The sequence below is a fragment of the Eumetopias jubatus genome, unplaced genomic scaffold (genome assembly GCF_037043125.1).
Source record: "Eumetopias jubatus isolate StellerSeaLion01/CBP00866 unplaced genomic scaffold, mEumJub1_p1.0 scaffold_10, whole genome shotgun sequence".
In the NCBI taxonomy this organism is placed as follows: domain Eukaryota; kingdom Metazoa; phylum Chordata; class Mammalia; order Carnivora; family Otariidae; genus Eumetopias; species Eumetopias jubatus.
In genome coordinates, this window is record NW_028274816.1 from 43,036,511 (window position 1) to 43,107,567 (window position 71,057).

Sequence of the window (71,057 nt, forward strand, 5' to 3'; positions counted from 1 at the left end):
ACTAACAGTTGGCACCTGTGCCGAGTTTGCCCGGGCAGGAGCCGCAAACTGTGGGGCCCACCGGAATTAGAGATGCTTTCCAGCGCTGGAGGAGAGGAGGGGCTGAGGAGAGCAGAGGCATGGAGGGCCAAGCTGGGCTGCCTCCGGGCCCTGCAGGGGTGAGTCATGAGAGCTGGCCATTAGGCTGCAGAGATGCTGCACGGGAGGGGGCCAGGTGATCACCAATACCCTCACGCCCTAGGTCTCTGTGCTCCTGTAGAAGCCACCCATTCCAGGACCCTGTTGGCAGCCACCCCTCCTCGTTCTTGCCTCAAGCTCCCAGCCCAAGACTGACACAAACACATGGTGGACTGAGAGCCCCGTGAGGTAGGAATGAGGCCAACAACATGCTCTGTTCCTCGCCCTGGGCCTGGCACAGCGTGGGCACTGGGGAAGTACCTCCAGTCTGACTTAAGGCCAGGTCAGAGGACTCCTCCTCTGGGGAGTGGGTCCTTCCCATTGACACTTGGGCTGTGTGGCCTCCTGGGTCTCCAGTGCTGCAAGTTGTAGGCAGGGAAGGGGGTCTTCTTTCCTTTGGGACCATCAGGAAAGGGACAGTCATCCGAGTCTATGACCGGAGACCTGAGAAGCTGGATCCCAAAACACTCACTGAAGCTCTCTCTTTGTGAGCAAATACTTCAGAACATCTCAAACTGACAGCAAAAAGGGAGTGGCTAAATGAGCTATAGAACCTCAGGCTACAATAGCAGCAAGAGGAAAACGGAAGGAGATGTGCACTTGTAGAGAGGAAGCTCCAGGAAATGTAATTCCGGGAAAAGAAAATAAGTTTAAAATCAAGTAAGATGCAAACAACATTGCAATGTAATTCCACTTCTTTTTTAATCTTTTAAAAAAAGGTGTATTTATTTATTTATTTATTTATTTGAGAGAGAGAGAGAGAGAGAGAGAGTCTGAGGGCAGGGGCAGCGGGAGAGAAGCAGACTCCCCACTGAGCACAGAGCCCAACGTGGGGCTGGATCTCATGACCCCGAGATCATGACCTGAGATGAAATCAAGAGTCAGATGCTTGACTGACTGAGCCATCCAGGGACCCCAGCTGTTTTTTTAATCTTACAACACGATGCCATATACTGCAATCAGGTACATCCACACAAACGCACACACGTGCACATGTAAATATGTGAAATGCACAGAGAAAGCTGTGGAAGGGAACACTCCACTCGATCAACCATGTCCACCTCTGGGGTGAGAGGGGGAGCTGGTGAGAAAAGAGTGTTAGCCTTATCTGCAACGTTAGCGTTACTCTTATTATGACAGGGATGTATTCACGCATGCTTCTGTAATTAAAATTAATAATCATTTAAAAAGTAATGAAATGTAAAATAAGCTGGTTTCTGCCCTCACTTTCCTGATCATAGCCTGAGCTGGGACAATCCACTGAACCCGGAGCATTTTGAAACCCTGCTTATCTATCCCATTCATTCATTCACTCATTCAATCATTCAATATGTACCATTCTCCTGTCATTTGTTCAACAAGTATTTACTGAGCATCTACTCTAGGTTCTGGGCTGCAGCAGAGAACAAAATAGATAAGGTCCCTGCCCCAGGATTTCACATCCATGTGCATGTGTGTGCATACACACGTGTGCATGTGTGTCTCCCCCATAGTCCCACTGGGTACCTGGAGAGAGGGGAGAGGAACAATGGCAGTTGTCCCTCACCCTTGAGTGGAAGGATGGGGGAAGAAGAAGGAGAATAGTAAGTAGGCTGTCCCAGAGCATATGAAGATCACATATTGGCCAGGAAATGGGATGACATCAGGCCGTTCCTTCTCCTTGCAAAGTCCCTTCCCTAAGTCCTGGGCTTATGGACTCTATTCAGCCTTCAGGCTGAGTTCAAATGTTCCCTCTTCTTGGAAGCCCTGCCTGGCACCCTCATTCCTGCCCCCAACCACATGGGATCTCCCCCTCGGCTGAGATTCCTGCTAGTAGCTCCAGGTCAGATTCACAAACTGGCAGCCAGCAGGCAGAGGGGGATATTCTGTGATATCAGCCTGGTGGGTTGAGAGGATCCATACTACTATAGGCACCATGCCTCGTGTCTCTTCCTGCCAGCAACTAAACTTGTAGTCTCCAATTAACACTACATCTGTGGGTGCATTTGTCTTATTCCTCCACCCACCACACAGCCTCTTGTGTCACATTCATCCAGGGCCAGTCCATGCCTAGTGGATGGATGGATGGATGGATGGATGGATGGTTGGATGGATAAGTGGATGGATGGATGGATGGATGGATGGATGGATGGATGGATGGATGGATGAATGGATGGATGGACAGATGAACTGATGGACAGGTGGATGGATGGATAGATGGATGAGTGGATGGATGAACAGATGGATGGATGGATGGATGGATGGATGGATGGATGGATGGATGGATAAGTAGATGGATGGATGGACAGATGAATGAGCAGATGGATGGAAACAGATGAATGGATGAATGGATGGATAGACAGAGAGACAGATGGAGAGATGGATGGATAGAGAGATGGATGGTTGGATGGGTGTATGGGTAGATAAATGGATAGGAACAAATGAATGGATGAATGGATTAATGGACAGACGGATGGACAGATGGATGGATGGATGGAGAAATGAATGTGTGGATGGATGGATGGATGAATGGATGGATGGGTAGACAGATGGATGGAGACAGATGAATGGATGGATGAACAGACAGAAAGATGGATGGACCAATGGACAGGTGGCTGGATGGATAGATGGATGAGTGGAAGGATGAAAGGATGATTGAATGCATGGATGGATGGATAGATGGATGAGTTGATGGAAGGATGGATGCATGGATGCATGGATGGATGGATGAACAGATAAGTGGATGGACAGATGGGTGGATGAGTGGATGGATGGGTGGCTGGATAGATGAATGGGTGGATGGATGGATGGGTGGATGGATGGATGGATGGACAGATGGACAGATGGATGAATTGATAGATGAACGAGTGGGTGGATAAACAGATGGATGAATGGATGGGTGCATGGATGAATGGTCGGATGAATGGATTAGTGGTTGCATAGATGAGCCAAATGAAACAGAAGGAGCACATGGACACCTACGTATCAATCTACTCTGCATCAGGAACCTTGGGACTAGAAGAAAATAATCAGTAAGTGTTTGGGGTTTGCATCTCCTTCTCTTTCCCAAGAAAAGGAAAATGTTGTAAGTGGAATCAGCCAGCAGATACCTGCTGTGCACAGTCTGTATGCCACCTGCTCTTCAGTGGATGGGGAAGATGATAGGAGAAAGGGGAGAAGATAATGAAAGAGCAGAGCAGGGAAAGGGGACAGGAAAGAGAAGGCAAGGCCCAAGTCTGCACAGATAGGATGGTGAGGTTGGGGATGCCTGTGAGTAAGCCTAGCAGTTCAGCAAAAAGGAGGACAGGGCTGAGAAAGCGCACCCTTCCCACTGCCACCTGCAGATTCATCAGCTTTGTCATTATTGGTGGTTTTGCTGAGAATTAAATCTTGAGATGCCCAACCTGGAATGAGTCATTTCTTCTTTCTCTGGAATAGCCTCTACCAGCCAAAGGCTTGGAGTAGACAGGGGTCCCCAGGGGGAGAGGATCACCAACCATATTGGAACTTCTCCCAGTTTGGCCTCAGCCCCTTGAACCTGGGAACCATGAATATTCTCCCCAAAGGCGGGTCAAATGCCCCACTCACAGTGACCCTGGAGTTCATTCATTTAGTGAATATTTATTGGGCCCCTTTAGTGTGGGCTGTTGTGTCCAGTACTAGGATACGGCCAGTACTGAAATTTGGTCTGGTGGAGCTGACAGGTCATAGGCATGGGGCTTGGGAGAGAGATAATAAGTAAACACACAGGAGAACAACAGCTAAGCTAAATGCTAGGAAGAAAATAAAAGCAGTTCCATGGTAAGATGGCTGGAGGACAGCCCATCATGGGGGGCAGGAGGGCAGGTGGAGGAGGGGCACATAAGCCCAGAGCTGAACCTGTCCAAGCAGGAAGTTTGCAACTGTTTTGCCCAGGGCAGTCAGGGCCCACCCAGGATCCTCGCTCCCTTGGGTCCTCCAATCTGTCAATAGTCACTGCTAAGAGGCCAGACTAGCACTGGGGAGGTAGATGGGAAGAAGCACCTGAAGGGCAAGCAGGGGCCAGAGAGTGTGATCCTCAGAATCAGCCTAGTTCAGAGAGGTAAACAGATATGGGCACCAAGCAGAAGGTGAAGGGGAAGTTCTGGAGGCCTTCCTGGAGAAGGGGATGCCTGAGCTGTGTATTGAAAAGGAAGAGTCTGCCAGTCAGACAAGCTGGGAAAGGGCATCCCAGGCAGAAGCACAGGGCAACTCAAGGTGGTTTGAGGAACATGGAACATAAGTCCCAGAGGGAGGAAGAAACAGAGAGAGGCCGGGCTGGAGAACCAGATCACCAAGGATATGGACGTGCTTTGCTCAGAAGAATGGACTTCATCCAAGGGGCAATGAAGCACATTAAGGGTTTTAGTTAAGATGTGATTTGTATACGTTTTAGGAAAACCCCTCTTGGCTGTTACATGGAGAATGAACAATGGTGGCCCAGGGGAAGGAGAGGAACAGAGGACAAGTTCCTGATGAGAACAAGGAACAGGCATAAGAAATACTCTGGAGGGAGGTAAATAAGACCTACAGACCCCTGAATGGGGCACCGACAGGGGGGAAGGAGTCAAGGAGAATCGTCTCCAGGGAGTTCCTGCTGTTTTGCTTGCCCACTGGCCAGGATTTCCCTTGGGAAGCACCCTTCCCCCCACAACTGGTCCATGGCAACATCCCTAATCGTAAGGTGGGAATATGACACAACCTGACCAATCAGAACAGGCTCCTCCTTGGGCAGCCACTGACGCAGGGGTGAGCATGTGACCCAAGCCATACCAATGGACCTCAAGTCTGGGGCTTCTGCCAGGATAGTTGAGCTGTCCACCTTTGCCGCCACCCAAGAAGAGCCTGCTGACAGCAGGGCCAAGAGATGGGCATAGCCGAAACAAATGGGACCCTGGACCCAGCTGTACCTGAAGCCCCTAGACTTTCAGTACATGCGCCAGTGGATCCTTTTCCTTAGGCCATTATGAGCTAAGATTCTGTTACTGGTAACCAAAATCATTCTGACCAAAGGAGAGCAGGACTCAGGCCCGGACCTCAAGGAGAACCCATGGTATCTGTTAGGACCAGAAGTAACACCTTTGCTCACCTAGAACTCAGAACTGTAGAATGCTAGGTCCGTGTCTAAAGGGCTGTACAGACATTCAGAGGGGGGCAGAGAAAGATGGCTCCAGAGAGGAGGTAACATCTGGCCAGGCCTGGAATCTGATGTTGACAGTTGAACAGACGTCCGAGGCAGGAAAGAGCACAGCAGGAGAATAGAAGAGGTTCGAATCCCAGAGGAATCCAGCACCCAAGAAGCACAGGGTTGGTGCAAGGTGGGCTGGGAGACTTGGACCTCAGGAGAGGCCATCCCGGCCTGGGCACACACCTGCCTGCCCTAGCCTCACCTGGTCATGGGGAGCCAACACCCAAGCTCCACAGCAACACAGAAGCAGCCGCCCTGGGAAGGCAGCTTAGCCACCCAGCGCCCGCTGGCTGACTTTATGTTTAATTGTTGGAGGAACTGCCAGACTGCTTCTCAAAGCTGCTGAAACATTTTCTATTCCCATCGGCAGCCTATTAGGCTGACTTCTCCACAGCCTGACCAGTGCTTGTTACTCTCTGACTTTCTGATGCAGTTCTTTTCAGTGGTCCACAGTTGGAGGCTGCTCTCTAAGTCCGGCTGGCCCTCCACTCCCGCAGCCTCACCCCAGCAGACTCGGCCTCCCAGACCCGGAAAAACAAATATAGCAAAGTATTAACAACTGGTTATTTATTTATTTATTTATTTATTTTTAAGATTTCATTTATTTATTTGAGAGAGAGAGAGAATGAGAGAGAGAGAGCACGAGAGAGAAGAGGGTCAGAGGGAGAAGCAGACTCCCTGCTGAGCAGGGAGCCCGATGCGGGACTCGATCCCGGGACTCCAGGATCATGACCTGAGCCGAAGGCAGTCGCTTAACCAACTGAGCCACCCAGGCGCCCAACAACTGGTTATTTAGATGGAAGTTAACAGATATTCCTTATGCTACGTCTGTTCATCTTCAACTGTCAACATCAGATTCAAGGCCTGGCCAGATGTCATCTCCTCTCTGGAGCCATCTTTCTCCTTCAGTGTTTTAATGTTGGACATACAAAAAAAAAAATTCTAAATGTCACTTTTGCCTTTGTGTTACTGCCCAAGACCTGAATGTCCCAGGTTCTCCACTCTAGTGAAAAGTCTCATTACAGCCCAGTTCTGCGGGCCAGAAACTCCAGGTCTCTGGACCCTGCCCGGACCCTTGTTCCCCATTGCAAATCCACTCAAACCACATTGATCTTACTCCAAACAGCACTGAATCCAGCCGCTTCCTGCCGGGCCTGCTGTACGCCTCTCCTGGATGACCCGGGCCGCCTCCTGCTCCTGGCTCCCCAGGAGCCCATTCTCCACAAGGCAGCTTGAGGAGTCTTTCCAAGATGCACCTCCGATGGCCTCCCATGGCTCTCAGGATGAAGAAGGAAGGGCTCACTGTGGGCTGTGCCCCCAGCCTGTGCATCCCAGCACCCCTGCCACCTCCTAGTTCCTCAAGTGAGCCTTGGTCTCTGCAATCCCGGGCTTCTTCCAAGCCCTTCCTTCCACTTGCACGCCTTCCTTCTCTGTCACTCCTTCTCATCTCTTCCCCCTCAGCTCGAGCATCTACTCCTTAAGGGGAGCCATTCTTGACCTCTTCCCTTCTTCCCCACCCCAGTCCAGATCAGCTTCCAAAGAACCGTTCCTACCCTCAGAGCATACATGTGCACTCGACTGTGTCCTTGCTGGTGACCTTGAGAGCTCCCGTGACCTCTCTATGGCTGTGTCACGATCTGAAGTGAGGCTACCCTAACCCAGCGTCAGGTGGTTGCGGATGGCATGGGCTTCCTCCTCATCCCTGCTGAGACATGCATTAACGCACGAAACAGGACATGTTTGCTGTTCCCAGTATTCATGATGTGGGCCTCAGTGTGGTCGTTTGATTGGTGTCCCCTGAACCTATGGACTCCACAAGGCAGGACAACCAGGGATTCTCTGCTCATCCCAGCCTGAGCACTGGAGAGACACATCGTACATACCTAAAGAACATTAAAGAAGTGAATTGGATCAACACAGGGCTGTGTAATAGTGGCCTGTCTGGATGGAGGAGAAAGGGCATTTGTCTTTGCCCCTGTGGCTGATGGCCTATAAATGGAGCCCCTACTGAGTCTCAGAGCTGTCAGCTCATGGTCTTGGACCTTTGGCTATTCCTGCTTTAGGAAAAGGAAGATGTCACTTTAGCACCACCCCAACAGCTCGTTTGTAAATGGGTCATGGCAGAGTTCGTGGGATGGACTGTGGTGGACAAGGAGACACACAACCCCCCAGAGCCCCTGTAGGAGGTGCTAGTGCCCCGGCTGCTGGGGGTGCAGCCAGCACTCAGCCTCCAGCTGCCAGTCTTCTAGGACTGCCTCAGCCACAGAGAGCCACCTTGCCAGGGCCACATGCTGCCACACGGTGTCTGATAGAGGCTGAGCGAGAAAGGCCTCCCACATATTCCACTGCCACGTGCAGTTTCCCTCTATTCGAGAAGCCAATGAGGCGCTCTCACAACGAAGACAGGAAGCCCTGCCGCTGCGGGCTATGCAGGAACGTGTGTCCGTGCTGGTTCGGGCAGCGCCACCCCTCCCCTGCCTGCTGGGATGCAGGCCAGTCAGGTGGATGCAGGAAAGCGCTGGCTAACACACCGAGGCTTCGTGCAGTCTCTTTGGAGAAGGGTCCTCCCGAGGTGCCCCCTTGTCATTGTGTGGCCCTAGGCAGCGACTCCGTCTCCCTAGACTTCCACCTGGCAGGAGAATGCCAGTGACGTGTCACTCTGCTTATGACCAGGGAGGTGAGGGGACAGGAAAGAAAACCTAGGCCTTCCATGGGGAGTGACACAGATGGGCTCCTCACCTGCAGAGAGCGGGGCAGCTGTGTTTTCCCACCTCTGCCCAGCTACACCGCCCTGGCCCTTGTCAGCCATCACCGGCCCAAGTCATGGGTCTGCATTCTCAGCAGGCAATGGGCGGCCCGCCCTCACTCTACTTGCAAACACATCTGACCCCTGGGACCACCTCCACCTCACCCCAACATTGGCCAAGCTGCCATCTTGCATGGCTTGGACTACTGGCTTCTAGGACCCCAGGATAGGGCTGCTTCCCCATCCACACTCCCCTCAGAAGCAGAGTGATCCATAAACACGTAAATCAGATGAGTCACTCTCCTTCTTCAAACCCTTCAAGGACTTCTACTAGCACCAGAGTAAAACTCAAACTCCCTATGAGCCTGTAAGACCCTGCTGCCTCTGTCTCCCAGCTAGCTTGTCCCACTCTCCACCTCACGCACTGTACTCCACCCTTCTTGCAGTTCCACTAAAATACTAATTCGTTCCTGCCTCAGGGCCTTTGCGCATACTGTTGCCGCTGCCTGGGGTACTTTCTTCACAGCAATTCTTGCTGGATTTTCCTCATGCTTCAGAGCTTAGCTCTATTGTCTCCTCCTGAGAAAGGCCTTCCTGAAGCCACCTTATCCTTAGTGATAGGCCTCTTCTCCACTTCTTATCACATCACCCTGTTACTTTCCAGGAGTTCTCACAACTGGAGGCAATCATTGTATCATTTTCACGTACTTTACTTACTTATGTCCTGACCCCCTCTGCCGCCCCAAGGACAGACCTCTGCCGGTCTTGGTTCCTCTATCCTGGTGAGGGAACAATTCTTGGCACATGACAGGAATTCAATGAATATTTGATGGGTGAATGAATGAATGAATGAATGGATGGAAGCCGGCTGGCCTTGGCTAGGACAGGCAGGCTGGGAGGAGCCCATGGCCCTGGCTTGCGGAGGCAGTTCTTCAGATGAAGGCAGAGATGATGCACTTCTGTTGCCTTCCGTCCCATGTTTTCGCCATATGGCTTGCTGCACACTGGGCTGAATTGCAGATGCTCTAACTTGGAGCTTTCTTGCTTTTGTGTGTTAATAACATAAAGACGGAACATAGCTTACCACACATTTTGTGTTTGCTAACTATCTATATGTATATAAAACAGACTTCGGTGTTACTAGCCAACCCACTTGTGAAGTGGAAGGAAAACAGAGCAATTAGAGAGGGAGGGAGGAGGCGGGTGCTGTCTGAGACCGTGGCCAAGTCTCTAGGATTACGTGTGCCTCCCGCGGAGGGCGGGCTCTATCCAGGAGGTCATGGGCAGGGCGGGGTTGGGCACAGAGATCTATGGCCCCATGGCCCCCAGGATAGAGTCCAACTCCTCATGAAGCATTGCACAGAGGGTGCTCCCTGTGCTCCGCTCCTGGCCCTGAGGCTTCTTCAGCCTCAGTGCTCCCCTTTCCCGCCGCTCACTCAGCCCCAAACACACCTGACAACCATCACTTCCAGGATGTACCGCTCTATCTCTAGCCTCTGAACCCACTCCTCTGCACACCCCCACCTCTGACCACTGCCCCCTCACCCCTCCTGGCTTCATTCACAAATCTTTCACTCAGATGTTTGATACTGAGTGCCTCCCAGGTGCCTTTGTGAAGGAAGAAGGGGCCCAAACAGGTAAACAAATGTACAACTATAAAATGTCTCAAGTGCGATGAAGAATAAAAACATAGGGCTTAATTAAAAGACAGAATTAAGCATTTATGCCACCATAGGAGCTGCATTTCAGGGCAACCAAATAGCCCTATTTGATCTGAAAAATTTTGTTACAGAAGACTCCAGTGAGTAGACTCTGAACAGCGGTGCAACGCGGTGGGGGTAGGGCAGGGGCCCTGGGGCCCAGGGAGGAGCAGTATTCCATCAGGGACACTGTTTGGAATGGCAAGGCTATGGGAATGATATAAGCAGACGACTTTTAGTCCATTTCCCTTTTTTTAAGTTCTTTACAGACAGTGCATCCCCCCTATTGCCCGCATCAGCGTGGAGTGCTCCCACATACCATCCCCCTGGGTATGCATGCCTCTGATTTGGAAGAAATGAAGGAAATAGAAAAATCACCATTTTGCAAACCCTAATCAAATAACTGATTCAGGAAACAATTATGAATGGATGAAACTATGAGGTGAGGGCTGATGGGGAAATGGTACTGTGGAAGGAGAAGGCTGTCACCACTTGACCCCACGGATTAATCTCAGCCACACAAGAGCAGACGGCCAGGTACATGGGCCTCTGGAGGGTCGATGCATGGAACACACAGCATCGCACACAGAATCACCTGCGGACATGAACTTCATCAGCTACAAGAGCTGGGAAACAGGGGAGAGAGCAACGAGTCCAACAACCCCATGGAGAAGCAAAAGGGACACATGCAGAAAGCGAAGAGATTCTGCAGGAAACTGAGCTGCCTTCTGCAGCAAATGTGGAACAGAAGAGGCTACTCCAGAGTGAAGAGCAAAGGACACAGTAGGCAGGGGCGATGTGTTCAGTCTCTTTAGATCGTCAATTAATGCTAATGGTTAAAAGACACTTTCAAGACAACTGGAAAATGTGATTGCAGATTATTAAATGCTACCAAGAACTGTACACTCTTTTAGGTGTCTTACTGGCATTGTGGTTATGGAAGAATATGGTCATACTTTTAGAGATGCATACTCAGGCATGTAAAAGTGAAATGACAATGTTTGGAATCCACCTTAAAATCTTTTAGCAAAGAAAAAAAAAAAAGCCACAAGGTCCCTGAAGCAAATATGACAAAATCTTTATTATTAAATCTGTAGGTTAAGTATATGAGGTGTACCATCATTTCTCTACTGTATGTTTGATGTTTATAGCTAAAAAAACAAAAACAAATCAGGATGCCGAGAGAAAGCAGTGAGCCCTGAGAGACAGAGAACCTGACGCAGGCAGGTGGCTGGCAAGGCCTCCTCTTGCTGAATCCTGAGTTGGCCCCTGAGAAGCGGGAGGGAGCAGGGAGCCGGCGAACAGGTGCAAACACACCACAGAAGCCTAGCCCACGGCGTGTCAGAGAAAGGCCAGAGCCCAGGGAGAGGGGGGTACACGCGCAGGATCCCAGGCCCAGAGGGCTACAGCAGAAGCTGAGTTGGGCAGGGCCTGGCACGTGCACCATGTGACTATCTGCGATCAGTGCGAAGCCGTCGAATGGTTTCCAGAAGGGGCAAGTTCGATTGGATTCATGCAAGTCTTCTAGGGAAAAGAGAGGATTCTGGCTGTTTGGTGACAAAGGCATTCTGGTGGGAAAGAGTGACAGGGAATGCAGTTCAAGATGGGATACACCTGTGCAGACAGCAGACGGGGCTCCCTCCAGGATGGGACAGAGAAGGGACAAGAGACAGATGGGAAATATTTGGGGGGCAGAGAGTCACTGGGGCTTGCTGATGCATACAGTGCAGAGGATGAGAGAGAGAGAGGGAGAAAACAGCAATGAATACCAGGTTTGCGCCCTGACCAACTGAGTGAACGGTGGCCCAGGTGGAGAAGCCGGTGGGACAGGGTGGGGAACCCAGAGTCCACCTTTGGGCGTCTTATGCCAACAGGCCCGAGAGACGGGGCAAGTGGAGATATCAAGTGGACAGAAAGTAGAAAGAAAAGACTGCTCAAGGGAGGGGGCATGTGGAAAAATCACTCCCTCGCTTAACTAGAGGGGAGGGGGGAGCAACAAGGAGAGTATAGTGGTGTCCTCAGGAACAGGAAGTGGGCCACCTTGCCCAACACTCCTGACAGGGCCGGGAAGTGAACCCTGAAAAATGCCCTTGGGAGTTGGTGAGATGGGGGGCATTGGTGCCTTTGGCAAAGGCAGTGTCAGTGACTCCACTTCCTGGCCCTCTCCTCTCCCTGAGCTGGATGAGGACCCCTGCTGCCAGGTGCTTCCTCCCCCTGCATTTCTCTCGCTGTTTGGTGATGAAGGACGGGCTTCTCTTCTCTTCCACTGGATCTGAGCATCTTGAGGACAAGATGCTTGGTTCAATCTTCATACCCCTAGAACAGAATTCATCCCTGTAACCATTTACCAGACAATGAGCACCAACTGTATGCACACACCTCGTGGGCCCAGCAGAATGGCACTATCACCAATTCCTCTCATCTGACATCTTGAAGGATGTGAAAACAGGGAACTGGGTCAAATGTCCCACTGGACACTGAGTTCACTGATCCCCCGCCACTGATCCAAGTTAACCTAGGAGGGGACTCTTTATGAGATCCAGGAAACAGGCCCTGAAATGACAGCCATCCAGAACCCCTAGTCCATGTGCACTGAGCCCACCCAAGTACTCCGCCTCAGCAAACCTCAGTTCAGCCTCACCCGCACCCTCTTTTTTTTTTTTTAAGATTTTTTAAATTTATTTGAGAGAGAGCATGAGCAGGGGGAGAGGAAGAGGGAGAAGCAGACTCTGCACTAAACAGGAGCCCAATGTGGGGCTCGATTCCAGGACCCCGAGAACATGATCTGAGCTCAAGGCAGATGCTTAACTGACTGAGCCACCCAGGCACACCACACACCCTCTTTATCACCCTCTGGGCCAGAGGAAGAAGCTGAGGCACGGTAAGGTGAGGTGCCTTCCCAAAGCTCACACTGAGATGGAACCCAGCAGCTGAGACCCATGCCTCCCAGTGCTCCAAGGCCTCCTTCTGCAGGACGTGGGCCACAGGCCCTCACGACAGAGGGGCTGTCCCTCCTCCAGCCTGCCTACACTTCTCCCCTTATTCGTCCCTTCTTACTCTGACCATAGTGTGACATATTAATTTTAAATAATAGCACATCCACATCATACAGTGAGTGAGTCATTCCCTTTTCAATTCTCTATCATGTGTTCTGCTTAATCAAGGAGAAAGGCTCATTTTGAAGCTCAGGGGCTGACACTCAGCTTCTGTCTACTGTTTTTTCATCTCCTTTCCTAAACATTGTGGTAAAATACATGCAACATAAAATGTACCATCTTAACTATTTTTAAGAGTTCAATTCAGTGGCATTATGCACAGTCACGCTTTATATACCCTTTTACTACTATCCATCCTCAGAACTTTTTCATCTTGCAAAACTGAAACTCTGTACCCACTAAAAACTCCCCATTCCCCCCTCCCAGCCCTGGCAACCACCCTTCTACTTTCTGTCTCTATGAATCCGACTGCCCTAGTTCCTCACAGAAGTGGAATCACACCATCATCTCTGGTTTTAAATAGAAAGAGATCAGGCCTCGAGGCCATGGCCTGCCTCTTGTCTGTAGTTATAAAACACTTTATTGCTTCCTTTCACTTTGGGGCTGGTGATGTTGGTTTTCCACTTAGGGTAGGGATAGTTGGTTTTCTTTTCAAACAAACAGATTTAAGGAAATAAAACATGTAGTGAAAGGTTGAATGTGGAGAGGCAATGCACAGAGGAGAAGAGAGGCTGGGAGGTAGAGAAGCCCCAGCCTCAAGCCTGAGGCTCCTTGTGTGGAGCCCTCTGTGACCTCCATACCAGCCGCACCTGGGCCTCCGCACAAGAATGTGCCCCACTCCGCGTCCCCGGCCTCCTCAGCTTCCCGTCACCATCTGGGAAACACTTTCTGTGCCTCTCACCTTTGCCCCTATCTGTTCACCCACTTATTTATTCAGCAAAACTTGCTGTCCAGACTCTGTACTGGCTCTGGGGAATGCTCGGGCCTCGAGGCCTGGCTTAGTCCCAGTCCACCCCTCCTTAGTGCCTTCTTCTTTCCTTCTTGTTTATGTCATGCTGACCCCCCCTCACCCGAGACCCTCCCTCATCTAAGACCCCACTAGTCAGCTCTGAATTCCTTGGCGGGGGGGCTCCCAAGGTCAGACAACTACAGTGGCCAGGTTGATACTAAAGGTGTAGACATAGGGTGAAGCTGTCTCCCCACCCCCCCAGAGGTCAGCTGCTTGCTATTGCCCTGAGCAGATGTAGGCCCAGTTTGCCAAGTCATCCTACTGCTCGGCGAGTTGGGAACCCTCCTGTGTACAGGAATTCAATTTCTTTGCTAATATCCTATGGGGCACCACATCACTTTGTGATCTCTATTCACTCATGTTTGGAGTGAGTCCTGCTCAGGTAATGTCTACTTGCCGTCAGACGGTGTGAGGTGTTCTTGGGAGCTCCTGGAGGGCGGGGTCAAGGCAGCACACCCCAGGCCCACCAGCGCTTGGTGGGGGGCAGACACCAGGGGCCCCCCGAGGCTGCCAGGCTGATTAAGAAGTGGATTCTTATGTGGTTGATGTAAGCAAGTGACTGACAGACGTTGCCAGGGAAGTCAGGATTCCTGGGGAATTGAGACAAAGAGCCAGGCCTGGCACCCTCAGAGCCATGGGTCGGCCAGCCATGCCTGTGTGGATTTACGACCTTACAGAGAAGGCCTGGTGGGTCTAGGCGTGCACTGGGAGGCTCTCTGGTGGGCACAAATGGACAGAGTGGGACAGCCCATCACCCTTTCACGCACGCACAAGACTCTCCTAGTTGCCAATGACAGGGGACCCAACCTCAACAGGCTAAATACATGAAAATAGTTGGCTCCAGCATCTGGAAAGTTCTTAGTAGCCTGGTCTTGGGCTGGACTGGACCCAGGAGCTCGATGAGTCAGAAGACTGCCTCCCCTTACCTCTGGCTCTGTTCCCCTCAACTCCCAGGATGCCCTCTCTAAGGAAGGTCACCCGGAGTCACAAGATGGCCTCCTGGTTCCAGACCACCGGAAGTGGTTCGGGTCAGCTTAGCAACTCCAGGAAATATTTATTGGTCCAGCTTAGGTCATGTGCCCACCCCTGAACCAATCACGTGGTCAGGAATGTGGTTCTCTGATTGGCCAAGCCTCCCTCCCCATCAAAGTGCAGAGCGTAGTGCCTGGAGGAAAATATCCCCCAAGGGAGATACGGAGATGGGGAGGTTTAGTGAAAGCTGGGAGTACAGTGGTCAGACACAGAACAAAGAACACTTGTGTCTTAGCTCATGCTGAAGGAGAACAGGGGCTTGTTGCTGCATAACCGACCCCCGCACCCCCAACGTGATCAGACACTTCAAATGAGTGTCCTTGGGATCCCTGAGCTTAGCACAGAATCCATAAATGTTGGCTGCCACCATTGCTCTCTATCCTATACTGTTTAAAGGTCAATTCTAATTTTCACTGGGATTTCTAAACTGATCACAGCCTTCTGTCTGAAGAAGTATGACTGCACTTGCTACCCAGAGTAGGAGAGGATTATGGGACCACCCATTAGTTTGCCAGTCCCCCCCTTGGAGTCCATAGCAGTGTGAGCTTGTCCTGAACCACAATTTGGGGGGCATGCACTGGGGCCCTGGACTTGGGCTGACCTGGCAAGCCTGTGCAGACAGATTTCCACGGCTGAGAGAGGACAGGAGCCAAGCCCCCAGGGCCTTCCCACACTCGGGTTCCCTGGCGCTGGGTCCTGCCTGGCCCCTACCTCACAGCTCACACTGGTACAGCCAGTTTGACCCCTTTTCTTCTGGGATTCCTGTGTGTAGCCTCACGAGATGCCCCTCCACCAACTCCTTTGGCTCAGCCAAGCAGCCACAAGTGCTCAGCTCTGCCTGATAGCAAGGCCCGGGCCAGCTCGGCTTCCGGTCACAGCCCACACCTTCCCTGATCAACACCCGCCAGCCCGCCTTACCTTTCTACAGGTGCCTTTAAGGAATTGCTAAACGTTCTGTACCAGGGGCCCAAGTGCACACAATGGGCCAACACTGTCAGCAGGCAGTTTCCTGGGCCACTGAAGACCTCTTTGTACCTCAGTTTCCTCATCTGTAAAATGAGGGGGCCCCAGGTTAAGGAACCTTATCTGAGAAGGACTTCCTGGAAGGACTTACTTCTTCTTGGTCCTTCTATTCTGGCTGCTGTTCTTACCATGCATGAAACTACGCAAATGCCCCCAAATTTCTTTACAAATAATAATGACTGTTAATACAGGTTGAACACTTACTATGTGCTAGATACTGTTGCAAATGCATTATGGGGATTAATACATTTACTCCTCACAGCAACCCTGGAGGTTAGGATAATTAGAATCACTCCCATTTTACAGATGAGGAAACTGAGGTACAAAGAGGTTAAGGAACTTTCCCGAAGTTTCATTGCAGAGAGAAGGTGATACCCTCCCTACCCAGCAGCTGGTTATCTAGTTCAACCTACAGTCTTCCTCAAGGCTGAGCCAATGCTTGGACACTCTGACCCTGATGCAGGCAGGCATATAATGAAATGAAACCAAACAGCCAAAGATGAGCTACCCCAGACAAGGGGCCATCAGTAACTTCCAGAGACTCCAAGCCTTGTTGCAGCCTTTTTCCACAGACATATCTTTTCTGTTGCCTCTGCCAAACCCATTCATCCTTCTGGCCTAGATGATGCTTCCACCACGCAGCCTTCTTGACATCCAAGAGTAGTTTGGATGCCCTCTCCTGCCACCACTCTTTGTGAAGTTCTAGCCCCCAAAGGTTTGCCATCCCAGCCCTTAGCACTCTGTACCACAATTGTCAATCTACCTCGCTGCCTCCCTCCCAAACTAGAAGTTCCCAAGTGGATTACTAAAGTCTTACTTTGCTTTAAATGGTTTTTTTTTAAAAAAACAATTCTTATATATTTTTTGAAATATAACATATACTCAGTAGAGTGCATAAATCATAAGTGTAGAGCTCAATGAATGTTTATGTACACAACCATGTACTCAGATCAAGATATAAAACAGGTAGTGCTCAGAAGTTCCCTTGGTCTCCTCCCAGGTATTAACCCCACCCTAGAAGTAACTGCTGTTCTGACCACGGTCACTATAGTTCTGCCTTTTCTGAAACTTCAGATAAATGGCATGACATAGTAATACTTTTCTGTGTCTGGCTTCTTGTGCTACCCATTATGTCTGTGAAATTTATTCATTTTTTGCATGTTTCAATGGTTTGTCCTTTGTATTGTTGTGCAGTATTCCATTGAATGAACATACCAAATTTCTGTATCCACTGTACTGTTGATGAACGTGCCAGCTAGGATACAGAACATATGGAACTCTCATTCTTTGTTGTTTGGAGTATAAGTTGCTATTACCACTAAGGAAAACTCTTCTTGTCTATCATTGATAACAATGATATATATTGATATCTGTATATTGACATATATATTCTCTATCATTGTCATATATATCTCATTGATTGAGCGCTTAGTATGTGCCAAGCACTGTACTAAGTCTAAATTACCTCACTTAATCCTCACAATCACCCTAAAAATAGATAGTTGCCATCTTTGAAATAGGACCATTGTAGTATCAACATGATAGGATTATCGTGAAGCTGAACTAATACTCTGAAGGACTTAGCCCAAAGCTGCCATTTTGGAAACACTGTTTATGGTACCTCTTATTGTTATTACTAAAGGCCACAGGGCTGGGAGTTCAGGAACCTGGGTTCCACGCCTCCCTAAGACAACCTGAGCGAGTCATCTCAGCATCCTTGACCTCAGAGCCCCTGAAAGGTCGCATCTGCTAGCAGAGGCCTCTGAGGATGGCACAAGGCATACTCTTCAATAAGGCCCAGGCTCTCACTTCAGGAAGACTGTTATGTTGGTGGGCGGGGGACAAGACTGAGACTGTGCATCACGGAGAGTCTTGAGAGTGTTTGGGAGCCCTCTACTACATGCTGCTTCTGCAAGTTTGGTAGAGAAGGCACTTCCAAGTGACACTTGTTCCATATCTGTCTCACTAGCCTGTAAGGTCCACAAGGGCTTGGTCCGTGTATGTTTTTCAAGGATTCATTCACAAATACGAACAAGTGCCTCCTTTCCCCCAGGCACTATGCCAAGAGCTGGGGGATACAGCAGTGACCAAGACAGACAAGGTAGGGAGACGGACACCAAACAAGGAAATGAAGGAGCAAGAGTCTTCTTGTGGCAAGTTCTGTGGAGGAAACACAGCAGGGCAATGAGGTGGAGACAAAGTCCTGGGGAGTAGGGTGCTCCAGATTGAGTGGTCACTGAAGACCCTGAAGTTCTAGGGAAGGAAGAGCAGCCCAAGGGGGTCCTCGCAGGGCACAAGCTCCAAGACCCTGAGGTGAGAAAGGACAGAGACAGTGGTGACGAGCTGAGAGTGGAGGGGGAGGAGGGTAGATCTGAGAGGATATAAAGGCCAGTTCCTGTGGAGCCCTGTACGCCGGGACAGGCAGTGCAAAGTTGACCCTGAGTCTGACGTGAGTCACTCTGAAGGCTTTCAGCTAGAGGGGGGTGCCTGGAATCCCAAGGTCCAAACTGGCTCAGTCTTCTGATGCCCCGGAAGAGTTTGTGGGGGAGGGGCACACAGGAAAGGGGGTGGGCTGTTCCTTGATGAATGAATGCACGCTTGATTGGATGGACGGACGCACGTCCAGAAACAACCACCGTTCCACCAGCGCTCCAGACCCAGGCGGCTGGCTGTAGGCCAGCGACCAGGCGCTGTGACCTTGGGCACATCCCCGCCCCGACTCACAGCCCGGAACCCTGCGTCTCAGGGGCGGGGAGGACGTGCAAGGAGGGACAGGGCGCGCGCGCGGCAGACCGACGGACGGCGGGTCCTCCCGCTCGCTCCTGCGCGACCCCTGCCAGACCCCGGCCCCGGCCCGAACCCTCGCCGCCTGCCGTGTTTACATTCCACCCGCGCGGGCCACGCGGCCTTTTACCGCTCCAGCGCCGCTCGGCTCCGCCCACAGAGCCCTCGGCCCGCCCCTCCGCTGAGCTCGCGCCAGACCTCCCCCGCGTCCTGCCCGCCCGGCGCGGCCCCGCCCTCCACCGCGCGCGCCAGCCGGCCTCCCGCGTCCCGCTCCGCGCGGCGCCGCAGCTCGCGCCGCGCAGGCCCCGCCACGGCCCCGGCCCCGCCCCTCCAGCGCGCAGGCCCTGTCACTTAGCCCCGCCCCGCGCAGGCCCCGCCCCGCGCAGGCCCCACCCCCCCGGCGGTCTCGAGCGGCTCGGCTGGCCGGCGCGGCGGCGGGGCGGTCCTGAAGGCTGTGGCTGGGCGGGCCCCGGCCCAAGGGCTGCCGCTGAGGGGTTCGGAGCCGGCCGGGGCGGGGCGGAGGGTGGCGGGAGGGTGCGAGGGCGGGCCGGGGGCCGGTTCCGCGCGCAGGGATTTTTAAATGTCCCGCTCTTAGCCGGGCGCAGGAGCAGCCGGCTCGGCCGCCAGCGCGGTGTAGGGGGCAGGCGCGGATCCCGCCACCGCCGCGCGCTCGGCCCGCCGCTGCCTCCCGCCTCCCGCCTCCCGGCTTCCCGCTCGCCTCTGCCTCCTGCCTCCTGCCTCCGGCCTCGGCTCGTGCAGCCTGCCTGCCGCGGAGACGGCTTCGGGTAAGGGCCCTGTCGCGAGCTGCGGGACTGCGCGGCGGCGAGGACTCCCACAGCGCCCGGGTCGGGCCGGGCCGGGGTGGGGGTGGGGCGAGGCCGGGTCGCCGGGTCCCTGAGGCGTCAGCGCGGGGTGCCCCGGTAGGGTGGCTCAGAGACGGACGGGGGGGGAGGGAAGTGTTGAGGGGGAGACTGAGGCAGCCCGGGCCGCAAGGGAGGAGATGGGCCGGCGGGGATTTCGGGGGCCGTGCGGGCCCCCCCCAAGCCCGGGTTCGGACCCGGCATCGCAGACTGTTGGCGGCGCCGCGGGTGACAGGCCACCCGGGCCCATCGGCCATTTTCCTGACCGGCCCGGGAGGCTCCCGCCGCCGCCGCCGCAGCCGCCGCCCGCGCGGGAGGGGGAGGGGTGTCCGGGGCAGGCTGGCCGCCCATGCCCCCCCCCCCGCTGCCGGTCGTCTTCACCCCACTGCCCGGTTTGTGTCCCTAAGGCCTGAAACTTGATCCCACGCCCCAAGCCATGCCGAGGGAGAGGAGGGAGAGGTGAGTGGCCCTGGCGCTGTGGGGACGGGAAGGGTATTCATTGGTGGGGGAGGGGTGAACCCAGATTTGGGGAGAACTCACCCTGACCTCTGTGCCACCCTGCCTTTGCAGGGATGCAAAGGAACGGGACACCATGAAGGAGGAAAGTGGCACAGATGTCTCTGTTCGCTCCAGGAAAAGGAAGGCAAATGTGGCTGTTGTGAGTACAAAGGAGACAGGTGGGGGAGGAGACCCCCCCCAAATCTTACCTGGGAACCAGACTGGGCTCTGCCACATGTTTATTGATAGGGGGTTAATGGGAGTGCATTTGGCAGAAATGGTGCCCACAACCTAACCAACTTTTTCTTTCTCTCTCTCTGTTTTTGTCTTTGGACTATTTGGTGTGTTTCCTTGGCGGGTGGGGGCTGCTTTGTATTAGTTTTTGCAGGATCCAGATGAAGAAATTGCAACACTTGACAGGACTGTGAGAAGCCATTGCAGCAGTCAGGTGGGTGCACTTGCTGATTGGGCCTAGGTGGAGGGCCTCCTGCTCTTTGTGGGTTAGATTGAGTCTCTATCCCCTTTGCCTCCTGCTGAAGGCTTTTTCTCTACCTATGGCCACAGTACATATGGCTGAGCTCTGTGCTCATCAGCGGCACTGACCTCTGCCAGCCTTGGGACTCCAGGAAGGTCTTGGGTTCCTCGCCAGCACCTTTGAGATTACAAATATGCGCTGATGTCTGGAAGAACCAGAATGGACATCAAATAACTCGGTCCTCTCCTTTTGCCCTTGAGGAAACCCAGACTCAGAGGAAGAAAGTAACCCAGAGTCCTGTGCAAGCCAGGGGTGGAGTCCATCCTAGAGCCCTGTCTCTAGGCTGGTGAACTGGGGGGAGGGCTCCTGACACTCTGGGTAGCTGTGATGATGGGAGTTTGTGTGTGTTCATAAGCAACCATGAATTCTCCCCATCCACACTTCTATTTTTCCATCATGTCATGGTGCTTAGGGACCTCCCACCCCCTTTGGGTCAGGTTTCTAACTTTTCCCCCCTCTAGGGGTTCTCAGTCCATCCAGCAATTACCTACAGTGACTACTGCTGTCTGGGGCTTGACCTGGCCTCAGCCGGAGTATTTGGGGAATATTCTGTGTGATGATATGTGTGTCTCAACACAGTTTTTTTAATTGACGAGTCCATTTCTCCTGTCTCTTTGGAATAGTTACTACCAAATTTTCTGCATGCTCATGATATCATTACAACATCAGAAGTTCCTAGCAGAAAAAACTTGTGTTATCTCTCTACCTCCAGAAATGGCTGGAAACTGTAGTTATGGCTCCAGTAGGGGAAGCAGCCTATCTCCAAACTAGCGTGTCAGGTCTTCTGACCCTATCACAGAGAAAAGCTGAGTGGGAATAGTATTTGAGCTGAGGGCAGTGGTCCCAACTAGGTTAGCAATGGGCAGCACATCACTTTGTTGGGCGGTGAGCAACAGCCATAGCTGTTGGTTCTGGAAGAGTGAAGGGCTTTAAAGCAGTAGGTTTGTAGTAACAGTTGTCACTGTACATAAGACCCTAGTAATTAGCATTTCTGGGGAAGTCCATTGAATATTGAACAAGGGGGTTGATAATTTCCTTCTCCTTAGATGAGGAAATACTTCACTTTAGGGAAGGAAATAAGAATTCTTTCTTTTCTTTTCCTCTTCTTTAAAAAACAAGAAACAAACTTTAAGTAGGGTGATTTTTGTGGGGCACGATTAAATGGATCTCTACTTTGTGAAACTCAGGATTGTTTATTTTGCCAACTGTTTTTTTTTTTTTTAAAGATTTTATTTATTTATTTGAGAGAGAGAGAATGAGAGAGAGAGAGAGAGCATGAGAGGGAAGAGGGTCAGAGGGAGAAGCAGACTCCCTGCTGAGCAGGGAGCCCGATGCGGGACTCGATCCCGGGACTCCAGGATCATGACCTGAGCCGAAGGCAGTCGCTTAACCAACTGAGCCACCCAGGCGCCCTTGCCAACTGTTTTTGAATTGAAATTTCCAAGTGAGAAAGAAATAAAGGCATCCATATTGACTTGTTAGAGTTTTAGAGTAGTTTCTGTTCTCCAGGAGGATTGGAGCAGTGCTAGGGTGACTAAAATGGGGCTGTGGTCCTATCCCTAAACTGTGGACAGTTGATCACACTGGTATATGAATAAGCATATAATTTCCAACTAGAAGGAATTTTCATAGTGATTCAGAGATTAATGACAATAGGTTTCTGCACATTTTTTAGAGCAGATAGCTTGAAAATTGTCCATCTATTAATGGAGGATTCGTTGTCTTGTTATTTCTCTGTGTAGATTCCTGAACCTAGAATTTTGGGGTAACACAATCTTTTTCCCTATTAATTACACAGAATTTTTCTCAGGAGTTGTAGTTCAGCCCAGTACATTAGCCTTGAGCCACTTGTGGGCATTGTCCTAAGTCCTTATAACTGCTTCATCAGGACCACAGAGAACCTTTGATTCTTACCTTAGGCCTTTCCTAAGGACAAGACTACGCTTTTATCTAAAATCCATTCAACATAATCTGTTTTGTTGTTTAACTTTTTGCATGAGACCCACCTTTTTTATTGAAGTGAATCCTGGGCCTTCTATTAGTTACTTCTCAGCACCTGGTTTTGCATAGGTAGTTCTATTGTTAATTCATAAGGAGTCAGGGGTGGTTAGAAATAGTCAAAATTGGTCTCTTGCTCTTATCCCTTTCCTTCCTAAAGTCAGATGGATCTGGCCTCCTTTAAAACCCAGTATCTGCTCAAGAGAAAGGCCATAGACTTCATATTGTGCTTCACCCACTGGGTCCTAAAACTTTCCAAACCACATGTCTGCTTGTGGGTTGTCCGGTTTGTCTGTGAACTGCGGGTTGGAAACTGCTGCCATTTTCTCCCCAAAGGCTGCTCTCAGCTCTCTTCAGCCATCTGGCTGCGGAGGGTGGCACCCAGCTTCTGCCTTCACAGCTGAATTCATTCCTGAATGAAGAAACAACTTGAAGCAGTTATGTGACCCTTTTTGCGTCAAGGAAATGCTACCAGCACATGATACTAGAGCTGGAAGGGGAGGTTGCCCTTCTGGAACAGCTGTTGGCAGGAGTTGTCATGGTTAATTTGCATGCCCAATTCTTCGCACCCTGGGTAGAGAAGAGCTTTATCCTGCTTTGCTCTTCTCAGCACACTAACAGTGCTCTGTCTGCCTCTGAAAGTGGCCGGTGTGCCCTGAGAGCCATTCTCCAGGCAGCACCTGGAGCCCAGGTCCCCACGCTCATTTCTAGTCGTCCCCTTGTCCCTTTTCTTCTCTAGTCAACCTTAATGAGCTGTCTGCCTTAAAAAAAAGTGCCAAGAATCTCAGACTTCGCAGGGCTTCCATGCTGGTGGGATTGTTACCTGCCACATTGTCAACAAAATCACTCTTATAATTCAAAAAAAATCCATCATAGGGTTCTTTTCAGAGTAGAACGATGAACAGAGCAGCTTGAAAAAGAAAATTTTCTAAATGGCAAAATGACCTTAGTAGTTTCCAAATATTGAAAATTGAATAAAATTAAGTATCTGGAATCTTTAAAAGAAAAGCATATTTGGGCTTGGGTTTTTAATGATATTTAATGACATTTAATGATATTTGGGCTTGGGTTTTTAAATCACTTATCAGTTATTTGAGTCAATCTGTGCAAGACTTTGGGGACGGGATTCAAAGGTCTTCAGGGGTATCTGGCTTCTATCTCCACAGACTTCTTAGTATATCCTGTGACCATTCCTGGATTTGGTTTTAACTAGGCAGATATTCTTTTTGTTTTGTTTTGAGTTAAGGAAAACAAAAGGTCCCAATTATGTAATGTATTAGGCTCGTCTTGCAACTAAAAGATGTCACATTTGATGGGTTTTTGTTTTAAGATGGGGAAACTTTAAATATAGATGGTAATCAGTTTACATTTTGATCTTTTACACTTGTGAATGTGGAGTGCCCATGTAAATACTTTTATTGAAGTCCTCTCACTCTTAAGAAATTTTAGATTAGTTGTACTTGTTAAAAAAACAAATCTTTCAGTTGTGACCAAGTAATCCCACAGCATACCTTAGACTAAGTTATGCCCAGTATCTTACTGAGCTGCAAATGGATTTGTATCGTTGGTGCTGTTGTCGTCTTTTGTAATATAAGAGTGCTTTGCCTTTTGTCTTAACCCCTCCTGGGTCCATCTTACTGCTCAGGTATGTGTTTGAGGGTGACAACGTGGAGGACAAAATGCTACTGACTTTGTAGTTGTCTTAGATATTTATCGCATAGACTCCTAAACCAGTGACATGTGAAATGGAAGCTTGGAGTCATTACTGTGGCTTTTATTTACACGTTCCATCTTCATCTGAATTTAGTCCGGAATATGTATTTGGGCCTAGAGATTGCTGTCTAGGGTGAAGACCTTTTCTGTTTTACTGGCTGTTCTACAAATTAATGAATGTAAAAATAGCTGGTTCATATCAAACATTTAAAAATGTGTTTTTTCTTTTACAGCCTTGGGACGGTAATTCTGTGTGTGAAAACCCCTGCTCCTTGATTCCCACACCGGACAAAGAAGAGGATGAGCCAGCATACCCAAGTTCCGCGTGTGGACCGCAGAGTTTCATGCCCTCCAGAGCCTCACCACTGCCTATACTGAAGTAAGTTGCTTGCCGTGTGCCTTCCAGATCTTTTACTCCTTGTGCCCAATCTCACCAAGTTAGTGTGGACGCATACTGACACCTACCTTTTGTCTTTCACTTGGTTTTGTTTCTTGTAGCTGGGCAAATAGAGATGAGGTCTGGAAAATTATGCTAAACAAGGAAAAGACATACTTAAGGGATAAGCACTTTATGCAGCGGCACCCTCTCCTGCAGCCTAAGATGCGAGCAATTCTTCTGGATTGGTTAATGGAGGTGAGCTTGAGTCTTCCAGCTGGCTGGAAGCATTTACCACTTCTAGAATCATCTGTGCTATTATGATTTCCTCCTCTGTTTGATCCCATTGACACATTCTGTGTCTCTGAAGCTGTGGTATATATATTGCTGTTTTGCTTGCATTCTTCCGTAGAAGAATTTCTGAAGTCTCTTTACCTCTTAGCCATTTTTAAGTTGGCCTCTAATTTTTTTCTTCAAAGTTTAGATAATTACAAATTTTCCACATAACTGTAAATATTGATATTTGGTCTTTGTTAATTAAATTGCTTTTAAATCTATCCAGTAGAATGCAGATAACAGCTATTTGATAAGCCATTATCATAAGTTTTCAAAATATATGAACAGGCTTGTCTTCAACAGTCAGAAAGCTTACATTGTTCCTTTTTAACTCCTTGGAATCCATTTCTCCTTCCCCACAGAATATCGTTCTAACAAAATATATTGTTCAAATCTTTTATTGGTCACACCGTCAGACTTCTCTGCAACAATTGATCAAAAGAACAAGTATTACAAATGGTGATGGGTAATTGTTAAACACAAAAAGCGATATTGTATGGGCAGTGCACCTCCCTCTGAGAGGAAGTGTGGGTGACTTTGTGATGCCTCGATGAAGGGGCCCTTCCTGGACACATGGAAGCCTTGGGTGATGAGAAGTAGGCTTTCTTTGTGGTGTTGAAGGAATCTCAGGTAGATCCATTTTATGAAAAAAGGACCTGGGGAAGCCAAGTGTCTAAATATTCCCTAAAAACAAACTCTGCTGTGTACTCTTTGGAAAGCCTATATTCCAGGGGTATGCGCCCCCCTGTTATGCCCATCCTGGAATCAGATCCCCTGCTGCCGCCTCACCATGTATGTGTCTTCGTCAGGCAAGTCATTGAACTTAGAATCTTGGTTTTTCTCATCTGCAGTATTTTCTAACAGTATTTTCCTTGCAGAGTTGGTATGGATTAGAAATAGTAGGCAAGAAAAGATAGCTGTTTTTACCATTATTAATTTGCTTTTCTTTATTGGTCTCTGAACATGTTAACATTTTCTGTACTGAGTTCTTTGGCAGGCCTGCCTGCTTAAAACCACAGGCCTTGCAGTTGCCCACTGCAGGCCCACTGAGGCCCATAGCCCTTCTGGGCCCTTTGAGACATTTTATAATTCCTCGAAACATTAGATGTGTAGTATACTTTACTTCCCCAGGCTTCAGCTCATAAGATGTGACAGAGAAGTTCTATTTTGTATAATGCAGGTGATGCCATATACTTTAAGGAAGGCTTCTCTCCGAAAGTAAATCAAAAAAGTCATGTAATACCATTAAAAGGATAGAAAAGAATGGTAACCTTTTTGTCTTCGGTGGAACAAAACTGCAGGCTTGTCTGCAGCAATGCTGTTTCTCAGCCCCGAGCCTAGCCAGGAAGTCTGCGTGCGTGTGGGAAAGGTGGTGCTCAGGCTGTGTGCCCAATTGTGGCTGGGTGACATAGGTCTGAGAGTTTGTTCCTGCGGGGACAGAAGCTCTAGTTTCACTTCTGATCAGATCATAATTATATTACTTTATAAAAACTGACTTCAAATATACCTCAACCTGGACTTTAGAAATACTCTTTAGTGATTGATGGAATTTTCTCTCAATGTTCTGTTTGTTGTTTCTCCGGTGCCTTTTCTACTTTTTAGCCCCATGAATTGCACTCACACATGGGAAGGCCTGTGTAGGAATGGCAGTTTTATATGCATAATCGGACATTAGACGGTGGTGATGAGTTGAAGTCTACTGTTTCCTTGGTCCTCTTTGGCTCCCTCATGCACATCATTTTACCCGCTCTCTCAGCATTCCTGTGAGGTGGGCAGGGGAGGCATGGTCCTAATTTTAGTTTGAGATTATCATTCACAGTTTTTCCATGAAAATGCTGCTTTAGCAGCCTATGCCCATTTGCCCTTACTATTATATAGATCACGGAACACTTAATCCTTCTGAGTTCCAGCTTTGCTCTGTGTTTGTGCTTAGGGATAAGCCAGGTAACCATCCTTTCAGAAAAGCAAAGTTCTCTCTCTTGATTTGGTTATATTGTCCTTCACCAAAACTCATGGCAAGTTGTTTTTTTGTTGTTCTTTTTTCCTCAAGTAACTGTTCTAAAACTTACTAAATATTTTTTCAGGTGTGCGAAGTCTATAAACTTCACAGAGAGACATTTTACTTGGCACAGGATTTCTTTGATCGGTATATGGCAACACAACAAAATATTGTTAAAACACTTTTACAGCTTATTGGGATTTCATCTTTATTTATTGCTGCCAAACTTGAGGTAAATTATTTTTAAATATTTTTATGTAGCACATGCTGTTTCTTGAGATCCCCTGAGATTACTGGAATAGGCCAACTGTTTGTCTACATTTTTCTAATTTGAGGTCATCTAAAGTAAAGATACATGCAGAAAGGGCTAGAAATCAAGAAGTGAGAGAAGTAGAGAGTATATAAAATGCTTAGGTTAATGTAGTTACTTTACGCCAAAAAATTGAACTTTGACCCAAGAGGATTAGAATTTTGATGTGATGAGAAGGGTGGATAGGCCCAACTTTCAAACATGTTGCTAAAGGTATTAAAAAGGTGAAAATTTCAAAAATGTCCCCACTGAGTAAAAGCTGTATTTATGTCTTTATTTATTGGTAACGATGGGTGTTTGGTTTCTTTCACAATGAATGCATTTTGACCAGTGGAGTAGCTCCTGTATTTATTCTATGATGTTCCCTCTCTTTCCATGCTAGCATACTAAAAGCAGTAATTTTGGATGTACATTGTAAGTTAAAACTATTAGAGAAATTTGCTAGTCATTTCTCCCTTTTATTTCCTTTTAGGAAATCTATCCTCCAAAGCTACACCAGTTTGCTTATGTTACAGATGGGGCTTGTTCGGGAGAGGAAATTCTTAGCATGGAATTAATCATTATGAAGGTAGGTTACAAGTTAATTTTTCAGTCCTTTTTTTTAAATGCATACATAATATCTTTTCCACATTCAGTGTGAGTGCATCTGACTAGGTGTTCTCCAGCTGGACACATTGTGGCATGGAATGTGGCTGCATTTTGAACTCCTTTAGAGGCCCAAAGGGAGCAGAAATGTGTTTTGTTTTGGTTTTTTTTCTCAGCCATTGGTTTGACCCTTCTCTCTGTTTTCCCTTAGGCCCTTAAGTGGCACTTAAGTCCCCTGACCATTGTGTCCTGGCTGAATGTATATATGCAGGTTGCATATCTAAATGACTTATATGAAGTGCTCCTGCCACAGTATCCCCAGCAAATCTTCATACAGATCGCAGAGGTGAGTGGCTCTGTTACCTCTGGGAGGGTCTACCTACCCCACCGGGAAACCGAGGATCTCTAGAAGGGATAGATGTTGGCCGCCTGCTTTAGTGTTCTTTTCTCCTCCACAGCTTTTAGATCTTTGTGTCCTGGATGTTGGCTGCTTAGAATTTCCCTATGGTGTACTTGCTGCTTCTGCCTTGTATCATTTCTCTTCATCTGAATTGATGCAAAAGGTTTCAGGTACGTTGGCTTTCCAGTCCATTCACAAGGTGTATTAAACTTACAAACCGATGGAGCCTAAAATTTATTTTCGTTGCAGGGTATCAATGGTGTGATATAGAGAAGTGTGTCAAGTGGATGGTTCCATTTGCCATGGTTATAAGGGAGACAGGGAGCTCAAAACTTAAGCACTTCAGGGGAGTTCCTGCTGAAGATGCGCACAACATCCAGACCCACATAAACAGCTTGGATTTGCTGGTGAGTCGTGTTCCTCATTTCCCAGATAAATTCCTAAAACTGCCTGAGTAGCCTCTTCACTCCTCTTTAGGCAGTCTCCCAATATCCTAGAAAGACTCCAATTCTTTTAATTCCTTTGAAAAAGAAAAATTGTGCTCAATAGATGCGATGTCTAAATAGCACGTAGACCAGCGGCTTCAGATTGTTCTTTGCTGTTTCGTTGCCCTCACCTCCACAGAAAGGAGCACACAGGCCGCGAAGCCCAAAAGATGCATTCTTCCATTTTAACATTTCTCGCTTTTATTCTTACCAGGACAAAGCCCAAGCAAAGAAAGCCATATTGTCTGAACAAAATAGGATTTCTCCTCTCCCCACCGGGGTCCTCACTCCCCCACAGAGCAGTAAGAAGCAGAGCAGTGAGCAGGGGACCGCGTGACCACACCAGCATCCTCCACCAAAGACAGTTGTGCAGAAGTGCCCGCTCCAAGTTCCCTGCTGCATACTGGGGCGGAGGTGCGCATTAGCTTTTACAGATATTTCAATGGAAGAGCATGTCTCTTCTGCAACCGAAGTGTTTCTGTGGATGGCATTGGACAGGGACAAGTGTTTTTTATTGAATGCTTAGATTTTTTGAAATAAGTGGGTCAAGTACACCAGCCACCTCCAGAACACCAATGAGTGCTCCAGATGCTGCTAAGGAGGGTGATACTTGACTTGATTGACTGTTCACACACAGAACAAAGGCTTGAAGTTGCGGAGTGCCACGTTGCTGTGGGCTCCCCTCGGGTGTGCTGGGTTGTGTCGTATTGAGGGGAACAGGTGGTTGTGAGCATTGTGATGTGGAGCCCACAACCAGCTGTGCTGGGGGCCTGCCCTTTTACACTATCAGTTGACAATGTACAATGCCTTTTATGAACTGTTATTTTGTACGTGCTGCTATGTCTATCCGTTTTTTTAATAAAGGTAACACTGTCTTTGAGACAGCTCATTTTATGAGCTACGTGTGATCATTTAAGTTAGAAGTCATCTTTGAGTGTGGCTGTATCGAGTTCTCTTTCTTTAACTTCATACTTCTTAAAGCTCACACCTTTCAGGCAAATATATTTGAAAGAAGTGAGCTTTAGGTACAGCCACCAATGCCTCCCAAGGGCTACGTGAGGTGGGAATGAGGCTTCGATTTGGCATTTCTCCCCCTTTCTCCCAGGCCCACACAGTGGCTGCGCAGGTGGGGCTTGCCGGCAGGCGGTGACAGTACTGGGGAGCACGTGTCTGCATCCAAGAGGATTCTTAGGTATGATGTCCGCTCCACGACAGGCCAGAGGTCATAAAGCATCTGTAATAAGTGTTACTCAACACCCTTTTTGTCCTTACCCAAATCTTAACCTAAAGAACTTTTGTTGGGAGAACTTGTTAACATAATGTAGTAGCCTAAAACCAAACTTGGAAGAAGAAAATGTAAAATAAAATGATATGTAGCTCAAGGCCAGATGTCAGTGCACGGTCTGAACCTTGACCACTGATGGATCACCAAATGCCTTGCCCATGGAAGGAGTACCTGTCCACTTGGAGGCCTAATGTGTACATTTCACGATGCATTTTGTCAAGCATTCTCATCATGGTGGTCTTGTGTGTTGCACTTCCTTACAACGCTTTGGTTTATGTTATGGGTTCAGAAAAAGGGAGGGTGAATGAGCAAACAAACCCACTTATTTTCAACTTGGTATTTTATCTCATTTTGCAAAACCCTGTCTCAATAGAAAAACAGCCATTTAAAAATCTGTATCATATTTATATGAAATCGGAGAGAGACCCTACTCCACATTGTGATGCTATAGTTCTGGCAAGTTTTAATATGGTGTTCCAAATAAATGCATTATAAATCTACATGTCCTGGTATTTAGTCAGATGGTACTCTGAGCTAATTATTTCCTCATCTCAGGCAGAGATGCTCCCACCTTAAAAAGCAATGAATTTTTAATGGTGACCATTCGTAAGTGGCTTGTTGGAAAAATCCTATAAGTGGTTAACTTATATTTGGCATTTTCTATGCAAAAACATGGCACTGAAAACATTTCTATATTCAAAGCTTTGGATAAGTTTTAAGGCTTGACAGGGGAGGTGACACTGGTCTGAACACATGTTCGAGGCAGGTACTAACTACTTCATGGACCATCTGGCCCACACATTGTCACAGAGTGCTACTGGGGCTGCTGAAATGAGAATGCCTTATAAGCAAATTTGAGTGCTGCATTTCTGGACATCAGGGTTTTGGTTTTGTTTTTATTAAATGGCAGTGTTGCCATGGGTAGCTCTGAATCATCTGTGCTAATAAAGGTTGCGTCCTGAGTGGATAAGTGAAATCCACAGGAATCAATATTTTCTGTGGCTCTGCCAGAAACCCTAAGAGCCACTAGTAAGTAACATCAAGTTTCCCTGCTTTAAGGAGCTCCTCCTTTTGCTAGTAGTCAGCACAAACTTTGGTCCCTCACTGATTGGCTCTGCATACCCATTTGCCAAATCATTTTTGTTCTGCCATTCAGCTAAAACCGGCTGAGGCTGGGGGATGCCAAACAGACATGGGGGTGAAAATGGCAGCTCTGGTCAACCTGGATGAGCAAATGCTCTGAAGCAGAGGTGGTGAGCAGGGGGACCCAGAGAAGGAGGTGACGTGGCCTCTTAGTCTGACTTCCTTGTGTTAGAGGAGAAACTAAGAGTAACTTATTGACCAACCATGAGGGCTGATTGGATTGTGGTAGAGCAAACCACATCCTCATGTCACGCCCCAGCTCACAGTTCAGTCACCAGACCTCCCCAGAGTTGCTCTGGTTGTCCCTGTCCTCTGTGTCGTAGAAAGAAAACACTGGTCTTCAGGTAGTGGGTGTGGAAGTCCTTCCAACGCCATCTTCCCTGTGTGGACCTCGGACAACTCATTGCTGCGTGGATTTCACACCGAGTGGATAAATGATGCTAAGGTTCACGTGGACTCTAGGTTCCTAAGGGCTGATAAGTAAAGCCGTTGAGCCCTTGAAGATTTGGAGCACAGACAGTGCAAGATAGACTCAGACACAAACGAGATTGGAGTTTATTTGGGCAAAATTAGGCTCTAGCTCAGAGCAGGGTTGGCAAGAGAAATCAAATCTGATAATGTCTAGTCATATTTACCCAACCGTGCATTTTCTTACCGCATGTTCAACATTTTGAAATTCAAATCACATTTATACCTTGGACATTGTTAGAAGACTATTTTTATCCCTGCTGTAATCATCTAATTTGCTGATTACAGGTCTCAAATTGCCACAGAGAACTCAATTTTTGAAAGAATTGTCCTGTTTGATCAAATATGTTATTCAAGCAACGCAACCATTTGTTCCACAAGGTTACCTGCCAGGCAGAGCTAACCAGGAGTAATAGCATTAGAAGCCTGTACTTAAAACCAAGCATTAGCTAATCTGCCTGCGACAATAGAGTCTTAAATATAATTTGCTGCAGATACTTCAGTTCCTGCACTGACAGACAATTGCATTTTGTATTCAATGAGCATAGATTTTTTTCCTACCTCATCCCAACTCCAGATTCAGCTCCCAAAGACTCTAATGTGCTCAGTGTCACAGGCTTACCAAGTACTATTTCCCAGGAGGTTCAGATGGGAGGGCAACGCTGTCCTGCATGGAATAAGGACTCCCTCTGCACCCCCCACCCCACCTATCCTTTCAATCATTTTTCCCGACCAATGTCATTTCCAAAAATTGTGTGGCAGCTGACTGCAGTGATTTCTGGTCTGATGCTGGCTTCCCCGGTGTGGTGCGCGGGGTGCTCTCTGTCGTGAGCCCCTGAGCCCTGCTGTGCACCACCAGGACTTGAGACCAAAGCATGTGGGATGCGATCCTAGAGCTCAGGTGAGCGGGTCTGGAACCCCGGGAGTGTGGGGGCCTGGGAAGGGCCTGGAGCAGAGCTGCCACGCCTATTTGAGAGGGCCCGCCCCCCCAGCTGATGAAGAGCGGTCAGGGTCACGAGTCAGCGGAGGAAGCAGGAGATAATGCAGCGGAGGTGACAGAGGCCACGTCACAATGGGCTTTTACGAGTCAGGCTCGTATGTCCCAATGTCCCTGGCAGCAGGGAGCTGGTGTTTGTGAAGGGGACAATGATGGGCTTAGAGCTACACCTGGAGGCAGAAGTTGAAGAAATAAGCCCTGAGTTCTGCCTCTCAGGGTCCCGGGAAAAGGACTGTGCGCTCCATGCATCAGTGATTTCTAAATGGCCCTGCCTCAGTGACTGCCCCCCATCTCCTTTCAGGCCACAGCGACTTCTACGCCTGCACCCCTGCCTGTCAGCCCATCCACAGTCAGCTAGACCCTCACCTCCTGCCGGAGAGCACCCCTGTCTGTCCCACACCGATGTCCCCAGTACCTCCTGTCTGAAGGGAGCCTCCACCAGCACATCTCCTCACCCCAACGTGCGCACTTTGCCATCTTCTAGGGAAACTGCTTACTTCACTTCCCGTTGTTAATACTCTTAGGAAAAATGGGCACTGGCGATACACAATACTCATAGGAAAGCCACTCAATTCACAAGTCATCGGTGAGATCAGTTCACACGCATCCGACAGGCAAACATGTTCAAGTGCAGAAAGGAATATGATGACTTACCTGGAGACCCATCCCCAGTTTCACATTTTTTTAAAGAAATACAACATTAAAGATGCCACTGAAGGGCCCCCTGGTCTCCCTCCCCCCATCCCATCGTCTTTCTTTCCTGCCCAGAGTTAACAATCACCCTGAGGTCAGTGTGGATGATTCCCACACATATTTTTAGACTTTTATCATTTACATTTGGCTCCATAAGCAATAGACTTACAGAAACACTACTCTGGGTGTCCTAAAAATCCACACCAGTGGCATCGAACCTTACCTATAATAATACCACTTCCTATTCTCTTTCAACCTTATTTTCAAGATTTACCCACATGGACGCGTGGAGGGTTGGATTTATTTATTTTTAACTGTGATAGAGTTTTCTCTTGTGTGACTATCCCACAACGTATACAGTCCCTCCCAGGCTGGCCCATGAGCAGGTCAGCAATGCCATCACCATCACCGACGACGCTGCAATGCGCATCTTGCACACACGTGGCACATGTGTGGGGGTTCCTCCGGGGCACATTCCCAGACCTGGAGCCGCCGTGTCAAAGGGCGTGTGCCCCTGCAACTTTACTAGATGTGGTCAGCTAATTCCCCAAATTATGCTGATCGATCCTCCCAGCCAGGGACTGTGAGCGAGCCTATCTTCCCACGGCTGCTCCAGCACTTGCTACAGCCATCTTTTCTTCCCGTGAAAATTGCTATTATTTAACTTCCTTGGTTTTTCTCTGATTATGGAAGCGGAACACGTGTGATATGATAAATTAGACTTCTGCGGACATGTACAACAGAGAAAGTGAAAATCCCGCAGAGGTACCATCCTTACCAGTTTTGGTGTTAAAATAGTGTACGTGGCTCCAGAACCTTTTCTATGCATACATGAACATACGAATACACAAAACATTTGCTGGTTTTTGTACAGGGCTATTTCATCCAATTATCTCTCTTAAGTCATTTAAAACGGACATACCCATGCAAACTCACCCTCTCTCATTTTTCTTTTTCAGTGATTGCTTGCCAATTGATTTCGTTGCTTAGCACATCATTTCAGGGCCTGGCACATGATAGGCGCTTATTAAATATTCACTCCCTGAATGAAGAGGGAAATGGATTGATTCTTACATGTGTAGTCACTTTCATTAAATTTCATACTCTTCCATGCCCAGAAGAATACACGCTATCTTCCACTTGCAAAAGACCACATTCCAACTGAAAAGCAAGACCTGAACAGAAATGAATCAGACTTCTGCTGTTCTAGCGTTTCTTCTGGGCAAAGGAGCCACACACCATTGAATTCCAGTTCCTGGAGGGGTCACAAGGGTGGAATGACATACAAAAGCTCCAGTGCATCATCAGACAGAGAGCTAGACAAATCCATTCCCCCAGTCTTCCAGAAAGTTCTCTGTGCCCCTCTTGCTAAGCACCTCCCCAAGTTATACCTTGTAGACAAACAACGAGCAATCTGTCGTCGTGAGAGATGATGACTTGGTCTGAAGCGCCACCCCCCCCAAACTTCTCTGTCCTCCATCCCTCCCTGACTCTGCGCGGGGTCCCTGTGGCTCTCAGGGTAGAAACAGAGGCTGCCCATCTGGGCTGTGGGGCTGGTGCTGCCGTGCGGGGCTCTGTTGTGTTTGGGCTGCAAAGAGGTTTTGAAACATTTGAGCCGACATGTGAAACTTGGGAGAGCTCATATAGTCTTGTGGCTCCCAGCCCCTGGCAGCCTGGCCAGCAGGGCCCACAGCGTGCAGAACACCAGAGTCCCCACCGCCCCTGCCCCTGGCCCGGGAATCCCTGCCGTTGATCCTCACCAACACACTGCCAACCTCCCGGGGAAGACAAATAGCTGGGGCCCCTAACTCTATCAAAAGCAAGAAAACAGTACAGATGAAGAACGCAGAAAGGTCCAAGGAAAGTGGCAGAGAGAGCAGGCTATTTGAGCATGTTTAAGACCAGGACAAACATCTCGGTGTCCAAAGACATGTTCTTTACCTGTCTATCTCCCACAGGCGATGGGGATTCAGACTCCTGGATTTTCGGGAGAGTCTCGGCTCTCACCCTGAGGGCTGTGGGGCTTTCAGCTCATCACTGACCTACTTGGGGATTCAGACTCCTCATCTGCCCAGTGGGCAGGAGAGCACAGTGTGTTCTCTCGGTGTAAGCCCAGGCTCTCAGGGGTTAAGAGTGGCTTTCTGTTTCTCTTCAAATGCTGGTCTTCCAGGTGGTGATGAAAGCCTGGGTTGGGGTGTTTTTAGGTTTGCAGTACACTTCAGGGAACTTCCCTGCTTCCTGTCATGCAAAGGAGGTTTCGTTTCTCTCGACATCAAGGGTGGGTGGGGGGCCAGGGCGACAGTGCACAGGGCAGAGAGCAGGCCGGCAAGCAGGTGGGCTGGAAGCTGGCCAGGGGCTGAGGGCCGCTCCACCTCCCCCGGGGTCCGCCAGGCAGTCTGCTGACCCTCAGGGTGACCTTTGACACTCAGCCCATCTAGGACTGGTCAAGGCCGGAGGTGGGGCAAGTGTGATTCCAGGGCTGCTTCCAAAAAATGCCCCCACCCCCACCTGCGAGGGAACTGGCCTTGCAGGATGGCCCTCGACAGGGTCCCGGGTGGGAGGGAGCTCGGGCCTGGCTTTGTTCTTTCTTGAATGGAACTTGTGCTGTACTGCTAGAAAATGCTCTGTCTACTTCTGCCCTGGGAGGGAGAGAACGGAGGCATCAGAAGACAAATTGCAGCAGAAAAAGATGAGTTTCCAGATCCTGGGAGTGATTTTCTGCACCGTTCATTTTAGCGACGTCCAGGGCAGTGGAAGGAGAGGGCTCGTCTGTGGACGAGATAGATGCAGATGCCAATAAAGAATTCATGGGAGCACAAAAGGCAGGCTGGGCGGGTTTTATTAATTATATTTCTTTTATCCTCGTAACAATGGCATGTCAGTAATCTACACTGAATGTGCCCAATTGATGCTAATGATTTCATCCTTTTGTTTCTGTGTTAAAAAAAAAAAAAAGGGGCTGTCTTCCCCAGCGAGTCAGCCCCAGAGTGAGCCTGGAGCCCAGCAGGGCCTGGGGAGCCCTCCTCTGGGCCCCTCGCCCTGTCCTTTTGGTACCCAGGCAATGCCAAGGGCACCAGCAGTGGCTGTTTGCCATGTTCCCAGGCCCTGCCGCGCTCCTTCTGCTTTGCCATAATCCGGCGCACGGGTACTCTCTCTGACGTGGGTGGCAGGGTAGTGTGTGTGGGAGTATGTGTCTGGAGCAGTGTTTCAGAGCCAAGGACCCCTCTTGGTGCACCTGAAATCACATTCCTCACCCAAGGGTTCTTTTTGAAGAAAGAAAAAATACAGGTTATGGATTGCTTTCTCCCCACAATCCCTGTCTATTGGTATTGGGTTTCATGATTTGGCATAAGTTGGGGAAAGGAGTGTGTGTTGGAGCACAGCGATGACTGAAAGGGCCACGGAGCATTCCCCTCCCCACCCCCCACCCCCGGTCTATCATCACCCTCCCTCACTGGAGCCCAGGAGGAGCGGTCAGGAATGGCACCGAAGTTTCCAAACAGAGATATGCTGAACCTCAGGGTCCTCTCCTTCTCCCTGGTGCCACCCCATCATGGGCTGCCGCACATCTGGCCCAGGGCAGGCCCAGGGAAAGCATCCAGGCCAGAAACAATGTTTCCTATTACAAATTAACCAGATGAATGTGCCCACCTGATGCTTAGGCTGCTGTTGGAGACTAACTTGACTAGCACAGGATGTGTGGGGCGGTGCACAATCTGTGAGCAGCCGGGAGCTAAAATAAGAGCCCCATGCTAGGACTCTCAGCTGCAACAGCCCACAAAAGGCTTCCAGAACAGGGTTTGGATGACCCTCCTGCCCCCCTTTGCACATTGACACCCCTCTGACACCCCTTCCCACCATAGCCCTGGTTTGTGGGAAGGTCCTAGAGGGGAGCCCAATGTGGCCAGCTCCACCTGCTGCTTCAGCTTGGACAGGAAAGTTCTGGAATTTCCATGCAGGGGGATCATGGTGTCCTGTGGCTGACGATGGGGGCCGTGGGCATATCCAAGGATGCGTGTGCCGCCACAGGCTCATGGAGGTCGTTTGGGAGGAACAGGCAACAGCTGAGGAGGTCAGAGCTCCTCCCGGTCGCACGCTGGCATTGCCTGCCTCCTCCTCCCCCTGGCTTCCTCCCCTCCGGACAGGCAGTGGGGGCCTGTGTGCTCAGCTGGCGCTCCAGGCCCCTCCGGGAGCCGTGGTGGCACCAGTGCCGAGAAGAGTGACCATCGCTGTGGGGGTTGACGATGCCCTGGTGGCGGGCCCCACATGCTCGCTCACCTTGAACAGCTGCTGGACCCTGGCACGCGCTGTCGCTATGAGTCTCAGCACTGCCGCCCCAGCTTGGGGAGAAAGTCTCAGCGCGACAGCCTGCAAAGTAATCCTACTTTAGAATTTCATCTACAAATCTGGGTTCCTCCAGACAAGCTCAAACCTGCACAGATGGCCCCTCACACCAAAAAGTAAAAATAACAAAGCTTGCGATTCCGGGCCTCCCTTTTTCTCTGGGCAGATGTGCCGCCGCACATTTCAGGAGGCGCACAGCCTGTGGCCCGGCAGCAAGCCCTCTCCTCCTGTGTATTCTCACCCCTTCTGGTGTGCTGGGGGTGGGGAGCGGCCATGGCCCCTCAGGGGGTGTTCCTGGAAGCATTTCTGGGGTGCCTGAGCCTTTGGAGTGGCACAAAGGGGTACGGGGCAAGGGAGTTAGAGTGAAAGCCCATCCTTCACTCCACTGCCCAACGCTGGCCGTACTGCCATCCACGAGATGGTCCAGGGAAGAACTGAGGGGTTGGAGCAAGGCCTCAGGTAAAGTCATCAGTAAAAGTGGGGACAAGGGGCTGTTGTGCATGCCAAGGACAGGGGCAGGGTGGAAGAGAGGAAGCTCTGGGAGTTCCTGATTTTCTGAACCCCTCCATAACCCCAACTAGGCACAGGGGTTTTGATGACTCATTAATTCTCTCCCCCAGTGTTTGCCAAGAGCCTCTGTGGCTGACCCTGAGGTACAGTTATGGACAAGACAGACTCAGGGAGCGCTGGCCCAGAGAATATTCAGTCGAGGGCATCTGTGGACTTGGAGGCTATGGATTCACTGCTCAGGAAGGACAGCACAGGAGACTGAGAGAAACCGGAGGAGGCAGGAGCCCCCTGCCAGAGACACTCTCCAGATTACTAGCTCAGATCCATGTCTGATAAGCCATGTGGCCCAGAGCCCCCAAGTCTCAGCCTTCTCATCCAGAAATGAGATGGCCAGATGACATAAGATGTTTAGCTGCAAGTGAAACACAATTCAAACAGGAGAAACAAGGAATTCATGGATACTTTTGTCTGGATAGCCCAGGGGCACATATAGCTTCAGGCATGGCTGGATCTGGGTATTTGTATGCTATCACCAGGAATCTTTCTCTCTCCCTTGCTCAGCTCTGTTTTGTCCTCAGTTGACCTCCTCCTCCAGGTGGCACCTGCCAGTATCTCCAGGCTGATATTCCTACCAGCAAGCACCTCCTTCCCAGAACATCTAGCCAGAGTGCTGAGGATGACACTCATTGGTCCAGTATGGGCCACATGACCATGCATTCTCTAATCACTGCGGCCAGAGGGATGCAGTGCCCTGACTGGCCTAGCAGGGCAAGGCCCTGGGACAGGGCTGGAGTCAGCCCTATCTGAACTAGCTGGCTCCATAGGAGAAGCAAAGGGATGCTGTTCTGAGAAAGCAGCAAATACAGAAACAAACAACAGAAACCCTCTGAAACAATGGTTGACAGCAAAGATCTGAAGCTGCTGCAAAAATCCCATTTCCAACAACAGGATCCTTCTTGCTGCAGGTGTGTGGCCACTGCCTGTGCCAGGCCCAGGATGCAGGGAAGGTTCTGGACACCCCTGTGAGGAAGCCTGCCCCAACACCTGGCCTCAGGGGTGGCAGCCACACACCATTGAAGTCTGCCCGCCCTCCAAACCCCCCAATTTTCCCTTCTGGCTTTTCCTAGGTCTCCCTGTGTTTTGGTTTCCTCTTCCTTAAACCAGCACCTGTGATTCCCCCAGGCTGACCAGGAGGAAAAAGACAGAGATCAGGAGGGTCCTCACTAGCCAAAGCCCCACGCTGGGCCTCTCCTGCACAAAGCCTGTTTGCTACCCAGAAAACCACTGGGTTAGACTTTCCCTCTTTAGTAGAATAAAGGTGCCCCATCCAGCATCACTGCAGTTCAGGGAGGCTCAGAACAGGTGTGGCCAAACATGCTAGGCTGCTGGTCTTCCCATGGGGGTGGAGCAGAGGAAGCGGCATTATCAGAGGGAGACAAGCTGAGGCTGGTCACTAGGTAGGTGAGCAGGAAGGAGGCAACTAGGAGGGTTCAGCTTCTGGGGCACCACACAGGCCTGTGTCACTGTCTTGACCTGTCAGTGAATGCATCAGGACAAGTCACTGTTGGAAGGTGCCTGTGAGGAACCTACCATAAAATAGATCTTGAGGAAAGAACTGGGGTCCGGGGTTGGGCTGGGATCCCGACAGCAGGAAAATACAGTTCCCAGCCAGAGTATGGGTGTGCACCAACATGCATAGCACTGTTACCAAGGATTTATTTAGTCACTTAAGTCTCCTACCACCCCATTTTAGAGAAGAGGAAATTGAGGCAGGATCGTTCAGCCTCTTGCCCAAGGTCAAATGGAAGGAGGTAGGGGGCGGTTTCAGGTGTCTACACTACATAGGAAGCCCGGAATTGGTTAATCCCATTAACCAGTTTATGTGAACCCCAAAAGCCAACCCAGGGTCGGGCCCAAGTATCCTCTCAGGGACTGCGGGCCCTAGGGAGCCCGAGGCGCGTGTGCTCTTTCCAGAGCGCCAAGTACCGCCCATGGAGCCAGGTAAATCCGCCCTGGGGCTGGGACGAGCTCTTCGATGAATCCTGAACACTCTGTCGGCCCCTCCCGGGCCTCCGCCAGCCCCAGGCCTCCGCCCGTCCTGACCTCGTGCAGCGGCCCAGGGCTGGGGCGGCCGCCTCGGGGTCGCGCGGGGCGCACGCGGGAGGGAAGAACGGGGAGGAAGGGCAGGAGGAGGAAGAGGAGGAGAGACGAGAGAGGGAGGCCAGGGTAGCAGGCGGCTCCGGGAAGGAGCCCACGAGTGTCTTGGACGCTGCCCGATGCAGGGGGCGCTGACGACCCCCAGCTCCCGGAACAAACAGGTGGGTCCCAGAAGAGAGGTGGTCCGATGAGCGGCTGAGCGGCGACGCGGGGCCAGAAACCCCCCTCAGGTCTATCCCGGCCACGCTCGGGCGGAAGCTATCGCCACCATTTGGCGAACGCGGCTTCTGAGCCTCCGGTGGAGGCGGGCCCCACTGCCACCCTGCCGCACAAACGGGGAACCTTAGGCCTCCCCCGAGTGTCCCTGCCAGCTCCAAACCCACGGGTGGGAACAGGGCGTCAGGAACAGGACCCGGGCCCACGCGCGGAGTCAGGAGGCCCGAGTTCAGGCCTAGGACCTGACCACCTGACCACCTAGGACCTAGGACCACCACTTTCTGGCCTCGTGGCTTTGGACAAGTTTCTTAGGCGCTCCGGTTCCGCCTTCCCCATCTGGGAGATGGGACCGTGCCCACCGCACCGGGCTATCGCAGGTTTATTACGTCCCTTAGGGCAGGGCCTGGCACGGCTAAGCCCGAATTCAGCGCCACTGTCTCCCAGCAGCAGAATGGGGCACCCGAACCTCAGCCTGGCGCGCGCGTCCCTCCCCCGGCCGCCGCCTCCAGCACTCGCACCAGCCGCGCGCGGTGGCCGGCCGGCCTCCCTCCCGCAGCCGCGAGCCTGCACCGCCCACAGCGCTGAGTCTCGGCTCCACGTGCAGCGTGTTTACCCACGTGATGCAGCCCCGCCCCCCGCCCCCGGGCCCCGCCCCGCCCCGCCCCGCCGCGGCCGCGGGAGCGCGGCTGGAACCTGGCGGCGGCCCGGCGACCAGACGCTGCGGGCCCTGAGCGCGGCCTCGTGCCGCCCCGACGCCCGCCGTGGAGACTGAGCGGGCGGCTCCCTGTGCAGGCCAGCCGGGCGCGGGCGAAGCGAGGGGGCGAGCCGGGGGTCAGGTCGGGCGCCCGGGCTCCGCGGGGTGGGCCCCGCGGCAGGGGCGGGGCCGGAGCGTCCATGGGCGGGGCCATGGGCCGGGCAGTTCCCGCGCCGGCGCTCCGCCGGGCCGGGGGGCGGGGCGGGCCGGGGGCGTGGCCGGTGCCGTGAGCAGCCGGACTGCCGAGGCCCGGACCCCCGGGCGGGGAGCGGCAAGTGCTTGCGTCGCGGTGTGCTAGCCCCGGCTCTGGAGAGACAGGCCCGGGTAAAGCTTGGCCATTCGCGGAAAGGCACATTCACTTCCAGATAACTCTGCTGTCTCGGCAGAGCCACTCCCTCCTTCTTGGTACTCTTCCCCTAGACGTCCTCGGTCCGCCCTTCCTGCTGTCTCTCCTCGGCGTCCTCTGCCCCTCCGGTGTCGCTGTCGCCCAGGGCTCCGGCCTCAGCCCCCTTGGCTTCTGGGCTGGCCCTAGGACATCCGTCCATTGCCGGTTTTAACTCCCACCGCTGTGCGGATAATCCTGACAGTTCTACTAGCAGCCAACCCGTATGCGCCGGGCACTTTAGTGAACTTTGTGAACATTCACTAACACCACTTGGAGCTGTTACGCCTAACACCTAAATCTTTATCTTCGCCCAGACCATTGCCCTCAGTTCTATACACTTCTATTCAGACGACTGGTAGACCCCTACTGGATATTCCACAGCCTCCTGTGGGCGAACGTATCTGTAGTGGACCCCGCCTTCCTTCCCCAAATCTGCTTCAACCCCAAACTCGCCCTCAGTGAAGAGCATCACCATCTCCCCAACCAGGCAGCCAACCCCCAAATAGGGCTTCAGTCTTGGATCCTCACTCGGGAATGTAATCTGTTCCAGAATCCCCTCAGCTCTGCCCCCAGCTCTCTCTGCCACACCCATCTGCACAGCTTCAGTTGGGACCACAGCATTCTCCTGGGCTACTGCAACAATTCCTAGGGGATCCATCGTTCTGCCTCCTGTCTGGCTCTCCTCAATCCAGCCTTCCTCCTCAAGAGCAGATTTCACCCCCTGTAAATACTAGGCTAAAACCCAAATCTCCTCAGCCTTTTAGAAGAGGAGTGCCTGAAAGAGGAGTGCCTGGCTGACTTAGTGGGGTGGGGCAGGCGACTCTTGATCTCCCCGTGGTGAGTTCGAGCCCCTCCTTGGGTGCAGAGATTACTTAAATAAGTAAATAAAACAAAATAAAAGTCAGAAAGAAGACAAGGATGTTTTTCTGTCCCGGCCACTATTCAACATGGTTACCTGACGGTCCCGGCCAGTGCAGTAAAGTGAGAACACTGAGTGAGATAGAAGACTGGAAGCAAAAAAGCAGCTGCTTCTGCTGCTTGGCCTTCTCCTTCTTATTTTGGTCTTTTAGCAAGTTTAGTGTTTATAATACAGTTTTGTTGCCTAATTCCTACAGTGTGTATTAGAACCCCAGGACTTCTTTGTCTACTAGTGGTGAGTATGTACTCTTTCTTAAGCTCTCATTCCCCCACCCCCACGGTTTTCCAAGGGTTTTTTGTTTGTTTTGATTTGATTTTTTAGTTCCACATGTAAGGGATATCATATAGCATTTATCTTTCTCTGTCTGACTTATCTCACTTAGCATAATGCTCTCAAGGTCCACCCATGTTATGGAACATTGTTTTTATTGTCAAATGATCATCAACATAGAAAACAAGAGAATCAACAGACAAATCAATTAACACTGAATAAGAGTAGCTTATATAAGATCAGAATATCAAGTCAGTAATGGATTCCTCTGCAATAAGAATACATTTCTTGAGGATGTAATAAAAATAAGATACCTTGCACAATACTGAAGTATTTAGAAATTTGTTAGGAAACTAACAAAAAATGTACAAGACCTTTAAGGAGCTAAATCTAAAACTCAAATATATGGATGTTTTTTAAAGACCTAAATGCACAGATAAATAGTGGGATAATACCTTAACTTTAAAAGAACATAAATGATCTGTGTATTCAGTGAATTCCAGGAAGAATTCTAGCCTGACTGTGTTGAAACTGGGAAAACTATGATATATATGGAAGAATAAAGGCCCATGATCTGCTAAGACAATTTTGAAAAAGAAAAATGAAGGGAAGGTCTTGCTCTATAGACATTAAAACAGATTACAAAACCGTAGTATTGAAATAATGTGATATTGGTACAGAAACAAATAGATAAGTGGAATAGTTTGGAGAGTCCAGAATAAATTCATTTAAATACGATAACTTGGCATGTAATAGAGAAAATCACAAATTATTAGAGAAAGGCTAGATTATTTTGTAAATGGCACTGGAAAGATTGACTTTCCATAATGGAGAAAAAAAATAAAATTGGATTCTTACCTCATACCATATACATAGACTCCAAATAGATTATCTAGTTATTACAGGTAAAAATATAAAGCTAATAAATTAGAATGTAGGAAATATCTCTGTAATAGGAAAGGATTTATCATTACCTCTAAAGCTCAATACACAAGGAGAAATATGATGGCTGTGACTGTAGCAAAATAGAAAATGTTGCTTTACTATAAACAAAAATCAACATGTGGGTGATAAGCTAGGAGAAGATATTCTGCATGCCTTATCCCAACAGAAGGCTGTAACTAGAATAATCAAGGAACTTCTGAAAATCAGTGCAAAATAGAAAAGAAACCTAAAAAAAGAAAAACAAAGGATATGTATAGGCCATTCCCAGAGGGAGAATCAGAATGGCTAAGGTGTACAAACAAGGCTCACCCTCACTGGTGACCAGAGGAAGGCGGAGTAAAGGATTGAGAGCCACCTTATCCCTGCAAGCAACACAGTTCAGCAGGTCAGGTGATATATTTTTTTAATTTATTATTTATTTGTTTATTTTTTTTAAAGATTTTATTTATTTATTTGGCAGAGAGAGACACAGCGAGAGAGGGAACACAAGCAGGGGGAGTGGGAGAGGGAGAAGCAGGCTTCCGGCTGAGCAGGGAGCCCGATGAGGGGCTCGATCCCAGAACCCTGGGATCATGAGCAGGTCAGGTGATATTAAGTGCAGGCATGGATGGATAGCAGAGCATGTGACAGGTGCAGAGAAATGAAATATGTACGTACCTTTGCAAGGCTCCGACAAGGGTGAAGCAAAAGAAGCTCTAGGGCCCAGATGTGGGAGGCCCTTGCACTCAGGGCTGACTCTCCACTTGAATGACCCTAAGCTGCCTTAGTTTGCACTCTGGGCACCCATTGCCTCCCCTTAGTCCTGGCCCTGTACCTGTGGACCCAGCTGTAGTGCTCTTGGGTGTGTTCCTAGGGAAACATCCTCAGAGGCCTATAGGAAATGCATTCTGGTGTTGCTTATGATGGCAAAGTTGTAGGTATCTCCCACGAGGTAACTAGACAAATAGTATTTGGAAAATGAAGGTAACGATAGGGACTTTCATGACAGATGAGGATTGCCCAGCATTGGACCTCTGGAACCTGGTAAAGAGAGCTCCGGGCAAGCCAGGACTTCTGTCCCCCTTCCAGGGAGTGTGTGGAGACCCGGCGTGACATCTGTGTCTGGGAGGGCTTTGGAGGTTTCTGAACCTTTGTGATGGATCCTCCCACCCCTCCCACCGGGAAGTGCATTTGGATTTGGCAGGGGAGAAAGTTGGAAGATGGCCTAAGATCTCTCGTGAAGGGTTGGGCGTATTTTCACTTTCATATTAAGGAAGCAGTGATCAGAGGGTTCAAGGTCTTGTTCCAGCCATCAAGGCAGAAAGGATTTGGCAAATCTTGGACTTCGGAGTTTACACACATAGGTTCCAATCCCCTTCCTACCTTCTAGAGATGTGCACTTGGACCGGAAACCCAGCCACAGTTAACCCTAGTATTCTTCCCAGTGAGATGGAAATAAAAATAAGGCCTAACTCAGAGACTTGGCATCAGGAGTCAAAGGAGAGATGATATCTGAAATCATCATCCCCACTCCCCCGCGAACCTCCAGGGAATGTACCTCATGAGTTGCAAATGAAGTCATCCATCAGATCCAGATAATTCAGGTCCGGACCCCTCTTAGCTTCAGACACGAGGGGGTGCTTTGAACCAGTACTGTTGGATGTTGCCCAGCTCTGGAAGTGGTGGAGTAGCGTTTTGTGGAGGTGAGCAGGGATGGTGACCCGGGACTCCAGCCCACAGTTCTGACAGCTCTCACTTCAGTTCCAAGGGAGAGAACTACATTGCCTTTATTTAGGGTTATTTTGTATTTAAATGAGAAATAGAACCACATTGCAAAATAATAATGATGAAGGATAGTTGGAAGGCAGGCAGGCATGGATAAGGGGCCCCCGCCCTAAGGAAACCACCCTTAAAAGGATTTTACACCACCCTGAAAGGAGCCCTTCACCCTTTCCCATATAGGTTTCAAAAATCTGATCGGACGACAGGCGCAGGGAGGGTTAATCAGATTAAAACAGTTTGCCAATAAGCCCATAAAAACCCCTAGACTTCAGAAACTCAGGTGGCAACCCCTTCGGGTCCCCTCCCTCCTTGGGAGCATTGTACGATCACTTTGTTATTACTCAGTGAATCTTGCTTTGCTGCCCACCGCTCTGTCTGGTCTACCTCTTCATTCTTCGAAGTGCCGTGACCAAGAACCATGGGCACCGACAGAGAAAATACCCTGTAACAATAATAATGTTGGCAATAACAGTAGTCCTCGCAGTAAATGCAACAGCACCCTCACCCCACTGCCATTAGCTTCTGGGGTGGGTGTCTGCCACTCCTCCATCCCTCCTGTCTGGTAAAAATTTCCTATTTTTCACTGGGGACCAACCTTCCTATTCTCGGACTGTGGGTTTGAACTGGGATGAGCCCAGGACCAGCTATGTAATTTGCGGGGCCCCGTGCAAAATGGAAATGCAATGACCCAAGTTCAATAATTACTAGGAATTGCAAGGTGGGGGGACAGCAGAGCATTAAACCTAACTCGGGGTGTGTGACCCAGACCTCACCAATGAGAGTCAAAACTTTTGCCAAGTAGAGGCTCTCCCTTTTTGCTGAGATTGCTAGATTGTGAAAATATAAACCTGGAGCTGCTGACCGCCATCTTGTCTCCCCGGGAGGAGACCCCTTGTTGGGAAAACCTAGTCCAGAAGGAGGTGGGCCTCTGGTAAGATAATGTGAGACCCTTGAGCTACCACTCTCAGAAGGAGCAAGCCATTTTATTCCTTCCTAAGCTTCAAAAGTTCTGGGTACAGCCAAGAATCAGGACACCTGGAGCAATTTTTCTGTCTTTCTATGCATATTCACTAAGTTGTAATCAAAAGGCACATAATATTAAATCCTGCTTTTTTTCTTTTTGCTGTTAAAGAAATGTTCTCTTTTCTCCCCGTTTTTATTTAAATTCCAGTTAGTTAACATACAGTGCAATATTAGTTCAGGTGTAGAGATTAGTGACTCAACACTTCCATACAATACCCAGTGCTCATCACAAGTGCCCTCCTTCATCCCCATCACCTGTTTCACCCATCCCCACCCACCTCCCTTCTGCTAATCATCAGTTTGTTCTTTAGAGTTAAGAGTCTGTTTCTTGTCTTATCTCTTTCCTCTCCCACCACCGTGTTCATCTGTTTTGTTTCTTAAATTCCACATATGAGTGAAATCATATGGTATTTGTCTCTCTCACTGACTTATTTCACTTAGCATGATACCCTCTAGTTCCATCCACATCATTGCAGATGGCAAGATGTCATTCTTTTTGATGACTCAGTAATATTCCATGGTGTATATACCACATCTTCTTATCCCTTCATCGGTCGATGGACACTTGGGCTCTTTCCATAATTTGGCTATTGTTGTCCTGCTTTTATAAAGTAACATTATACCATGAGTTTCCTGATGTTATTATAGTCTTCATAGGCTGTCTATTCCATCCCCAATTGATGGTCATTAGATTATTTACAAGTTGGTGCTTTTAAAAATACTTCTGTGATAAACAGTACAAAGTGTATGGTTTGGGAGAAGGTTTTTGATTTGAAATGATGTGCCCTTTTCATTTGGAGCCTACCTAATTATGAGGTTTCATTAGGACACGGGGCTTTCCCCACAGTCCGGGGTGGAGGACAGGGACAAACCTGCCATTTACCTAGGTTGGCCACAAACTCCTGGTGGGGCTCCAGCAGGGGGGTGATGATGTGTGAGTACGGCCCTGGAGCTGCGAGTAAAGGGGCAGACATCCCCAGGAATATTCAGTGTCACTGCCGTAGGACACTTCCATCTAGTACAAACCCCTCATGTCACAAATGGGGAAACCCAGAGGCCCGGAGAAGGGAAGTCAGCAAGTTAGTGCGGAGTGGGGGCCTGGAACCCTGTCTTCAGTATTTGGATGCTCATTTACGGCAGCCTTGGGCAAACACTTGTGAGCCTTCATGCCACCAGATAAATTACAATCCTGATTTCGGATGGGATTGCAAGTTCCCAGTATCTCTCTGCACAGTATCTGAGCCCTGAAGCATTTAAATGTTCCTGGAGCTTAAGCTTGCAAGCCAACCCCACATCCCCCTCAAGCTTCAGTGGCCCCATTCTGCCCCCTTCGCAGCCAGCCCTGAAGAAGAACCCTTTGTACAAGGATCTTCCTTACTGGCCAGCCACGCTTTCAGTTAGCCTTTAAGCATCTCTGCAAAGAGCTCTCTGGTACATATGTGCAGAAAATGTATCAATTTACCCAAAAATGGGCTCTTGCGTTGTTTAATTTTTCTCTTTAATTTTCAGGTCTATTTATTTTAAAGATTAAAGTAACACAGGTATATTTAAAAATAAAATCAAGGTATAATTTACAATAAGATGTACCCATTTCAAGTACGTTTTTTAAAAGGTCCTATCAGTGTAACCACTACCACGATCAGGGTACAGAACCTCTCCATTGTCCCAACAATTTTTCTCAGGCCGCTTTGCATTCAGGGTCCCCACCCCCCACCGTCAGCCCCAGGCAACCACTGATTCTTTTTGCCTTGTCATAAATTAGCTTTGTCTTTCCTGAACCACCTACACTACCACTTTGCATCTGACTTCTTCCACTCAGCAGGAAGTCTGTGAGATTCATCCACACTGTTGCAGGTAGCAGCGGTTCTCTGCCTTTTCTTGCTTTATGCCATTGTATGGTTATGTTACAATTTGTTTATCTCGTCACCTGTTGATGGACATTTGGGTTGTTTCCAGTTTGGGGCTATTGTGACTAAAGCTGCTATGTACATTCATGTAGAAGGCTTTGTGTGGACATGGGTTTTCATTTCTCTTAGAAATTTCTTGAATGCGACTGCTGGGTTGTATGCTGAGCCTATATGTAATCTTATGTTTAATTGACACCCTGTTTACCAGAGCAGGTGTATCACCAGCAGTGAGTAAGAGTGTTAGTTACTACATATCCCCATCAACCTTTGGCATCGGTAGTCTTTTTCATTCTAGCCATTCTTGTGAGTGTGCAGTAGTATCACCTTAGAGATTTCATTTGCATTTCCTGGATGAGTAGCGCACCTTTCCAAGGGCTTTGCAGCCATTTCTGTCTTCTTTTGTGAACTGGCTCTTCAGATCTTTCTCTAGTTTTAAACTGGGTGATTTGCCTTCTTAGTATTGAGTTGTAAAAGTTTTTTTATAAAGTCCTTCATCAGGTATATGTACTGACAATATTTTCTCTCAATCTGTGGCTTGCCCCTTCATTTCCTTAGCAAGAGATTTTGAAAAGTAGGTTTTAATTTTGATGAAGTCTGAGTTTATCATTTTTTTCTTTAATGGTTCATGCTTTTTTTTTTTTTTTTGGTATCCTATTTTAAAAAATCTTTGCCTACCCCAAGGTCACAGATATTTTCTCCTACATATTCTTCTATGGTTCTATGGTTTTATTTTTTATGTTTCAGTCTATGAACTACTTTGAGTTAAGTTTTTGTATGGTATGAAGTAGGAATCAAAGCTCAGGTTTTTTTCCATATGGATCTCCTGTGTTTCCCAACATCTTTTGTTGTAGAGATTGTCCTTTCCCCATTGAATTACCTTGGCATCTTTATCAAAAATCAGTTCACCATATATTTGTGGGTTTATTTCTGGACTCTATTCTGTTCCATTAATTTTATATGTTTATCCATACACCAACACCATACTGTCTTGACTACTGTAGAATACATCTTTTTCATAAGTCTTGGAGTCAGGTAGTGAAACTCCTTCAAATTTGCTTGTCTTTTCTAAGTGCTTTAGCTATTTTAAATCTCTTGAGTTTCAATATAAAATTTGAAATCAGGTTGTCATTTGCTACAGAAAAGCCTGCTGGGATATAAGCTGGGATTGCACTGAATCTATAGATCAATCTGGGAAGGACTGATATCTTGACAGGATCGAATCTTCCAATCCATGAACATGGTGTATATCTTAATTTACTTAGGTCTTCTTTAATTTCTTTCAATATGGTTTTAATATTTAATAAGCATACAAACCTTAAACATATTTTGATAGATTCATCCCTAAATATTTAGCTTTTTTAATGCCATTTTAAGTGGCATTGGTTATAAAATACAGTTTCTAATCTAATTTTTGGGGGTATTTTTAAAGGAACTTTTTACATAAATGATCGTGTCTGCCATGGATAAAGTTAATTTAGGTCTTCCTTTTCAATTTGCATGCCTTTTATTTCTTTCCCTGTTTTATTTCATTGGCCAGGACTTCCAGTATAATGATGAATATAGGAACTTCTTTTTCCTGATCTTAGGAGAAAAGCATTCACTCTTTTCCCATTAAGGATGATGTTAATGTCTTTTCAAAGTGTCTTTTCCCAAAGTCTTTGATGCTTTTATCAGATTGAGGAAATTCCCTTCTATTTCTTGTTTGTTGAGATTGTCGGTTTTCTTTTAAAATTATGCATAGGAATTGAATTTTGCAAATATGTTTTCTGTATCTATTGACATGATCATGTGGTATTTCTCTTTTATTTGGTTATAATGATGAATCCATTGATTTTTAAAATTTTAATTTAATTCCAGTGTAGTTAACATACAGTGTTATATGAGTTTCAGGTGTGTAATATAGTAAATTCAACAATTCCAATGATTACTGAGTGCTCATCCAGGTAAGTGCACTCTTAATTCCCTTCACCTATTTCACTCATCCCCCCACCTACCTCCCCTCTGGTAACCATCGGTTTATTCTCTATAGTTAAGAGTCTGCTTTTTAGGGGCACCTGGGTGGCTCAGTTGGTTAAGTGTCTGCCTTCTGCTCAGGCGATGATCCCAGGGTCCTGGGATCGAGTCCCACGTTGGGCTCCCTGCTCAGCAGGCCGCCTGCTTCTCCCTCTCCCTCTGCCTGCCACTCCCCCTGCTTGTGCTCTCTCTCTGTCAAATAAATAAATAAAATCTTAAAAGAAAAAAAGAGTCTGCTTTTTGGTTTGTCTCTTTTTTTCCCCTTTGTGTGTTTTGTTTCTTAAATTCTACATGTGAATGAAATTGTATGGTATTTGTTTTTCTCTGACTGGCTTATTTCGCTTAGCTTTATACTCTCTAGATCCATTCATGTTGTTGTAAATGGCAAGATTTCATTCTTTTTTATGACAGAATAATATTCCATTGTGTGTGTGTATACCACATCTTCTTGATCTATTATATTATTATTAATATTATATCATTACCAATTAATTGATATTATGTTATTACTAATTATTAGTATTCCATTCTTTGTGTGTGTGCATATCACACATCTTCTTTATCTATTCATCTGTTGATAGACACTTGGGCTGCTTCCATATATTGGCTGTTGCAAATAATCCTGCAATAAACAGGGGTGCGTATCTCACTTCAAATTAGTGGTTTTGTATTCTTTGCATAAATTCCCAGTAGTGTGATTGCTGGATCATATGGTAGCTCTATTTTTATTTTTATTTATTTATTTTTTTAAAGATTTTATTTATTTATTTGAGAGAGAGAGAATGAGAGATAGAGAGCACGAGAGGGAAGAGGGTCAGAGGGAGAAGCAGACTCCCTGCTGAGCAGGGAGCCTGATGTGGGACTCAATACCGGAACTCCAGGATCATGACCTGAGCCGAAGGCAGTCGCTTAACCAACTGAGCCACCCAGGTGCCCCTGGTAGCTCTATTTTTAATTTTTTGAGGAACCTCCATACTGTCTTCCACAGTGGCTGCACCAGTCTGCATTCCCACCAACCATGCATGAAGGTTCCTTTTTCTCCACTTCTTCACCAACGCTTGTTGTTCCTTGAATTTTTGATTTTAGCCATTTTGACAGGTGTAAGGTAATAGCTCATTGTAGTTTTAATTTACATTTCCCTGATGATGAGTAATGCTGAACATCTTTTCATGTGTCTGTTGGACCATCTGAATGTCTTCTTTGGAGAGATGTCTGTTCATGTCTTCTGCCTATTTTTTAATTGGATTTTTTTTTTGGTGTTGAGTTGTGTAAGTTCTTTATATTTTTTGGATACTAACCCTTTATTGGATATGTCATATGCAAATATCTTCTCCTATTCCATAAGTTGTCTTTTTAGTTTTGTTGGTTGTTTCCTTTGCTGTGCAGAAGATTTTTATTTTGATGTAGTCCCAATAGTTTATTTTTGCTTTTGTTTCCCTTGCCTCAGAAGACATAGTATCTACAAAAACGTTGCTACAGCTGATGTCAGAGAAATTGCTGCCTGTGTTCTCTTCTAGGATTTTTATGGTTTCAAGTCTCATATTTAGGTCTTTAACCCATTTTGAGCCTATTTTTGTGTATAGTGTAAGAAAGTGGTCCAGTTTCATTCTTTTGCATGTAGCTGTCCCGTTTCCCAACACCATTTGTTGAAGACTGTCTTTTTCCCATTGCATAGTCTTGCCTCCTTTGTCAAAGATTAATTAACCATATAATCATGGGTTTATTGCTGGGCTTTCTATTCTGTTTCATTCAGCTGTGTGTCTGTTTTTGTGCCAGTACCATACTGTTTTGATGACTACAGCTTTGTAGTAATCTACATAACTTGAAGACTGGAGTTGTGATACCTCCAGTTGTTTTTCTTTCTCAAGATTGCTTTGGCTCTTTGGCATCTTTTGTGGTTCCATACAAATTTTAGGATTGTTTGTTCTAGTTCTATGAAAAACATGATTGGTATTTTGATAGGGATTGCATTGAATGTGTAGATTATTTTGGGTAGTATGGACATTTTGACAATATTTTTTTCTTTCAATCCATGAGCATGGCATGTCTTTTCATTTGCTTATGTTGTCTTCAATTTCTTTCATCAGTATTTTATTGTTTTCAGAGTAGAGGTCTTTTACCTCCTTGGTTAAGTTTATTCCAATGTATTTTATTATTTTTGGTGCATTTGTAAATGGGATTATTTTCTTAATTTCTCTTTCTGCTGCTTCTTTATTAGTGTATAGAGACTCCATTGATTTTTGGCTTTTTAAAAAAATATTTATTTATTTGACAGAGAGAGCACAAACAGGGGGAGAGGCAGAGGGAGAGGGAGAAGCAGACTCCCTGCTGAGCAGGGAGCCCAATGCAGGGCTCCATTCCAGGACACTGGGATCATGACCCAAGCCGAAGGCAGATGCTTAACAAATGAGCCACCCAGGTGCCCCGATTTTTGACTTTTAAACAAGATAAAGCCTACTTTTGTGTATTTCTTGATTTGATTTGCTAAAATGTTGTTACAGGTTTTGGATCTGTGTTCATGAGGGATATTGGTTTGTTGTGTGTGTGTGTCCTTTGGCCCCAGATTTTGTGGGCTTCGGTCACATGTTCCTGTACCCAAATGAGGTGGGAGATGTTTCTCAAAAAGAGTACTTGGAGACTTAGTTGGGCCTCTAATTCTGGAAGAGGAGGATGAAGAGGGGATAGTATTATCTGATAACTGTGGATCAGATGGAGAAATGGCCTTCTTAGCTGATGCCAGCGAGCATAGATGTCTTGACTCTAACCAGTAGGTTTTCCTCCACACATAGGAAGGTGTGACATCAGTTTTTTGGTTTCTTATAGTTTCTATTTCTTTCCTGAGAATATTTATTTTTTTGGTTATTATCATATTTTCCTTTATGTTCATATGCATACTTATAATAACTGCCTTAAAATGATTGCTGATTTCAACATCTAAGGTCACTTTATGATCGGTATCTGTTGATCCCTTTCTCCAGAGTGTGGGTCATGTTTTCCTGTGTCTTCATATGTCATATAATTTTGGATCTTATCCTGGACATTGTGATGACATGTTAACAGAGACTGTGGCTTCATTACAGTCCTCTGAAGACTGTTCATTTTTATTTAAACAGGAAATTAACTTTGTGGAACAGAAACTAGAAACTCTTTCCCTGCAGGTGATAGAAGCTGAAATGTCAGTTAAGTTATTTCAGCTTCCACTGGGCTGCTTGTGACTGCCTTGCTCATCTGTGCTTCTGACATTGGCCAGAGATTTGGGCATTTTATACACAAATTTTGGGACTCCCCTTCTATGGCTCTCTTTTTTTTGTACTTTCCCAGTTACTTTTTAGTTGTTGTAATTGCCCTGACCCCTGGTTCTTCAAGCCAGTAGTACTTTTCTATCCAAGTTCCAGGTGCCCTGCATGGGGCAGACTGGAGCTTGCCATCAGGCTAAACCCCTAATGGGAAATTTGCCCAGTGCTGTTCACTTCCTTAAGTGTTGACTCTCTCTCAGTGTCTGCCATTTTGTCCCTCTCCAGTGCCTTCAGTTAGTGTAGAACTTGTGGTTGTCACCTATAGAAGACTTGGTCAGATAGGAGTTCTTTTGCCCTGAGCAGAGCAGAACCTCTGAGGAATGACACCAGCTAACCAAGAAGAACTCTCTCCCTGCCAGTGTCACCAATGCCATGGCTCTGTTCGTCACTGAGACTCAGATGGAGAAGAGGATGGAGAGGAAAATCTAAATTGACTGAGTGTAAATCTGAAGTGGCTGAACAGAACACCAGGTGTCTGAGAAACCCTGGAGCTGACTAAACTAACTTTTCTGCCATCATGTAAAATGGATGTTCAACTTTAAGTTATAGAATATTCGAGAAAGTTGCATTTTCCCGTTTTACATCTTATAGCTGGAAAATATCTTCTAGGGAGATATGAAGGGAAAGGTTTGAAGATGTTCAGTATGGGGTGAGGGAGAAACTGGGTTTAAAGTGGTTATTATCTTCCCGGTATTCAGGTTTTTCATCAGTAGAATGGTGGGAGAGGGGAGGCCTAGTGTGCTTTTTGTGAATTTCTGAGTCCACAAACTGTTTTCTTGACAGTCTCTTCTTGTGAAAAAGGGATGTGTCCGGGAGTGGAGGGGCCCAAGCTGTCATTCTTTTGCATGTAGCTGTCCTCACTGCTCTTGAAGTTCCCCCCTCAGGTCCCAGGTTCCATTGACTCACTGCTGCCCCCATCAGGGGAGATTTGGGACTACAAGTAGAGCAGGCGGTGTCCAAGCGTGGAGCAGCCTGTCATACTGGAGAGCTCTTTCCTTTTCAGATGGGATCAAACCTGTGGCTTTGTCAAGAGACAGTCTTGGGCAGATCTTTGGGCAACTGAACCTGACCAGCTTGCCTACTCTACCTTATTTTCCCCTTTAAACTTTTAATTTATTTTTAGAATTTCAATTTCCGCCTCTTCCCAGGAAAGATGGATTGTCCTTAGGTAGGTCAACAGTGAGCTCCAAGCCCTGAGCCTAGCAAGTCTGTCTGGAAAACAGAGCCATTTTCCTAGTAATTCCCCAGATGTCTCAGGGCTGCGCCCCATTGGTCCGTCTGGGGTCATGTGACCATCCCTGAACCAGTCACTGAAGCCAGGGAGATGCAGGGCTCTGATTGCCCAGCCTTGAGCACTGGTCACCCCTATAGTCACAGGGGTGGAGGGGGATTAACTCCAACCCAAACGGCTGGACTGAGAGATAAAAAGAGGGTTTCCTCAAGAAAAAAGGTGGGGGGCTGTTCCCAAGAGAAGGGAGATGGGATGCTAGGTGGGAAATAGTCCAAAGACTTCTACAATAAGTTTTTCTCAAAATTCCAGATTGAGGGCTCCTCAAGGGAGGGCCGTCAGCCCTGCTTGCCCTGTGTAGCTATTTCTCATTTGATTGTCACACCCGCCCTGGGAGATCAGTGTTGCCCGAGATAAGGAATGTGAGGTTCAGAGAGGCTAAGTACCTCCCCGCCAGTGGGGTGGCCCTGGGTTTGAACTTCCTGTTTACTGAAGGCAGAACCTGGGGCTGCCCAGGTGACCCGGCCCCCTGGATTGTCTCAGACCTGCTGCCCCGACTCCTGCCCCACCAAGGAGACCATTCTTGCTTCCAAACGGAGAGGAGAACTTGGCAATAGCCATGAGTTGAGACGATTTGATAAAATATTTCTTGTTTTCTCAAGTTTACATAGACCAAGTTTTCACTGTTGCTATGGGGTGGGTTGGCAGAGAGATGAAAATAAATCTGTGTAATTTATTTTTTCTGTGCAGCGAGTATATTTCCGCTTGCTTCACACACACACATACACACACACACACACAGACGTGCACACACGTGCCCGCACATATAGGCTTTAATAAAATACTTAAACCCCTTTAATGCTCTCTGTGGAAGGAATAAATATGTACTGTACTTTCAACTTCTGTTCTTTGAAATACCATATGGTCTGCACTGTGAGCTTAAAATACTCTGGTGAGCGGATGCTTTCATGCAGTAGATAGCCAGGTGGAGCTTTCCCCGCCAGTCTCACAAGGTTAATTAATCCTTTAAAATACAGTGTGGAGGGGTCCATGCGTCAGGAACAGGCGCTGTGAGAGGGAGGCGGCCCGTTGGCCTGCACCGGGGCTGAGAAGGGAGTACAAAGGCGGCTGCAAGGTGGGCTGGGCCACTGCCCGATGGCGCCTTTGATGAGCGCTCAGTCACTCAGATACTCACAGTTTGCGTCCTGCATAATCAGGGATAACAGGCTGATGGTTTGCATGAATAACTAAGTTTGTCGTTGTGGTTAATTTTCCCTCAAAAAGAGGACCCCCATCTCTCTGGCCCAATGCATATTTATAAAGGGCAGGGAAATAAGGCAGAAGAGTCTGGATGGCACAGCATCCCTGGGAGCTGGGAGGGCTGGCTGGACCCGGAAGCCTGGGAGGCCCGGCTTATGCCAGGGCCGGCAGCTTGGAACAGGGTGCTGAGCTTTGTGGGGCTGGGAGAGAAAGAACTGCTGGGGGTGTGCGTGGGGCAGGGGGAACCCAGTTTGCCAGGCTGATTTGGGCCAGCCTCGTCCCTGCTCTGGGCCTCAGTTTGCCATCCATACAAGGTGCCTGGGGGCCGCTTGCCCAGGCCTCAGGGTCCCAAAAGGACTGCCATCTCCAAATGAGGTTGCACTTAGAGAGGAGGGAGAACACCTGTAGTGATCCACGAGCAAATATTTTTTAGATAAATGCCTCAGTTATCTTGTGAAAAGCATAATTGCATTGCATTGTGTGTGTCTTGGTGTTAAAAATTGTTAGATTGTTGGTTGTGGACATTGTATATAGGCTATGGATCTTGTAACTTCTTTGTGGCTTTTCTTTCTCATTCTTTTCAAAGAATGTCCCAGCAGCCACTGAGTGGGCCGGACTCCCCCTTCCTGTGCCTTTCAGGGGAACCCCAGCAGGAGTGAGGGGAGGGTTCAGGGACCCTGCAAGTCCACGGTTTCCTGGCAACACACCCAGGCCTTCTCTCGTTAGGGCCAGCAGGTGGCACTTGGGAGCCTTCCTCCTGGCTACCTCCTTCCAGCCCGGCTCCAGGCCTTTCAGTGCACCTACCACAGGCTTCTTGGTGCCCTGAGGGAGGTCCTGGCATCCAGGCCCAGCCTGGGATGTACTGGGAAGCTAGACGGGGCAGCTGAGTGGCTGTCCAGTAACCCCTGCCTGGATCTGCCTACCTACCTCTCCCATCCTGAGCCCACATTCAAGGCAAGTGGGCGTCCTTGAATGTGGAGTTTTCACCTTAGATGAGACCTGAAGAACAATACAGGATTTCAGGCAAAGAGAATGGAATATGCCAAGATCCAGAGAACACAGAGCCTGGAGCCTTCGAAACCCAAGAGGAGGCTGGTGAGGCTGGGATGTGAACTATTTGGGATGGGGGCTGGAGGGTAAAGATGATGCTTGCCCCTGGTGGGAGCTGCAGGGCTGGGGCAGCCTGAGTGAATAGTCCGGACTTTATCTTGAGAACCGCAGGGAATCCCCAGCCCACCCAGACCATCAGATTTGTCCCGTGGAAAGATCACTGTGGCTGCAGCTACCTGACCTGTCCTTAGAGCCGCCCCCCCCCCCCACTGCCCCAGGGCACTCCCACCTCTGTGCCTGCCCCTCTGCCTGGGCGGGGAAGAGCTGCACACCCCCAACCCCAAGGACAACTGGGAGCTGACCGGCCTTGCAGTCCCCATGGGCTGGGCCAGAAGAAGCTGTCTCCAGGAACCCCTCCCCTCTAGCTGGTGGGGGCTGGGAGTGTCAGGGGGGCCCTGAACAAAGGGAAGCAAGCAGAAGGTCACTACACTTCATGCTGGGCCATTTGGAAGGAGCACTTTGCCCCTCTGAAGCTGTCCAAAAGTTCCCAATGCCTGGGGGTAATGGCAGGCCAAGGGAAGGGTCCTGAAAGGAGGGCACCAGTCTCTAATGGTGGATTTGGGGCATCAGGATTATTTCTGGAGAGAGGAGGTGGCAGGCATGTGTAGGTGTGCATGCAGATTGGGGGTACATTTTGCCATCTAGGTACGGGCTCCTGCCTCTTCCACCTCCCTGGCACCCAACAGGAGAGACCCCCGCCTGGGTGACAGCTGACATTCTGAAACAACGAAGCCCAGTGCAGCCTCAGTCACTAATTAATTAATGATGCTCCCTGAGTGTCTCCTGGAGTCCTTCCTCGCATGGGGGAGGGGAGGCCAAGGCTGCAGAGGCTTCATTCAGAGGTTTGTTGAATGGCCAACGGCTGTTGAGATATAGTGTCCACCAAGGCATATCTGACTTCGTATTTAACATTTAAATATTTAATTAATTAAATGTGGCAAATATTTAATTAAACACCATCAAAGCCACCATGACACTCCACTCTGCATAATTCAAAGGCAAGCCGGCCTTCTCTCCGGGCTCCTAACACTGCTGGCAGGTGGGAAATGAACCCACTCGGGACCCCAATTCTGAGACCCAGGGCACCCCATGCCCTGGACACTTGTTTGAGCGGACATCAGGCTGGCTGTGCTATTGAGGGAGTCTCCCCAGCACCTGCTATGTGCCAGACCCTCAGAGAGCTCTGGGGCATGTCTTGGGGCCACACGGCTGGGGACTGTTCATCTGATTGTGCCGAAAAGAGAAAGTCCTGGGTGGGGAAGCTTCTGAGGATGGGGGCTGTTTAAGCCCAAGAGAAAGGATGGAGGGTATTCATGGATATAAAGCCAAAGCCACTGAAAACTGACAATAAATAATAGGATTAATAATAAATAATGCTTCTTCATTATACTTACTGTTTATTATTATCTGTCTCCCCTCAGTTATCTATCGGGATGGCCACCCCATAAATTAGTGGCTTAAAGCAACAACAGTTTATTATTTCTATTGACTAAGTGGGTGGCTGGGCTCAGTGGGCAGATCTTCTGTCCCGTGTGATGTTGGCTGGGGTCACGCAGATGGCTGCATTTAGCTTGGAGCTCGGCTGGAGCTGGAAGAGCAAGATGGCATGGCTTATGGGTCTAGTGGCTGGAGTGGCTCAGGGCAGGCTGAGCTCCTTTCTGGGCAGAGTAGTAGAAGTCATCTGCATGACTTCTTAGACTGGACTCTGGGCTTCCAAGAGACCAAAATGGCTCGGCCCAGAGCTGGCACAAGCTCACTTCTACATTCTATTGGCCAAAGCAAGTCAAAAGGCAGGCCCAGTTTCAAGGGGAGGGGAATTAGGCCCCTCCTGATAGAAGGAGGAACATGTGCATGCAGGTTTGGTAGAATCATTGGCTGCCATCTTTGGAGACCATCTACCACACCCCGCTACAATGTAACCCCACGAGGGCAGAGATTTTTCTCTTTTGTTCACTGATGTATCCCAAAAGTGGCCACTCAAAGTTCCTGGCACATAGGAGATGCTCAACAGATATTTGTTGAATGAATTGAACTCAATTTGCCAACACAGAGTTTCTGCCCAGATCCATTCTTGGAACACAGGCCCAGCAGAAAGCAGAGTTTGCTTATTAGGAGAGGCCTATGGTGTGATGACCCTGCTTCCCAACCTTCGGCCTGTGTGCCTCTCCTCACGTATGCACAGGTGTATGAAGAACATGCAAGAAGCCAAAAATAAGGCTAGTGGAGGGAGATTGGGAGGAGAGCAGGGAGATTGGCAGCCGTGGCAGCCTTCTGGCCTGGGCTCTAGCTGCTGAAGTGTCCGGGAGCCCCTGCTCCTCCCCTTGGTTTCTCTGTCAAGTGTGTGCATGGGGCCCTTGGCTAAATGGGACTGAGGGGTCTTTTCGTTCTGTAGTTCTATGATCCCGTTCAAATATGGATTTACTCATTCATTCACTATTGATGCAGAGCGCCCGGCACTGTGCTAGCTGCTGGGGACACAAGAAAGATAAGACACAGTCAGGGACTTGACAGACATGTCCATAGACAGGGATATGTGACCAGTATATTAGGAGGGGTGGACACACCACCCTCAAGATCTAGTTCAGATTGTTTCAGATAACATTCTGAGGCCAGTTCTTCCGTTCCTGGCTGCTCAGCAGAATCCACCTGCGCAGTTTTTAAAAAACTGATGCTGAAGCACCTCCCACCCCCCCCCACCCCCCCGCCGCTCCTAGAGATTTGATTTAATTGGCCTGAAGGGCAGCCTGGGGTTTCATCTATGTTAGAAGCACCCCCAGGCTATTCTAATATGCCCCAAGCCGTCTGGTTCAGAGTTCCAGCCTGGGTTCCCAGTCTCCTCCCGGCTTCCCAGCTCACACCTGAAGGCAGGTCCAGCCCTTTCACCTTGATTTCCCTTCCAAAATACCCCTCCCCTCCCTAGAAGCACTTGAGAGAAGCCAGTCTGCAGCGGAGCACCGGGGAATGAGGAGCCTGGCATCCCACAGCTTCCTGCCACTGTGGGGGCCTCTCTGCCCTCTCCTGCCCTGAGTCCCTTCCACGCCCGTAATTGGGAACTTGGCCTCCTGGAAGCCTGGTAGGCTGTGTTCCTTCATGGCCTGGGAGGACACTGCCAGCACTCAGTGGAACGGTGACAACATACCAGTCTCTCACTGCCTCCCTCAAGGGCTGAAGCTGCAGGGCTGGGTTGCCACTGCCCAGAGGATGCCTGCAGCCTGGCCCCGTGTGTGTGTTGTTGAAGAAGAAATTATTCATGACACTAGCTAAAAATGGCAAGGCAGATTTTATTCAAGGTGGGGGCATGGAAATAGATGTAGGGACCACTGCAACGGGGTCTTGACCTGGAGGAGAGAGATTAGACTCAACTCCAAAGACAACAACAAAACAGATGATTTATAGCCAAGGAGCAGGTAGAGGGGTCAGTGGATGGAAAATTACCGACCATCGGGGATTAGCAAGGATTCTGGCTAAACCGACCTAACAGGATTCTTGCTGAAGGCAGGCCAGGCTGATCAGACATCACCTGGAGGATGGTAGAGGACGAGAAACGAGATTTCAAGGGGGATCAGATATTGAGGGGGGTGGTTCTGGTTAAACTGACTCAGCAGGATTCTTGCTAAAATCGGACAATGCAGAGACAAACACAGAAGTCCAAAAGTTGAAGCCTTGTTATAAAAACGCTCAGGGGAGCCCGAGTCAAGTTTGGTCGAGGAGAAGATCCTTCTTAGCGTCCAGAGAACACCCAGCGAAGAAGAACCAGGACGGCTGACTCTCTGTCCAAGGGAATTCAGGACCCTGAGGGAGGCAGTCCAAACTGAAAAGAGCTGTGGGCTCTACTGAGGAAGGAAAAGAGCCTAACAAAATAGTAATAATTCTTAAGGAGATGAACTGGGGGTGGCCTGGGGTGTGGGAGGACTATCAGCAACTAAAGAAAAAAAAATTTCTCAATTTAAAAATCCAACCAACAGGCTCAGAAAAAGAATGATCACTGCTGAGAAATAAGTCAGTGTCCTGGGAGTTCAAGTGGAAGAAAATCTCATTGCAGTGCAAAACCAGAGAGAGATTTGGAGGACAAATCTGGGCAATCTAATCTAATCTTCAAAGGAGAGGGGTTTCAGAAAAAGAAAAAAAGAAAAAAGAAAAAACATATAAAGAGAAAAACAATAATTGAACAATTAGTTAAAGAACATTTTCTGAGCCGAAGAAAGCCTTGATTAAAGGGGCTCATAGAATTCTAGGAAGGATTAATTAAAAAGACATATGCTTAGACAGACCCTACTGTAATTCCTGAATTATGAACTTCCAGACAAAAAGGAGGGTTACTGGCAAAGGAAGGAAAACTCCGGTTGGTATTGGCCTTCTCATCTGCCTCCTTGCCGTACAATCACAACTGTGATTTCAGAGTCTTGAGGGACAAGGATAATGACCCAAGAATCCTGTATCTACACAAGGTTGTCATTCACGTATCAGGGTGATAGCAAGAGATTTTGGAGCAGCCCAAATCTTGCACCCCATCTGAGGAGAATGCCGGAGAGATGCCTCAGCCCAAACCAGATGGATCAGGGAAGCAAATAATGACCTGGAAATTGAATTCAGAATGATCAGCAAAATGCAGATGTTGGAGGTAGGGAAGAAGGAGAATAGCAAGAAGAAAGCACATAAGAAAGTGACTGGAGGGCTTTTATCCAAGTAGGAGAGGAAACATCCAGATAGAAGGGCAGTTACTTGAAACTGATATGGCTATGTGGTGGTTTAAAAAATATATCCACAAATGCTTCAGTGATCTTCCCTTTAAGAGATGGAGCTTAACCCCCTTCCAAGAAGTGTGGAATGGATTAGTGACCCACTTCTAACCAACAGACAACACAATGATGGGTTGTGAAACTGAGACTAAGCCATCAAAGGCACTGGATTTCCTGCCCTGACTCTCTGTATTGGGAGCAGCCCTATGGACATCAGCCTACGTGATGAAGAAATGAAGCTTCCTGCCAACAACTACACAAGTGAGCTTGGAAGAAGTTCCTCTAGAAACAGTCAAGCTTCAGATGACCATAGCCTTGGCTGACACCTGGTTACAGCTTTGGGAGAAACCCTGAGCCAGACCACCACCGCAGTCACTCCTGACCTACAGAAACTGAAATAATGAAACTCTTTCCCTGTAAACTGCTGAGTTTGGGGATAATTTGTTAGACATCAATAGTTAACTAGTGCAATCTGTTAAGAAAGACAGCTTTCTAGGATTGTTAGGGATGGAAGGGAAAAGCATCACAGAATTTCCAAATTAGTAGGAGGAAAGAGTGATTAGAAACCTGAGCAAATCCACAGAGGCAACAGAATGGGAAAGGGAAAATAACAATAACAATAAGGTAAACATAAACTAGAAAAACATTTAATAAAATTAGATAACATACAATAAGATCGAAGAAGCTAAACCCGATATATATCATCTATCATAATAAATTATGAATTTTCCTAACAAATTTGGGGAAAAGAAATAAAAATCCAAATAGATACTGTTTACATGAGACAGCTCTGGTGCAAAGATACAAAAGAAGTTTGAAAATTAATTGTTGAGCAAATGCACAGATGCAGACCAAAAAGAAAGCATGGTGGTGATATGAACATTAATCAGCATGAAATCCAAGGGGAAAAATACTGAAGGACAAAGAGGGAAATTATGAAATGTGAAGGTACAACTCACAGAGAAAAAAATAACTTTCATAAACACATATGTACCAAACACTGTAGTAGTCAAACACATAAGGCAAAATTTTTAGGAATACACAGAGAACATGATAAATACACAACTACAATGGAAGATTATAATACAAAAGATTAATTATCTGAATATCCATTTTTCAAATCCCTGTAGTTAAGTGGTTGCTTTGGGAAACAAAAGTAGTCCTAATGCAACAACAACAACAGTAATGATTACCAAAAAAGCAGCAGACATTAAGCACCTACAGTGTGCCAGCTAAGGTTCTGAGCACTTTGTATATATTAATCCTTGAGGTCCTTACCACAAACGATGTGTCATGATTATTACTATCTGTTTGCCAAGATGGCCATAATAATTCCTCCCATTCTGGTACATATAACACTTGCAATATGATTTTACCATTCACCCTTTTAAGACAAAGAGTTTATTATTATTTTTTTTAATCCATTGAATCTCATCTGGCTTTGTGACATGCTTTGACAATAGAATGTGGCTGAAGTACTTTTTGTGACATTCAAGCTAGGCCTCAAGAGGCCTTGAAGCTTCACTCTTGCTCTTTCGGAACACTCTCACCATCATGTGAAGAAACCTGAACTAGCCAAGCACCAATCACCGGGCACTTGAGTGAGCCCATTTTCAAATATCCAGCCTCAGATGAATTACCAGATGACTGTAGCTGCATGAGTAACCTCAGGCAAGAGCAGCAGAAGAACCACCCAGCTGCGCCTAACACAAATTACTGAGTCACAGAATCATGAGAAAATAAAATAGTTGGTTAAAATTTTTTGGAGTGGCTTATGTTATAAAAAGAGGTAACTGATAAACTATTTTGCAACTAAGGAAACAACAGGCACAGAAAAGTTGAGTAATTTGTCCAAATTTTCACAGTTATTATGAGGTTAAGCTATGATTTGAATCTAGGCACCAATGAACTGAAGTTTTATAAAATTAATCCCCACTCAAACATTTCTCTCAGTATGCAGTTAGCATCTAACCTAAACAAATCATCAACATTTTTGACGGTTTTAGAAATGTTCCACAATAGAATACAATGCAAGTCAATTGCAAACTGAAACCACAAATCTTAAAAAATATAAGATATTATGCAGTAGGATAAATAAATATATAGGATTTTAATTGTTTTTTTTAAATAAAACACGTTCAAATCGTGTTTTAAAAAGTGATACTGGAGAATTACTAGAATCACATGCAGAACCAGTAAGAGTAGTAAACAATGGACGAGAAATTTTATCAAAAATAAAAAAAAGAGAAAGCGTATGTTCTGATTATTGTGACAGAAGCTGTTAATGGCCAACTGATATCCATACATTCCCTTCTTATTAGCAGCAACCCAATTTTGTTCAGTGTGGTGATGTTATCAGTTAAAAATTTTATGTCCCAGATTTCTTTGAAACTAGGAGTATCCGTGCGACATTTTGGCCAATGAGATATGAAAGTCTACTTGTGGGATTTCTGTGAAACTTATTGTCTTCCTGAAAAATAAGGGATAGCCTAAGCTAGTGAGAACATTTTTGCATGGAGTCCTGCCCCCCTTCTTCGAGTTGCAACATGGATATAATGCCTGGAGGTGCAGCAGCCCCCTTGAGAACGCAAGGAAGAAAGCAGTACCCCAAGGATGGGAGAGGAGGAAGCCAGAGGAGCCACATTTGCAATGCTTTCTTTGAGTAATGGCACCCTAGCACATCTATTTGCCCTTGGAGTTTTTGTCATATGAGAAAAATAAGCTCTTAGCTCGTTTAAGTTGCTAAATTGGGTTTCTGTCAAATGCAATCCTGACTGATACAAATAGCAAAGGATTAAGAGAGACCCTTAGGACGATAGCTGAAGCCATCAATTACCTTTTGCAAAACATAATAGCATTGCAGACGTCAAATGTGAAGTGAAGGGTGTCTTGTCATGCTATCACACAATTTTATTGGAAACATTATACTTCCAAAAAGTCAACATTAGATTTATTGTTTTTAAGCAAACTTTTCATTCAAGTACAACATACATAGGGGAAAGTACACTTGGTTTATATTTGTTTGTTCTAAAATTATTACATTACTATTGCAATTATAACCTACATTTTGGTAAATACCACATAAAATAAATGCCTTTTTCATAATATTTGGTGTTATTTCTCACCACGTAATGCCAATAAAACCTTCTTTTTATTTTTTGTATGAAATTCTGCCCATATCCCAAGTGGATTCACTTTGTTTTTTTTTTTTCTTTTTCCTCTAGTACAGTTGTTGTTGGATACTGTTGATGTCCTGTATATCTTCCAGAAAATGGTAGACAAAGATGTAGAAGATTTTATAATACGGTCCATTGTTATAGGTTTTACTCTGCACATGGAGAACTTAAGTCTTCTCTCATTTCTCCTAGACAGTTGTGAACATAAAGCACATGCTTGCCCATCAGCAAAACCTTAGACAATCTCAGTGAAATCAAGATTTTTACATATCACATTCTCTGATTATATCCCATTGAAAACAAAAAGCAGGGATGCCTGGGTGGTTCAACCAGCTGAGCATCTGACTCTTGATCTCAGCTCAGGGTCTTGATCTCAGGGTTGTGAGTGCAAGCCCCATAATGGCTTTCTTAAAAAAGAAAAAAAAAAGCAACAATTTCTTAAAAATAATCCCTTCAAAAAATCACCAAGGAAAACAAACCTGTAATACTTGGAAACTAAACAACCTCTTCCACGTTATCTGGACCAAAAAGGAATTAAGAAGAACATTTCACACCAATACCTAAGGGATGAGTTAAAGTCAGATGAAAATTTGTAGTAAAGAAACTGTTTTAATATTAAAAAATAAAGTGGAAAAAAAACCCCACTTAAGTATTTAAGAAATTAGAAAAAGAACAATACAAAAGGCCATACCACACACATTCACATAGTAGAAGGAAATATTTAAGGTAAATTTGCAAATAATGAGATAGAAAACTGAAAATAATATAAAGATAAATGAACCCAAATATGGCCCTTAAAAAAAATAGATCCCTTTCAAGCTAAATTTTGGGAAAAAAAAGAAAAGAAAAGAAATAGTAAAAGCAAAAAATATCATTAAAAATGAGCAAGTAGTTCCAAGTACAGACCTCATGCTATGCATCTTTATGGCAGTAACTTTGTAATCTAGAGGAAAATGGATAATTCTACTCAATTATGGGTAGAAAAAAAATCTAAGTTGACAAAAATCATAAAAAAGTTAAGTAGCATAAACAAAATTCTGCCATAGGAAGTGGCCTATTATTCCACATTGTTTCAGATACTAGCTAATGCAATAAGAGAAGAAAATGAAACAAGTGGTATACATAAAACATAGAAGAGACAAAACACAGAAGAGTTAATTCCAATAACTTTGGAATATAATTTTATTATAGTAAATCTTCCTATCCAGAAATATGATATATCATGCAAATAATGCCTTTAATCTTTTAATAAGATCTAAAAACTGTCTACCTATAAATGCTGAATTTTCCTTGTTAAATTTATTCCTTATTATTTTCTGGATTTTGTGAACATTGTATTTGGGTTTTCCCTCCCCTCCAGTTCTACTCATAATCACTTATTGTGGGCATTGAGAAAACCATTGTTTTTGATCTATTTATCCAAAATCTAAGAACCTATGAAAATCTCTTTTAAATTAAAAAAAATTAGCATTAGCATGCAAAAATAATTCTTTATAATACCATAATTTATTTCCCCATATTGATGGACATTTGAGTTATTTCCAATTTTGTTGCCTTACTCATAATGATGCAGGAAATATCTTTGCCCAGGTATCTTTATATGCTGATATTTTCAGCAGAGGTTGGAGAGTATGATTACTGGGTTAAGAAAACATCTGCACTGGAGCTGAGACCCTTGGATGCACAAGAAAGAAGATCTTTCTACTAAAACTTTATTTCAATTTCATATAGACAAGTAATCTTAGTTAATCTAGGGTTCCCCTTCTTCTGGGTGTGAATCTAAGTTTGGGTCCCCCAAAATGCCTGGTTAGTTCTCTCTTCTGGCTCTGTATTAGGGAGGGTGAGGGGGTGGAAAGGGATGGGGGGGTTGGGATTAGCTGTGCAGCCCAGGCAGTTCTCTGGCTGGGCTGTTCTGGGGGCCTGTTGCCACCTAACTGACAGAGCCCAGCATCTCAGGAGAGGGCCTGCCTACCACAGAAAGGCACAGACACCTGGCAGTACTTCACTGCTCTCTCAGGGCCAGTGGCTTGGCTTTTGTCACATCCTCTGCCATTTTCTTTGTCCCCTGCAGGCCATCCATCTGGACCCCAGTCCAGGGAAATCTTTTCTGAAGGGGAGGGTGGAGGGCTGGAGGGAAGCTTCCTTCTCCTTAAATCTCTTCTTGCCCTCCTAATGTTTCTCCAATATTCTCTCTGGGCCTGGCGCCTTCCCTGTTTATGTAAGGGCTTGGTTTTAAAAAAACAAAAGCTGTAAAAATACCTGTCTCCCCTCCCAACCCCCAGCTTCTCTCCTGAGATAATGAGGGGAAAATGGTGGAGTGCCTGCATTGGATGGGGTGGAGGCTGAAGGACAAAGGGAGTTGGGGGAGGGAGGGAAAAACAGGTGGAAAGAAATAAAACATGGGGTAACGTAAAAAAATCTCCTGCCACAGACATTTAAAAATTGTAGTAAATAATGCACTGTTCAAAAATATATAGAATTCACCTTGCCACCAGCAACGACCTCTGTAGTTGTCTATTTCGCTCCAACCTCACCAGTTCCAAATGCTACCGTTCTTTTGAATTTTTGTCCCCCTAGTGGGGGCTGTCTCATCCGAATGTACTGACACTTAGAAATGTTGAGAGTCTTTCAACATCTGCAGCTCCTTTTCTGTGAACTGTCTGGTCCTACCTTTGCCCAATTTTCTATTAAATCGTTTGCTTTTTTCTCCTATTTGCAGGAGACTTTTGTTTACTATAGGTCATGGAGGCTTGGGCAGTGGAGTTGATCAGGGTTCTCCCAGGGGGTAGACCAGGTTGTCTGAAAGATCCAGGGGGTCAGGAGCCTGCATCCTACATGTGCACAGAATGTACAGGACTGTGGGTGGGACAGCAGGAGTGAGTGGGGTGTGGCCTGGGCCAGCATCATGAGCTAAGGTCCTTAGAAAGAGTAAAAATAATAAAATAGGGGGCGCCTGCGTGGCTCAGTCGGTTCAGCGCCGGGCTCTTGATTTCAGCTCAGGTCCTGACCTCAGGGTTGTGAGATGGAGCCCAGTGTAGGAGCCTGCTTAAGATTCTCTCTCTTCCTTTCCCTCTGCCCCTCCCCCGCCTCAAAAAACAAAACCAAAACACAATGAAATAGGTCAAATAAAATACAAGTAAAGGGAGAAGAGAAGAGAAAGGCAGTGATGCTCTGGGACAGTCCACAAACCCTTCCCAATCCCACACCCTCTCCCACTCTTCCTTTTAATGCCCACAGCAACCTTGTAGGTGAGAAATAATATTCCCATTTAGTGGATCATCCAGAGAGGCTGGGAGAGGTGGAGTGCCTTGCAGAGAAGCAGGTGGGAGAGCCAGGGATGGGGCTTGAGGCTGATTCCCTTCCAGATCACTCAAAATACTTTTTTTTCTTGTTTCCCTTCATTGTTTTTTGTTTTACTTCATTGTTTTTAGTCGTTCTGTTTCTAAGGACTCCCAAATAAATGTGTGGATCAGTAATGTGCACACAGTAGGCGCCTAATCACTGTCCCAGAGACTGACCAGGAGCGTCTGGTCAGCTGGTCCTTGAAACTGTTAATTCGGCCCCTGCCCCGACCTGCGGCCGCGCTGACGGGGCCTGAGCTGGGACAGTCCGAGGCCCGGCTGACCAGGACGACCTTCCCTCCGCAATGCATCCTGGCTGCAGGCCCCAGGCGGCGGCGGAGGGAGGTGAGGGCTGGGCAAAAGTGCCATGGCCCGGTGGGCTTTTTATGGCGTGGCCCAGGGAGCTCATTCTTAATAGCGGCTTTTACACCGATCATGCACTTTATTTCTAGCTCCTTAAAGGCTTCAGCCGGAGCCAGCCTCCTGGCTTTCTGTAGGCTCCCCTCCCCCGCCCCTCTCTCAAGTCCCCGGAAGAGTGCGCGGGACGTGATAGCCCCGGGGGCCCCCGATTCGGCCCCCCTCCCCTGGTGCAGAGGATTCTGGCTCCCTGGTCATCGTGGCCTTGGCCTACCGGAGCCTACAGCCCATTAGGTGCCAAATGTTCCTTGCTCCCGATGGCAAACTTAAGGCTCTCTCCAAGGGCTCGGAGTGGGGAACCCAGCCCTCCCTCCCTTTGTCCACAGCCTCCTCGCCACGGCACCCACTTTGCCCCAGTTCAGAAAGTGCCTGGGAGGTCTTGCACCCACTCTTGGCCAAAGGCATCACGTCACGTCTAGCACTCCAGCCAGGCTCTGGGCGCCGTCGGGTGTGATGGATGCCCTCGGGAGTGGGGCCTGGCTTGGGTCTTAGAGTCAGGAGACCGGCGCAGGCGACCGCTCTGCCATCTACCACCGGTGGCTTCTCGGCAGGACCCCAGAGCTGTCCGTTTCCTCGGGGTTTGGAGAGGTGACAGCCCCCTCCCATCTCCGGGCGGGGCGGAGCCGCCAGCTTGTGAACCAGCTGGCCAGAGGGCCCGCTCTCTTTCTTCAGACCCGGGGCGGCCCGGAGCCCGCTGGAGGCTTGATTGCTGGAGTTGTCGAGCGTCCCCGGCCTCCTCCAAGCGGATCTGGATGCCCGCGCCTGGAACCGCCCGTGCCAGGAACAGCCGCCCGAGGGGGCGGCCCGCGGACTGGGCGCGGGGGTCGGGGCCGACTCTTCGGCGGCCTGAGTTACCCGCCCTGGACGTCAGAGGCCCGGCGGGCGGCCAGAGGAGGGGACCCTGCTCCGGGGTCGCGTCGCGGGTGGGCACCCCAGGCCTGCGCCCCGGCCCCGCCGTGCGCTCCCTCCGGCGGCGCGATCACAAAGCGTCTGCTGCCATCTGGTGGCCGCGCCCCCGCAGCTGCGCGCAGCGCGGGGCAGCGGGGCCCGGGGCGCGGGGCCGGGGTTCGCAGATCCTCCAGGGCCCCCAGGGCCTCTCACCTCCGCGCCCCGCTGCCGGGAAGCCTCAGCCCTCGGTGCTGCTCCGGATTCTCCAAGCGGAGCGGCGTCCCGACAGCGGCAGTGTGGCCGAGTGGTTGGCGCCGGAGTTTCGGTGCCAGCGCGGGGCTGTCGAGCCAGACCCGCTACATCCCAGCGGGCTGTCGTGCAGCAGGGCCCTTCAGTCTCTGAATCGTTCTGTCATCGGTAAAGGGGGCTGGCACAAGTGTGTGCCTTGCAAGGAGCCTTTGCAAGTCCTGCCTGGGCAGACGCCTGTAAAGCCCCTGGCCCGTGGCAAAGAGCACGGTAAATCCTAGCTGTTACTCCGATAAAATCCCAACCTGCTTCTCAGCTTCTCAGACTCCCTCTTCTCTCTCTCCTCTCTCTCTCTCCACCTCTCACCAGGGTGCAACGTTGGCCACGTCATGGATTTTCGGTTTCTCCATCTGTAAACTGGGGATGCCAATGCCGACCTCCCACTCCCAAATAAGGTCGGGAGGGTAAAGATGACTCCGCCTCTCTGCGGACAGGTGCGCCTGGCGTCTGAGGTCTCCTGGGCCTTCCACCTCTAAGCTCCCAGAGGTTCATTCTCTGCCACGAAGAAAAGACTCTCCCAGATGCTGCTCAAACCTGCAGGCTTTGTTCGGAGCCTTGAGGACAGGGCCTATTTTCTGAGCTAAGGGGATCTGGGGGGCTTTTCTTCACCCCCTTCCAGATCACAGACCAGGGGGTCCAAAGCAGGGGACATGATCTCTGGCCCCCTTCCAAAAAGGCCTCACCCCTTTAGCAATAGGGTGGAGTAATTGAGGAAAATAACCTTTCCTTTAAAAAAAGAGAAGGCTGTTTGGAGGCTTC

At 48.1% G+C, this 71,057-nt stretch overlaps 1 protein-coding gene and 1 long non-coding RNA gene across 3 annotated transcripts; one reads left to right on the forward strand and one right to left on the reverse strand.

Moving 5' to 3' along the window:
• The first annotated feature begins 19,256 nt into the window (after window positions 1-19,256).
• CCNE1 (cyclin E1) lies at window positions 19,257-30,516 on the forward strand. 2 transcript variants are annotated; one of them, XR_003612373.2, is made up of 13 exons: window positions 19,257-19,437; window positions 19,920-19,971; window positions 20,083-20,170; window positions 20,390-20,458; window positions 24,490-24,635; window positions 24,755-24,890; window positions 27,053-27,199; window positions 27,750-27,845; window positions 28,074-28,208; window positions 28,321-28,432; window positions 28,512-28,669; window positions 28,962-29,161; window positions 29,853-30,516. XR_003612373.2 is itself a non-coding variant. In XM_028123682.2 (12 exons), the coding sequence occupies exons 2-12, from the start codon at window positions 19,949-19,951 to the stop codon at window positions 29,082-29,084; spliced, it is 1,233 nt and encodes a 410-aa protein (XP_027979483.1). In that variant the 5' UTR covers window positions 19,257-19,437; window positions 19,920-19,948; the 3' UTR covers window positions 29,085-29,641. The 2 variants fall into 2 exon arrangements, 1 of the variants encoding a protein (XP_027979483.1); XM_028123682.2 differs by lacking the exon at window positions 29,853-30,516 and having other exon boundaries at window positions 28,962-29,641.
• On the reverse strand, window positions 25,191-35,489 carry LOC114224456 (uncharacterized). Its single transcript, XR_003612374.2, has 3 exons — window positions 35,275-35,489; window positions 34,270-34,375; window positions 25,191-31,648 (listed from the first exon to the last, which is right to left on the reverse strand). It is a non-coding gene; the product is annotated as an uncharacterized LOC114224456 (long non-coding RNA).
• Between the last annotated feature and the right edge of the window lie 35,568 nt (window positions 35,490-71,057).

What these genes read in the sequence shown, in the direction of transcription:
- CCNE1 (XM_028123682.2), top strand. Translation starts at nt 19,949, where the DNA reads ATGCCGAGGGAGAGGAGGGAGAG. An exon ending in GGAAGGCAAATGTGGCTGTT is followed by an intron (nt 20,171 to 20,389) that starts GTGAGTACAAAG and finishes GCTTTGTATTAG; the next exon opens with TTTTTGCAGGATCCAGATGA. An exon ending in TTCTGGATTGGTTAATGGAG is followed by an intron (nt 24,891 to 27,052) that starts GTGAGCTTGAGT and finishes ATATTTTTTCAG; the next exon opens with GTGTGCGAAGTCTATAAACT.